The sequence below is a fragment of the Cebidichthys violaceus genome, unplaced genomic scaffold, assembly GCF_023349555.1.
Source record: "Cebidichthys violaceus isolate CVI_PGR_0920_01 unplaced genomic scaffold, fCebVio1.0.p SCAF_4, whole genome shotgun sequence".
Taxonomy (NCBI): Eukaryota; Metazoa; Chordata; class Actinopteri; order Perciformes; family Stichaeidae; genus Cebidichthys; species Cebidichthys violaceus.
Window position 1 is genome coordinate 18730576 of NW_027176594.1, and position 62855 is coordinate 18793430.

The window sequence follows — 62855 nt, forward strand, 5'->3', positions numbered from 1 at the left end:
TTAAAGTAAAACAATTCAGAATCAAATAAGAAAAGGTCTTATTTGATTCTGAATTGTTTTACTTTAAAAAAAAAATTCCCAGTCACTTGATTAGAATACTTATCTACAAATCTAATCCTGCATGCTTATTATATTTGAATCAGTTGACTGAAAACATTTTACTGTTTGCTTTCCCCCCCCCCCCGCTTCTCCTTTGATAAAAGTATCGCTTTGATATTGACATGTGACTCTTTAGTTCCTGCTCAGCTTTACAGTAGGAGAATAATTCAACGAACAGTACCGATGGAGAGCCCGGCTAATGGATGTAAATGGTCAAGAGAGATCCTCCCCACTGGTTAATTGCGCTAAAATTGGTCTAAGCTACTTTGTGAGGGCCATCAATAGCCCCGCGCCGCATGGGGTCTGTATGATTAACTTCTCCTTCCTTTCAAAGGCCTCTTGATCTCCCCTTGGAGGGCCAGCGGGCCAATCAGACCCGCATTTGCAGACGTCACGAGGCCAAAGCGACGAGCTGATTGGCGGGAGCGCGGAGGGGGGACAGCTCTTGTCCTTTTATAGACTACCCCGTGCAGCGCGTAAAGGCTACTGGGCACCGCTGACAGCGCAGAGACGCATATTGGATACTGTACACCTCGGCGACTCCATTCCTCCTAACGGGCCACACGGAGGTGCATGGCCCCATCCCCTCGTGTCACGATGAATCCTGTGCAGGGGTCGCCGTCCCAGGACGCCAAACAGCTTCATCAGAGTGAGGAGACGGATACGGAGGGCGAGGATCCGCAGCCTAAAGACATGACCACTGAGAAAGGATACAAACCCCAGCGGAGCAGCCTCGCGTTTAGCGTCGAGTCGTTGATTTCCAAGAAGACCACCTGTCGGACTTCCTATCCCCCCACAGATGTAGCCGTGGCCCTGCCGAAACCCGCGGCCGGGCAAGGCGTGCAGTTCTCTCCAAGGACTCTTTACGCGGAGAGCAAGGTTTCCGCGGAGAGCTCGCAGGGTGTTTCCAGCAGTTCCAGCGAGGACAGCCCGCAGTTCAGTGAGAAAGAGCAGAGCACTTGGTACCAGACGTCCTCCTTTTCTACTCCGCCTCGTAAGTCCGTCCTTCTGCTGTTCTCAGAGTTTTGCAAACTCAAGTATACATTTATTTATTTTTTTAAATGAGTCATCTTCTACTGTCGATAGTCAGGGCTGCAAAGTAAAAACGGTTTGGCAACAGATACAATAAATGATCATTCTCTCGTTGTGTCAGTCATATTGATGTTGCCCCTGCAGCCCTACAGACTGCATTTCCTTCTTGCATTATTCCTTTTGTTGTGTCTTACAAACTGCAGATAGATTATGGTAATGTGTCGTATGAGCGTGTGAAGCACATTCTTGGTTCTTTGTCAGATTCAGTTTTTTTCTTATATTCTTATATAATTCTTAATATATTTTATATTTACTTATGATATATATGCAAGCAAATATTAAAGGGTGATAGCGGGATTCAACTTTAAGATTAACGTTTGCACGAGTGGATGTGATCAGTTTTTGACCCATATTGATTTAGAGGCTATACATTTTTCATCAACAAATAATAGAACGTGTTTATTGATATCTTTTTACCTGCGGCATGCATTTAATATTGACGTGCTCACCTGACAATTAAGCGTCAATTTAATCTTCCCTTTGTTGCTTGTTCTCTAACAGGGAGCTCAAGTCCAAATCAGTGTACTTTAAGGAAACACAAAAACAACAGGAAACCTCGCACGCCCTTCACTACCTCCCAGCTGCTGGCGCTGGAGCGCAAGTTTCGCCAGAAGCAGTACCTCTCCATCGCCGAGAGAGCCGAGTTCTCCAACTCGCTCAACCTGACGGAGACTCAGGTCAAAATCTGGTTTCAGAACAGGAGGGCCAAAGCCAAGAGACTGCAGGAGGCCGAGCTGGAAAAGTATAAACTGGCCTCCAAGCCCATGCTGCCCGCCTTCGCGCTGCCGCTCCCCCTCGGAGCGCACATGCACTCTCCAACATGGGGCCCGTCAAACGCCTTCCCGAGGCCCAGTCTGCCGGTCCCAGGACTGTTCGGCGGACCCGTCACTTATGGGATGTACTATTTGTCTTAGTAGTGCTGCGTGTGTATGTGGATGGTTTTAAGAGAAAAAAAAGAATGTCTCCTTTCTTGGTCGCGAAACACTTATAAACGAGGATGATGCGTTTTCTTCACCCTCGGACACAGTTTTATATTCGGAGTTTAGAGAATTAATTTCGGGACACATTTTGATATGTAATTGTGTGCGTAATGGGCCTGAGCGAGTTCACCTGCTCTCCTCGTTTTAAGACTATGGGTTGTGGATCCACAGGCCTAAATTGCTGAGGCGATACTCCAAAATGTAATGTCAGGTTTTTAACCAACATGCCTTAAATATCTCACTCCAGTGCTTCCACCGTGCTCCGCAGTTTGTGAACGTGGACAATCAAAGTGTGTCCAGACATGAAGGCGATGATCTACTGTAGCGGAGGTTCGAAAGCAACAGAAAAGTACTTAAATGATGCCAGTGCCTTAAGACCGGTGTATCACTTGAAGTATTTCTCCTCATTCAGCATCGACTGTTTCTGGTAAAACTGCAGTTTGCCAGAGTTGCTGTTTGAATGTTTGTATTTCCTTTACAGCATCGCGATTTCTACATTTTTGTATGGAGCAAAAATTATATTTTAGAAAAACACGTGTATTAGATATTCTTTTTTTTTACTCTCACAGCGTGGCCTTTATGGGAGTGATGATAGATTTTCTTTGAGGAAGTTTGCTGTAAATGTAAATACAATGTGTAGTGTTCATAAAGCCCTGCAGCCTCGCTTGAAGAGCGGCAGGAAATGTGGTATTTATTGAATATCTTTGTATCTGTACTGTGTACATACATCACTCTATCCAAATGTTCAGTTACTTGTAAAAACTGATTTTAGTAAATAAACATTATACAAATCCTCAAAGTGGCTGACTCGTTGTACAACCCTTTTCACTGTTGTATTTATTTATATTATGTAATACTTATAGTAGAGTCAGATGAATTTATGGAGGAGTTTATATTCACTACTCCAAGAAATATGACTTTGTCAATAACACAGACTTAGATGAGATCATTGTTATTTATGAATGCAATTTCTAATGAAAGCAATGCAATCATGCCAAACCTCCATCACTGTTGCCAAAAAAAATAAAAAAATTGCCTTCCCACATAATTCTGAATTTTATCTAATTTGAAAATGGGCCAATAATAATATTTTTTCCCCCCCAATATCATTTAATTTGCATACATTTTATTCAAAATGGCATAATCTATTACTATTGACCATAATCTAAATTGAACATCTTGGAGAAACATTGTCAAGGAGATTTCAAAATGAGCTACAACGACATCAGTTAAACCCCTGTTCTGTCAATGTAATAAGGATGTGTAATATCTTAACACATCTTTATGTCTTCTTTGCACGTTTCAATGAAACGTTTGTAAACGAAATCACATTTCGTCATTTCATTGTCATTTCCTAAAAAAGATATTTGCATTGCGGCACATGGAAGACTAAACACATACATCGTATCCAGTAGTAAATACTTGCAATAAGACAGCTTTAAAATGGGAAAATGTGGCTGCGCACCTCAAGGGGCCGATTTTCAATATTCACCTGCGTATAAGTTATATTGTTACTATGGCCCCTAATCATTTCTGATACATTTTTAAAATTAAGCAAAAAATAAAAACAGATCATCAGCTCGATATAATTGACGGGGAAATACAAATATATTTATTTATATATTTTTTTATTTTATTTTCATATCTTTCCTGGTCTCTTTCTCTCTCTATATATAGATGCGGATGTTCAAAAGCAGTATTAGTTTTAAAGGGTGCAGCTGAAAGTTAAACGTTTTTAATTAGCCTGCTTTCTGGTTCACTTAATGTAACCAATTACACTGTCACTCTACAGCGTACCAGTGTGTTAACCGTTAGTTCTCGTGCCTTTATGAAACAATAACTCAGGTTATAAAACAAAAGTTCAACATTCATGTTGATGGTCTGTCATTCTTATCACACTTCTCCAACAAAACGATCGTGTATCCCCTTCAACGGCTAAATAAAATCACAGGAACACGACTTACAGTTCATTGCGTGGAATATTTTAATGATGTCCCCATTAAAGCACTTACGTAAAGATGTACATGTAATCATTTAGTTGGAGCTTTCGACGAACATGGCAGTATGACTCGCTGTTTGTACTCTGTCCGTCCGGCAGAGGGCGGTAGCGGGCTCGCTGCTGCTGCTGGTGCTGAAGAAGAAAATGCACTTCCGCTGCTCAACCCGTCACAGACTACACTCTGTACAGCGAGGTGAGTACATTAGCGGCTTGCTGAATGACAGAACATCGAATGAAAACCTATTTAAATAGCTATTTGTGCAGCTCATCCACGTATTGTTGTGCATGAGATTCAGCAGTACACGTAACGTTCGCGCGGTGTTTTTGTGAGAAAACCGGCGTTACTGAGAGACTTCGCTGACCTTGGCTAGCAAGCTAACGGAGCTAGCTACCGTTAGCTTGCCTCGCAGCGGTCTTGAGCTGAACAAAATGTCAAGGGCCTGGTGTCATTGATTGCCTCTTGTCCAAAATGTGTTTCCACCATCTCTTCTTTTCTGTTAGTTATTCAATATATGCATAACCATTTAGGACCAGCTGTCCTACAGTCTTTATTGGTTATGTTAGCTGCTCAGGCCTGCTTTAACCTGAAGACAATAATGTCTCAGCGCTAACGTTGACGCCACTTGTCTGCTTGTTTAACACAAACTTAAAGGTGTTTCACCCTGAAGTCAATCATTAAAAGTGAAGTTGACGCACAAATGTGTAACTGCATTACGACATGGCGTCGCAGTGCACATTAAATGTATGTTTGTCAGTTTAGACTGCAGCTAGGCTGCACTTCATTCATCAAGGTGACATTTTCCACCGAGCTGAGACTAATCTAGCAAAAATAACGTCACATTTAAACTGTTTAGCTTTTGTTGAAACTGAGTTAGAGGGGTGTTGATTCAACTTCATGCCGTATTTGTGCTTTTTTTGTAATATTGTATAGCACATTTTATAAAATAGCGAGTTTTTCCACTATCCTCATTGATTAAAAATGGGGTGAAATATTATTACAACACAATCCGATTCATTAGCAACTTGACATCTTGTCAATAATATTTTACGTAGTCTTATCTTATGCATATTCATTTTATGATCTCTGTAATATTGTAACATTTTAATAATATACTGTCATACTATTTTTAATGTCATACTATTAGTATGAGCCAGGTTTACCTCCATAACCTGGCAACTAAGTGTATATATAATCAGAAAATATTGTATGTACACACTTTTGTTTTCCAGCCACATGTAGCCTGGATTGTTGTGATGTTTTTTGTTGATTGGACTCAACAAGATTTCCGTCTCGCCTTTCAGACAAGCAGGATGGCAGGCCGCCGTGTAGCCCTGAAATCCATCGACTGGCTGGCGTTTGCTGAGCGCGTCCCACCCAACCAGAGGGGCATGTTCAACGCGCTGAAGACTCGCAGTGATGCCATCGCTGCAAAGTTAGTTTCACAACAACAGACTTTAGAAATCTGCTGAAAGTCGGCTAAAGTCAACATGGTCATATAGTGCTGAAGTTCATTCATTGTGAGAGAACACAACAAACAATTGAATATTAATAGGTGTGTTTTCTTGCAAAACATTAATCTCGGACAATTTTCAAAGGAGTCTGCTGTGGTCTGTCGTGCAATGAGAGAGGGACACATGCAGTGCTGCATATCTTAAGTGTCCACCTGGCTGAGAAGCTTTACAAAGTGCTGGAAAGACGATCACTTGTAAATACATAAAAGATAATGTTCACACTAGCACCTGTTTATTTACAGTGGGCAGGTCCTCATGTGTTGTAGTTACTTTTTGTATTTTCAGATCGGGGCTGAATCTAGTATTTGGTTCTTGGCAGTTTGAGTGAAAACTTGTTATAAATAGTTTGGTCAAACTGATCGAGTGTTTAACCCACAGAAGGCTTAAACACATAATGCTTATTGATTGGTCTCCTGGAAGAACTGTGCTCTTACTACAGTATTTGTCTCGCTCACTTTATATCGCTATTAAGTTTCTAACACATTTGCTTGTTCTTTTGACTTTTTGTACCGATTTTATTCTTTGATGTCCTTTTTTTTTTAATTATTATTATTTTTTTTTAAGTTTGCTCACTTAAGCTTCATAGTCGTCCGTTAAACTCCGTCTTCTCCGTTTTACACCAGACTGACCTCACTGCCAGAGGCTCCTGCAGCCATCGACTGGAGCCTCTACAGGAGCACAGTGGCCAAAGCCGGGATGGTTGAAGAGTTTGAGAAGAAGGTGAGCTTTACTTGACTGAGTAATGCTCGTGACCCGTTCCCGTTGAATGAACCAGTGTTCCCAGGAAAAGGTCCAATCTGTTCTGACGCCACATGGCAACTTTCACTTTAGTTGTAGTTGGTATATTTTTATGGTTGCGTCCAGCTGTGCTGAGACATTTTCCAGATAATGTCTATCAGGATCCAAATTTTATGGAGAATTCAAAGGAGCATGAATACATCGGAGTTGTATGTAGAATCTAAATCTTAGTTTATTACTACTAGCTGGTGGTGGCGCAGTTGAGTCAGAAATTCGCTACATAGTTTGTTCAGCGTTTGTTGGTTTGTGTTACAGTGGTAAATGATGAATGTTCCTTCTGCACACAGTTCAAAGCCCTGCAGATCCCCGAGCCGACTGACACACAGACGAGCGCCATCACCGCACAGGAGGCTGAATCTGTAAGTGAAGACGCATCGAACAAATCCATGTTGCCTGAGTTTCAGCTTTACTGTACCGTTGTAAAATGTCTTAGAATTAGAATATAAAACAATGCGGTTAATTTAATATGCGCAAATAGATTGGCGATAGTTCATCAATCATGAAATTCACTCAACACTAAAACAGACATTTTTAATTAAAGCAAAGAAGCCACAACTGGAATTTTTGGAGTAATAATTGTAAAATAGTAACAGAGATTTGTCATGTTGTTGTCATTTTATATTGTCAGATGTAATAGTTTCACTTTTCTCTACCAGAATAAAAGTGCATCAGCCTACATAGAAGGATCTATTGCCCGCATCGCTCAGTATGAGCAAGAGGTGAGACTAGCTGTGGTAGTAAAACACCTCACGGACGTCTTTGTGGGAAAACTGTATTTATAACCTGTTCTTTTCACGTTTTGTCTCAGCTGGATAAATTCAAGAACATGATCCCCTTCGACCAGATGACCATCGAGGATCTCAACAACACCTTCCCTGAGACCAAGCTGGACAAGGTCAAATACCCCTACTGGCCGCACAAGCCCATCGCGGAACTGTAATCCTTTTACCTGAAACTCACCTCACAATAAAGTTTATGTATTGTATAGAGAAATCTTGCGATGGTCTCATTATTTGATACACATTTTGTTTTCAGATGTTGATCTGAGACCAAAGGCAGCATGTGATATTGTAGCCCACCAGGGGGCGGTGTTGCAATAAAGCTTTACATTTTGACATTCACTCTAACGTCGTTAATCTACTCCCCATTTGATATCTGTAACCACTGTATGATACGAAGTAGCTGTGGCACCAGGGCGAATTTTCTTCTGTGGGCATTAAGCAATCTCATTGACATGTGAGACGTTTCCTGATTCAATTAGCAGCAGTGTTGAGGTGCAGTAACTAATGGAAGTGATGCTATCAGTCTATTCATTGTAGTCAATAATAAAGCTAAACTTGCATAGTAGCTTGCATTGTAATACTTATAAATGTAAGCTAATATGCTAATACTTAATTGGGTCCGTGTCGAAGTCCGGTTGAAACCCTCGAAATTGAATCTTCCGTTGTAGGTTAATGTCATGTCAATCATCCTGAAACCATCCAATCATGGATCGACTGGTTGTGTCCCTCAACAATCATTGGACGCCCACTATTTATTTACATATATGTGGGTGAGATAGAGCCCATGCATTCCAGTTCTGCATTTTGATTGGTCCATTTTTCAGCGTCTCGGCTGCTGATTGGCCAAAAATGCTGGCGTAAATTTAATAGGAGGGGCTTCGTCAGAGACGATTTCCGTTGTATGTTATTTGACAGTCAGAGACGATTGACGGGAGAACATCAGCTCAGGTGAATGCCTTCTTTAATATCTTGTCTATTATTCAATGACACGGTTTCACGTTGACAGGTTTCAGCTCACGGTTCAGTGATTTACTGAGACTTCTCATTTAGCGTTGGTCAGTAACGAGTAACGATGGAAACCCGGGCCATCCGTGCAACTGTGTCAAACACGGTGGAGCTCCGTCTGAGGTCAAAAAGGCATCAAAAATAATGCAGCAAAAATGAATTTTCGTTTCAACGTTAATGACGTCTTGGAGTTGTTTTAATTCCACGTGACCACAGTTTACTGCCATTAGTAGCATCGGATGCTAGCTAACGTTATCCAGTGACAACGTTAGCCGCAGGGATTACGTTATGGATGGATGACGTTTTCACCGAGTGGTAATCACTCATTTAGTCTCGTGTGGTCATAAACAACAAGGCCTTACTATGTCTGACGTCGGTCAGCCACAGTATCCTATAGACTTCACGTGCCTGTTAGCTAGCTCAGCTAACGGTGCAGCACTGCGTCAAAACAATCACTACTTGTGTGCATCAGCTACATCTCGTACGAGCTCGAGGTTTATTGAAAGGACAGTCCACTTTTTTTTTGGTATTCTGTGAAGCGGGGTTGCCCGCCTTCTCGACGTGTTTACCACTCGACTGAACAATCCCACCGGAGGATTTACGACAGGTCGGTAAGGCAACTCCTCCGTGGGCGCAAATTATGCAAAACTATTTTGGCCGGAGGGAAATATGAGCTGACGTCAACCTCTGAGTTCACCTTGGTCAGTACTTTGCAGCCGCTTGTGTTTGAGCTTTACGTTTGTTTACTTACAACTTCAAGACATGTCTCTATAGAGTTAACGTGTGAAGTGAAGTAATCAGTTTTGGCTTGACTTCCAGGGTCAAAGGTGATTCCAGCGTGTGTGTGTGTGTGTGTGTGTGTGTGTGTGTGTGTGTGTGTGTGTAAAGCAGTTGGAGTAAATGTGGACAGCAGCACATTCAAAGACATGGTTTTCTGAGGTTTGTCTTCTCCCACTGTGAAATCATCAGGGAAGAAGTTTTTCTTCTTCTCCACCTTGTGTCTGACATTTTCCAGCCATGCATCTTCTGAATGTGTGTTCAAACACATCCTCCTTACAGGCCAGTTATTGTGACTCTCATGGCCCAGAGAGAGGCGTATTGTGTTCGGTGAAAACAGACGAGGATGTGTTATTAGTCGGCCCAGGTCTGCCCCCTGGACAGTGGAGTCAACAGTGGCTTCATTGTTTATCGAGAACAATGGGAATAGGCCTGCATGGAGGGAGGCACTGCTCGGAGGCAAGAGGTTGGCTACTGTCTCGTCTCTAGAGGGTAGCAGGCCTGTGCTTTTTCTTACAGTTATTACCACACATGGTGGCGTGTAGAGTCAAGGAGAGAGGGGATCAGAAGCAAAGTGTGATGTGTAGCAACACGTTTTGGTAGTTGGAGCGTTTTTTAATCCGGAGTGACGAAAGTTTTGTTGAAAGAGACGAGAGTAAGACATGTTTCACAGCGCTTTAGTGACCGCAGTGACGTCCAAAAACCCCACAAGCTAAGTTGTTTTTTAACTTTTGAACCGGCAATTTTCAGAATAGAAAACGATTTGCAGAGTGTGCCTGGCTATCTGACAAAGAGCAATAAATGAAAAGTCCAACCGCAGCCAAAATCTGCTGACATTTGGCCGGTGGTGATTGTCCCGCTCTGAAAGATCGGGTCAGGTGAAGGTGTCATACACACAATTTCCATAACTTGATGAGTATTACGAGATCATTATATTTCCATTTCCATTCACTGTTTAAAATGAAAACCCTCTTACTGCATATATTAAAATATAAATATTGGAGGATTAAGTCACACAATGTCATTAGAATATGGGCGTGAGTCTGACCATTCTCATGTGAGACTTCATGGCCTTGAAACTGTGCGTTTTGTGGTTTGTTTGTGACGCACAGGGCTACTTCCTGTAACACGACACTGGCTCCTCAAAGCTTCCACTGATTGAATTTCATCCATGCAGCAGTTCAGCCACCGTGTCTCTCTCCCAGCCACTGATGTTATAGATTCAAGCAGCAAACGCATCGGATGAAAGACGCAGCTGATGTCAGTCTGCGTTGTTACTTCATGTGTAGGCTGGTTAATAGTTGGGGACATTGCTGGTATCATTGGCAGATATGTTAATAAGCACAAAACATATTGTTATTAAAAAGATTAGACCTGAAGCATTTAGTCAATTAATCGCTTACTCGATTGACAGAATTGATTAAAAGTTTCAGTCTTTTTTTTTTAAGCAAAAATAGTAAAAAAAAACACTAAACATTATCTGCTTCAAATGAGATGATTTTCTGCTTTCTTTGGGTTTTGGACTTCTGGTCAAACAAAACAAAACATAACTTTGGACTTGTTAGAAATTGTTCTGGGAATGACATTTGTATTATTTATATTAGCCTAATGTTTAAAGTATATTCAACTAAGGTTGATTATTTTTCTGTCGATCGATTAATCGATCCTTTGACTAAACATTAGCAAATAAAAAAAAAAAAAAAAAACATTTTAACTTTTGTTTTAGCAGTATTCAACTAGAGTAGAGTAAATCTGAACCAGTTGCATCACCTCATATCACAACCATTATTTTTTAATATCTTGATCGACCAATATCAACATTCAAACATCCTTTTAGATAAATACTTGGTACACAAAACAAGAGGGCTGTTTGTAGTCTATTCTGTGGATATGTTAATGTCTTTTCTCTCATAGTCTCTCACTTTTGGCCATGAGACGCTTGCTTGTTTATAGGGTTCTCCATGCTAGCGCTCGTAGCCTGCTTTGCATGCCCTCAGCAAACATGGAGTGTGGTTTTTTTTTTTTATATAGCCAGCTTGTTTTTCCCTCCAGCCTCACTTTCAGAGTACAGACATCGTTGGACCTCGGTGAGCTAAGCTAGCGTAGCTGCTTATTTGTCCACAGACGGTGAATGAAGCTTGTTGTCCCGGCTACAGCACATAGGCCCGTGTCAGCTGAATCAGTCCAGTTCTGGCAGATGTGGGCAGGGAACTGGTATGTAGCCGACCTGGATGAACTTTGGGAACCGTTGCATCAGTATTGCTTCAATTATTGCTTCAATTATTGTAGTAGCTCAGTGATCCGAGCGTTTTGTGCTTGGTTATACGACTGTAAAAAGGAGCAAGCTGGGTATAGGTCAAATGTTCCAATATGTAGAAGTTTCTGTTTCTATGTAGGGGTATTGTTTAGCTGAGTGGGTGGAGGAAACAGTGATAATTGTACGTGCAGTGTGTAAAACACAAGCAAAAAAAACTCCATTTCATTAACACAACAATAGCTTGTTTTCTTAAAGGTACAGGCATTTCAGCTTATTTCAAAAACAACATTTTCTCGCAAAGCCATTAAGCTGTATAAAGGTGAAAACCTGTCCGTCACGACTGCAATCACTCACGCATGAAAGTACACAAATTGACATGCTGAAGAAATTGTATAGAAAACTATGGCCACGAATGTTGCATTTTTTTGTTATGCTGCCTTAAATGTTGTCACTGTTGTAGACGTGGTGCCAACTAATTGGGACAGTAAGAAGATCATCCTCTGGGGAAGTGGATGGATGGATAAAAAGAGGGGAAGGGGTTACCATCTGGATACCCTGCTGTGTGTGTGTGTGTGTGTGTGTGTGTGTGTGTGTGTGTGTGTGTGTGTGTGTGTGTGTGTGTGTGTCAGAGACAAAGCCTGTCCCAGTAGGATGTAATTATTTGATCCCTCTCTGATTCTAGGACTCAGTTAAACAGATTTATTTTTTTTAGGGGAGATTAAGTTTGATAATCATTGTAAAGAATAACGGGGACTTTCAAGTCTTCTGCCCCGTAAGTCTTTGCGCCAACAGCTTCGTATTTACGTTTCCCTTTGGTTTGCCGTAGCTTGGAACAATTTGCTGTTTTGTCTGTGTCCATTGTTCCAAAAACACATTTTCTTAATAAGAGCACAAACCGTGCTGCTGAGGTCGGTGTGTAGTTTCACCGTAAACGAGAAAGGCCTTTTTTTTTAAAAAAGCCAGACGTTGGGCAGCGGCCTTAAAGAATCTCTGCTGAGTCCCGAGGAGTGAATGGATGTTTGTGGGTGTCGAGTTCGTACAAGTACGGCGGCATCTGTCCACGGATGCATCAGGAAAAAGATTTCGATTTCTCTACGCGTTTGTGCAAGTGTGAACGTTTGCGCGTTTTCCCCCTTTTTGATCCACCGTTTCGGCAGCAGACCTTCAACCATTCTCCTGTGCTTTTCCTACTGTGATGTGTCCAAATGTCCTCCATGAAACCGTCCTGTTTTAGCATGCTCGTCTGTCTTTGTTTCCAGTGGCCGTTGATGGACCATCCCTATGAAGAAACAGGGTTACAATGGGACAGAGTACCTCGGAACAAGAGGTCCAGGGAGACGTCACCAGCGAGGTCGGTTTGCTCACTGGCTTTATTTATTTTATAATGATAAACCACTTTCGACTGTAAATTTGCTCCCACGTGTTCACTTTACACACTTTTATTTCCAAACTCCAATGCGCCTACTAAGGCATATTTCTGTGTGCACATCCGGCCTATATGCACTCACCCGTCTGTCAATATCCCCAGTGTTCTGCTTAGGCCTTCTACTGCCAAATAACCATTAGCCCCTCACACACACACACACACACACACACACACACTAATCAATACCCACTGATAACAGACATGTAGGCTCATTTGCTGAAAACAGCCATGTTAAGAAAAACATGTTAGTGTTGCTCTTGCAATGCTGTATCTGATCACAAGGTAGCCAAATATATACACACACACACACACACACACACACACACACACACACACACACACACACACACACACACACACACACACACACACACACACACACACACACACAGTAAAACAAACAGGCTTATCTTGGCCACAGGATCTCCACTCCCTGCACGGACCGTCTTGTTTGGTTGTGTGAAGAAGCTCTTAGGTCGGTGTTGAACTTAATTAAAGAATAAAAGTCAGATCGAGCCAAAAGGAAAAACTACTCCGCTTTCTACGATTATTCTTCCTCTGTTTAGCCGCTTGTTTTTGATAGGCAATGCACATGATTTAGAACTAAGCCATTTTCGGCTCTCCCCTTTATCTTCTTGGCTTCTTTCATGCTTAGTTGCTTATCGTGCTCCTCGGCTTCGCCCAAAGTCCAGCTCCATCAGTTTTTCATTATCTCATGTTGTCAGCCCCATGGGCTTACATTGTCTGTAGGACCTGCGTGCTCAATGCAGTTACCGGTTTGTTTAGATACCTTCATGGGGGGGAAAAACGTCACCCACCTGGGCTGCATTTCGCCATCCAGCCTGGGTTTGTAGCCTGTGAGCCCAACAGCTTCACGTCGGGAATCCTTCCGTCAGAACGTAGGGAGCAGAGGGAGGAAGCTGCGAGTGGTTTTAACACTTGGAAAGGTACAAGCATGGAAACGGGTCAGCTGAGATGTTCATATTCTCCTCCTTTTTCGTTTCCCGGGCGCTCATAGTCAGTCAGACATTCCTGCCTCCGGGGCAAATCTCTTATTCGCACATTCCATTACACTTCAGTGGAAGTGAAACCTTCAGGCCCACTCAGTGTGTCGGGCTCAATATGCTGCAGGCGGTTAGCCGTTGGGTATGCTACTAAGCAACTAGCACTCTGCCTGTGGAAGTTTTGGTCGTTTTTTTGTTTGGATTAGTAATTTCTTCGGTTGTTTTTTTTTGTTTCTCTTACATTAGGACGGGTTTGATAACATCAAGACACTTGTGGAGGAGGAACTACAGACGAGCATGGTGAGTGAATTGTGCCAGTGCCATGCCGATCATGTTTCACCATGGAAAGAGAGAGCCGGAGAATAAAATGTAGCTCGATAGTATTTGGAGAGCATGCAAATTAAATAATGAAGTGATACTTTTTAAACACAAATAACGTACACGTAAATATAATTTTCTGCAGACTTTAAGCTCGTACACACATCAACCCTTCTCCTCTCTTTTCCTCTGGTCTCCTCAGATGGTGGGGATGGTGATTGGTGCGGGCATCGCCATAGTCCTCATTGCCATCCTCATCTTCTTCATCTTGCGGAGGATCCAGCTTCGAAGTCAGTAATTGCCTGAGAACCGTTATCTCGCCCCCCCTGCACTCGGGGCACGCGACAACAAATACAAACTTGTATGTATTTCAGTGGTAATTTGTCATTTCTTATATTTTAGACATAGAAGCTCAGGAGGCACCCAAATACCGCTTTCGCAAGAGGGACAAAGTCATGTTCTACGGGCGAAAGATCATGCGCAAAGTGAGTCTGTGGCAGAAAGTGATAACTGGCTTCAACGGCCAGCTTGTTTTCTAGTCTCCTGCTATCACAGGAACACCTTTTTTTTTAAACCCATATGTTTTTCAACAGGTCTCGCAGTCTACCTCTTCCCTGGTGGGTACGTCCTCTTCCTCCCGGCAGCGCCTGAAGAAGAAGCAGAAGATGCTTAACATTGCCAAAAAGTACATGAGAAAGCTCACTCTCACCAACAACACAGCTTCTACGACTTGTCATGGCCAGTTCTCTTGTTGTTCACACGCACTTACCCGTCTATTCCCACCGCCTCTCTGCTGTGAAGGATCCTGCGCTTTAAGAAGGAGGTGCCCATCCTGCAGGCCAAGGAGCCCCCTCCCTCAGTGCTGGAGGCTGACCTCACCGAGTTTGATGTGGCCAACTCCCACCTGCCCTCTGAGGTGCTCTACATGCTCAAAAATGTCCGGTAGGTTTGTCTTCTTTGTCACACCCGTGTTATTGGGTGACGCAGTCGTCTAATGTTGATTTGCATGAGCGACTCCCGATGAGACATGAGCCGGATGACATTGTTTGGCTCTGTTGTGCAGCGGTTGCCGAGCAAACTGTGCTCCTAACGCTCAGTTAATAGCATTCCATGCAACTTAACACGGATTTTAAATATACAAACTTTACAGATTAGTGTTCACACCTGTATACACCTGTTTGTGTTTGTGTGTGCACAAACCTCCTAACCTCTCTGTGTTGTCCTTCACTGCAGTGTGCTGGGTCACTTTGAGAAGCCCCTCTTCCTGGAGCTGTGTAAACACATGGTGTTTGTGCAGTTCCAACAAGGGGAGTACGTCTTCAGGCCGGGCCAGCCTGACAGCAGCATCTATGTGGTTCAGGATGGAAAACTTGAATTGTGCCTTACTGGAGCGGTACGCAAGTGTGTGTGTGTGTGTGTGTGTGTGTGTGTGTGTGTGTGTGTGTGTGTGTGTGTGTGTGTGTGTGTGTGTGTGTGTGTGTGTGTGTGTGTGTGTGTGTGTGTGTGTGTGTGTGTGTGTGTGTGTGTGTCATAGTTTCTGTGTTTGTGGGGGGATTAAATTTTTCTGATGTACAAAAACTTAATGCGCATGGAAGCAAATCAAGGGGCTTAACCTTTAACAGCGCACTAGCATCTATCAACATTTGACTCGGATAATCTCATCAGGGAACTAAGGGGTTATGACTGTTAGCAAACTTTGCTCTCTTAGTAACCTGGTATGTCTTCTTCCTGTTCTTCCAGGACGGCAAAGAAAGTGTGGTGAAGGAGGTTTACCCCGGAGACAGTGTCCACAGCCTCCTCAGCATCCTGGATGTCATCACAGTATGTCCCGCCTGTTCACACGCAGGCTTCTTCACAACACGCGTACACATTATTCACACATCATTCACACATTATTCACACATTCCCGAATGACCTGCAGTCCTGGCCATCAGTGTGTCGGACACCGCCCACTTCCTCCCTCCTCGCGTCATTCACGTTCACCAGCTGACTCACCCAACCTTCTCCACTGGCACACATGTGACTCAAGCATCGATCTGTAGTTGTAATTGAGTGAAAATCTTGTATTCAATTGGATGGAATCAATGGCCATCTTAAATAAAGGGTTAATATGATGACTACAAGAACCGACAAGAAGAAGCAACCTCTCACATCAGAGCTTCTTAGACTGTGAAAACATTTTTCTGAAGTGTTCTTTGGGATATTTGTGTCCAGGGCCACCAGAAGCCTTACAGAACTGTGTCGGCACGGGCTGCAGAGGTTTCCACTGTTCTCCGTTTACCTGTAGAGGCCTTCCTCGCTATATTTGAGAAGTACCCTGAGAGCCTGGTGCGGGTAGTACAGGTCAGTTGTGTTTTCTAATTGTCTTTATTCTCTCTCGTGTTTCTCTCTCTCCCTCCCTCCTTCCTCTTTCGTTTCTCTCTACTGTTGGTCAGAAATGTATGCGCTCATAAAACTGGAGCGGTTTTGGTGGTCAGTTTGAATGCGTGGGAAACGACTCACTTCCTGTCTTCTCTGTTCCAGATTATCATGGTTCGTCTCCAAAGAGTAACAGTCCTAGCCCTGCACAACTATCTGGGGCTCACCAATGAGCTCTTTAGCCATGTGAGTTTGACACACACACACACACACACGCCACACAGTACACCAGACAGCCATGCAAACATCTGTTGGTGATGCGGTTTGGCATTTATCAGGAATTCTGCATCATTAGTTCGGTACACATGCTGTTTCCATTATGAATTGAGTCTAATTGAGCTAATGTTGTGTCTCCGTTTCCATTCTCCCCCATCACACACACATCATATCATATTATTCACACTTGTCCTATAGGAAATGCAGCCCTCGCGTCTGCCACCTCCGTCTCCTCACCCAACTCGCACCAGTCCCATCCGGCATGGTAAGCGCTTTGGCAGCCTGACCGTAACCGAGGAGCAGCGGGAAGCTGCCATTAAGGGTGAAGCTGCAGGTGTGGAGAAAAAAAAACAACTATATGAATATATCTTGACTCTTGATTTTTTCCTCTGGTGTTACTTCTGTGTTTGGTTTCTTACAAAAAGCTTCTTTTGTGGTTTCCTGTATGTACAGGAGGGGAACAAGGGAAGGATGGAGCAACAGTGCCAACTCTTAGCAGGACCATCTCAATGCCTGTGGACATTGCTGGTGAGGGACTGTTCAGAGAGATGATGTTTTCATAATGTTCTTTAGTTGAACCAATGAACAGGATGTGTTTTAACTGTACCATGTGCTATTTTGAGAGAGTACTTCTGTCGAAACGTTGAAGAGACGCCAGAGGAAAGGGAACATAAGTGGAATAAGGGTTGGTTGAATTAAGACGACCACAACGCCATGAAAGGATTCAGCACAAGTGTCCTTAAATCAGCCCACTCCCTCTCTTCTGACGTCATACTTATCTACAATAAGCTATGTTTACCTTGTCTGTGGACATGTTCGAACCAGTTCTACAGCAGAAACACAGTTAAAAAGTTATCTTCAATCAAACTTTATTTGTATAGCATCTTTCATACAGGTTAGTGTTCGTAGATGACTGACAGGCTAATAATAAGACAAAAAAAGTCTGGACCTTTAAAACAACAGAAAAGACAATACAATTATAAAAATGTAATAAAAGATCATTTAAAGCTATAGTAACAGTAATAGTAGTAAAACAGGGTGAAATATTAACTAGATGAATTAAATATAGTTAAATTATACAACTTGAATACAATTTTTAAAAAAAAGTGATAAATAAAAAATAGAATATTATTTTCAAAATCAATATAATAAAATAAGTGAAAAAAATAATGTGTAAAAAAACTAAAATGAAACAGAAAGTCAAAAAAATGCCCGGCTGAATAAGTAGGTTTATCTTAACCATCTGCAGCTAGGAGCTCGTTAACACAGAGACATTTATTGCATGAAGACATGATGTTGAAACATGAGAGCCAGCAGATAAATCACACTGAGGGCAAACTGCAATCTCATCGCCCACTTTGTCTCACTAATGCCTTTATGACAATAAAGGTCGAACGGTCCACCGTGCTAAACTGGGCTAATGTTGCTAGAGATTTGATTTGTTTTGAACCTGTCAAAAATCTTTCCAAAATGTATTCAAACCGTCTGATTTTTAAAAAAAAAAAAAAGTCTGCATATCTACTTTTGTCTGTGCAGGTATGCAGAAAAGTCTGAGATCGGACTTTGACATGGCATACGAAAGGGGGCGGATATCTGTCTCTGCCGAGGATGGCAACACCCCTCCTACGTTTACTCGGGTCAGTACACGGCAGACTCCTGAGACACAAATGAGATAAGGTTGACTTAATTGATCTCCTGACATAACATTGGGTAATCGCACCAGAAGCTACGGTGGTCTTTCAGAACAAAGACTAAAAGTCCGCTACAGAGCATGAATAACAACAAAGTAGTCCAGTATAATTTTTTTAAAGTGTTTCTCTGAGGCTCCTAAAATGTTTTCTTTCTTCACGATAATTCATAGATCAGTTCAGATTGAGACTCATCAAACCTGTTCTTGTACTTGTATGATTCCAGTCTGTGTCCCAGGACCAGCGGGAGAGGAAGGTGACCGTAGATGAGGTTCCCTCAGGGATCTATCTGTACCCAGAGGAAGAGCCGGGAGTGGACAATATTTTTACACCTGTATCCAGTCGATCCAATGCTGCTTTGTTTGAGGAAGCGCAGAAAGAGATCCTTAAACTCATGAAGATTGAGGTTTGTTTCCACATCATCACATTAGCGTTTGGAGCATTTTTCAGCTGAAGCAGTCAAAGTACTGCGAGTAAAGGCGGATCTAAACATGCAGTTAGTGCAGCGCTCTCACAATCATCATATACAGTAGACTGTAGGACCACATTCTCAGGGATTAAGAAATAACACTAGGCTCATTACGCTATTCATTTTTTTTCCGCACGAGCGAGCACATTGTCTCAAATCACCCAGGAGCATCTGCTGACAGATTATGAAGTGGAAAGAGGGTCAGTCAGCGGGCCCAGTCTAGAGTGGAACTGGGCCTGGTCTATGGGTGAGTGGAGGGCGGGCTGCAGTGTGGAGCCACCGTGTGGAGACATGAGTGTTTGGTTGTATATGAGAAAAAAATCTGCACGCAAAATACGCTTAAAAAAACCCCCCCCAAAGAAACACAAATAACACGATGACAAACCAGAGTTCAGCTGAACTAGATACTGTAACTTCTCTGTGCTACATCCATGCAGACGGTATTCTAATGCAGTTTTCTGCAAGAGTTGCAAACGCACGTTTTGCGTAATATGTGGTGAACCCTCTGTGTGCCTCTTGAGTTGAAATTGCTACACCTAATATTTCAAAACGTCATGTTGGTGTAACTAGATCAAGCATTGTAACTGAACTGAATGTTGCGTAGTCGTCTGGGGCTTGATTTTCATCCACAAAGTAGAATGAAGACATTTCATCCACATCGTTCCTCCACCTTTGACTCACTCTTTCATTACTGACTGGATTTTTTTTTTTTTTTTGTCTTTCTTCTTAAATCCAGGACCCGTCCTTGTTAAATGGGAAAGTGACTCTGCACCACGCAAAAGCAGGAGCTGTCTTAGCCAGACAGGGAGACCAGGTACTTAAAACACAAGACATACTGGACAACGTTTTTAAAAAAAAAAGATCTGTTAACCCTTAGCTGCACACTGCCGTACAAAGGCAGAGTGCAGCTACTACCAAAGCAGTGAAGTTGAGGGTAAAAGGGAGTTTAAAGTTTCCAGGACGGATTGGAAACTGTGTAACAGATAGAAAGGCTGTACGGTAATTTAAGTCAAATTATTTTTACCCCCCAAAAATCATTGCCATGCTTAATACCTAAAGCATGCGTTATACCCCAAAAAATACCTAAAAAAAACTGCACTCTGCCTTTTGGATTATCCAAAAGTTAAATGTGATCTTTAAGCTCTCTTCTCCATTTCAGCCAGTTTAAGAAAATAAACTTTTATTTAATCATTTTCACTTGATGGCTCATATTGCATTAAATGTATTACTCTGTTTGATACCTGTCTGTTCATATTTTATTTCTTTATTTGCATACATTTCTTTATATACATATATTACTTTTTTGAGTCCAAAAAGTCATTTTCAAGTCTTACTTTAATTTTGCCTAAATTGCACTTTGTCTTTTGAAATGCAATATAGTAGTAGTTGCAAGTATTTTAAGTAAAATATATAAATTTAATAGTAGCAACAAAAAAAATCGATGCCAGATAATACAGCAGAGTTGTTTTCATCCTCCCCTCTTTCTGTTTTCCCTCTTTTCTGTTTTCCCTCTTTCTCGTTTCACTCTTTCAGGACGTGAGTCTGCACTTTGTCCTGTCTGGCTGTCTGCATGTCTACCAGCGGATGATTGACAAGCAGGAAGCTGTCTGCTTGTTTGTGACCCACCCGGGGGAGATGGTGGGTCAGCTCGCTGTGCTCACCGGAGAGCCCCTCATCTTCACCGTCAAGGCCATCCGCGACTGTACTTACCTCAAGATCTCCAAGTCTGATTTCTACGAGTGAGTTCATCGCCTTGAATGTGGACGAACGAGAATGAAAAAATATTATTTTCCAAAATTGCTATATATCATCTGCTTACAAACAATATACAGACTTGCTCATCCCTGTGCTGTATGCTGCCCCCTGCAGGATCATGAGGGAGCAGCCCAGTGTGGTGCTGAGTGCGGCTCACACGGTGGCCATCCGCATGTCCCCCTTCGTCAGGCAGATGGACTTCGCTATTGACTGGATGGCCGTGGAGGCTGGCAGAGCCCTCTACAGGTAAAACAAATATTTAGCTCCCTTGTGCAAACTGCACTTGGTCAATTCATTGTTTTAGCATCATATATTTGCTTATTTGTTCAGTGTATTCACGTACTGTTGATTCATCGTCCCATCCACAGGCAGGACGACCAGTCAGACTGCACATACATCGTTCTGAATGGACGTCTGCGTTCAGTCATCCGCAAGGCAAATGGAAAGAAAGAACTGGTTGGGGAATACGGCAGAGGAGACCTCATTGGAGTGGTGAGAACAAGTCTTTTCCCCTCGGCCTCTGTCTGCCTGCATGTAAAAGAAACCTCAGCTGTCAAAATGAAATATGAAGCTGAAAACAAAAACAAGCGACGGCTATTATTTTGGTGCCTTGATGAGCTGCTATTGTGAGTAGTGCAGTGTTTTTATTTTGAATTGCTTGCAATGCAGTATGAGTAGATTTCACCACATCAGGACAATTTTAATAAGATGTATTATATATACTAGATTTACTTTGAGACGGACGTGTACTGTATAATTAATACTTTCAAATATTTTCGCACCATTTTGACTGAAATGACAAACCCAATCATGTTATTTGAAATGTCGATCAATTATTTATCTTTATTGTTGTTATTTATTATTAATTTTTTTACATCCAAAAGCTTCTTTTGAAGTTTTCAAATGAAGCTCTGAATGTCTATCGTCATATTTTTTATGAAATTGTTTAAATAGTATTATAATAATAATAATATTAGTGTGAACCTGATTCTTTTTTACTACTGGGTTTAAACAGAATACAATAGACGTGGGGAAAAAAAAAAGAGCAGCATCAGAAATGTTATCTACTTACTATAATTACATGTCATGGTGGACTTGCCTCGTCCTTTAGGTGGAGGCCTTGACCAGACAGCCAAGAGCCACCACCGTCCACGCTGTGAGGGACACAGAGCTGGTCAAACTGCCCGAGGGAACGCTCAACAACATCAAAAGACGATATCCCCAGGTCAGGTGTCTTCCTCTTGATCCGGTTGCGGTCGTGTGTGTGTGTGTGTGTGTGTGTGTGTGTGCGTGTGCGTGCGTGCGTGTGTGTATGCGTGTGCGTGCGTGTGCGTGCGTGTGCGTGCGTGCGGCTGAAACGGTACTGATGCTCGATGTCTGTTTAGGTGGTGACGAGGTTGATCCACCTGTTGGGCCAGAAGATTCTGGGGAACCTGCAGCAGGGTCGAGGGCCCTTCTCAGGTAAGGTGACGATAAGGAGAATTTTATCTTCTCAAAGACACGCTCCCTCCCTCCCTCCCTCTTTTTTTTTGAGTCCAACCTGATCCATTCGACGTACAGTACACTACCATTTAAACACTGTGGTCCTGTCGTCCAGCTTCAGCCCTGGGTCTGCCCAGTATGACAACCAGCGCTGATGTCACCAACCCTGCCAGCAACCTCTCCACTGTGGCGGTCCTGCCTGTGTGCGATGAGGTGCCGATCAACGCATTCAACCTGGAGCTCAGCCATGCCCTCAGTGCCATTGGTAGGCCCGCGGAGTTTGTCCACAACAGCCCTTTTTCTTTTTGCTAGATTTCTGTTCAGTTCCTTGTGATACTAGAAGCATACAGTGCTTACTAGTACAGATTGGAATACACATGGAAGTTTTTACATTCTCCACAGGTTTATGCATTCATACATTTGAATGATACATGTCATACAGCGATGCCTCAGTTGTCTGCCTGTCTCTGTAACTTGCAGGCCCCACTCTGCTATTGACCAGCGAAATCATCAGAGAGCGACTGGGCGCCTCTGCTTTGGACAAGTAAGTCGAACTCAGTTCTAAGTCTCATTAGGCGTTGTCACGAAAGCTTTCCAGCTGTTCTTCATTCTTTCTCACATTCTTTTTTTTCTCCATTTTAAGTTTCTGTGTATTAATCGCTATAATTTCCACTCAATATATCTTCCATAGTCTCTTTTCTGCTACATATTTTTGCGTTCCGTTCCTCTCAGTCACTGTTGGTATCCGTTTTTTTTTTTTTTTTTTTGGTGAATTAAAACCCTGTTCCATAACCTCGTCCCTGCGTTTCTCCTGTTATCCGTCAGTGTCCACGAGTACCGTCTCTCCGGCTGGCTGGCCCAGCAGGAGGACATCAATCGGATTGTCCTGTACCAGACTGACAACAGCATGACCCCGTGGACTCAGCGCTGCATCCGCCAGGCTGACTGCATCCTCATCGTCGGCCTTGGCGACCAGGAACCGGCCCTGGGAGAGGTATGCGTGTGTCCAAGAAAGTGCCAAACAAACTTTTCAAAGTACACGTATTCCCTCCGTCTCTTTTCCAACTCTTGCTACCATCTTCTTCTCTTCTCCTCCAGGTGGAGCAGATGCTGGAGAACACAGCAGTTCGGGCGCTGAAGCAGCTGGTCCTTCTGCACAAAGAGGACGGGCCGGGCCCCTCCAGGACCGTTGAGTGGCTCAACATGCGTAGCTGGTGCTCCGGTCATCTGCACCTCAAGTGTCCCCGCAGGGTCTTCTCCAGACGCAGCCCTAGTAAACTAGTACGAAGCATACTTCACTGTGATTTCTAGCCGTTTTTCATGAAATTGTACTACTTATATTCCGGATAGTGGTACGCTACGCTATCTGGAAGGAATGGCGCCGTCTTTTCATCCGTATTGTCTTTGTTTGTGCAGAGGGACGTATATGAGAAGGTGTTTGAGAAAACGGCAGACAGGCACAGTGATTTCTCTCGGCTGGCCCGAGTCCTGACGGGAAACAGCATCGCCGTGGTGCTGGGAGGAGGAGGAGCCAGGTGAGCAGGGCTGAGCCACAGCTATCTGTACAGACATGTGGAGAGCAGTTTGAGTCTCACAAGTATTGGTCTTAACAACGCTCTCTACCCACTTGACATTAATATTATGTAATATTGTCTTATCAAACTAAATTCAGATGGTGAAAATGTACTCTTTTATACCAAAGGGACATCTTGGTACAATGTGCAGTTTAGATCATATGAAGTCATTTAGTGCACCTGACTTTTGTTTTCTGTCGTGCAGAGGCTGCTCTCATGTAGGTGTGATTAAAGCTATGGAGGAAGCAGGGATTCCTATTGACATAGTAGGTGGGACCTCAATCGGCTCATTCATTGGAGCGCTGTACGCTGAGGAGAGGAGTGCCGTCAGAACCAAACAGAGAGCCAGAGAGTGGTCCAAGGTACAGCACACATCTATATGCATTATTGACATTTTATCTCTTCAAAGCAGTTCAATTACACTTCAATTCAATGTCTTTCCATCGTTTTAAAGGGGAGTAACTGACGAGAAGCGAAAACCTTTTGGTTTCAAACAAGAGCAGGTGATTAATAATAGACTTTTGTCTGATTTCTCTGTATTTCGTTGTGGAACAGGCAATGAACTCTGTGTTCAAAACAGTCCTGGACCTGACGTATCCCATCACCTCCATGTTCTCTGGTTCTGCCTTCAACACCAGCATCTATAAAGTGTTCCAGGACAAGCAAGCCGAGGTGAGGATTCCTGTACCTCTGCCAGAACATGACAGGGTCTTGTTTTTGAAGTCACTGGGGGAGTAGTAATACGCTTTATGATGCTCTATGATACTAACAGGACCTGTGGCTGCCGTACTTCAACGTCACCACTGACATCACGGCCTCAGCCATGCGTGTTCACCAGGATGGTAAGTGGCAGCTGAGCCGACTGCATGGGCCGCCACCCCTCTTTATCAAATCACTACTGTGATTGGCTCAGTGTTTGTTTGTTTGCTTTTTTGAAAGCTTTAGATAAGCTCCAGGCGGGACTAGCTTTAGACGAGCTCACGTAAATGCAAACACAGATAAAAAAAAAAAAGACGTATAGAATGAAGAGCATGCGTAAATGCTTAAGTCAACATTTAACACAGCTGAATCAATACTACTACTCTGAGAACTGTGTGGAATTGGCATTGTCATCATTTCATGTTTCAACAGGGATTAATGGCACAGTTAATACATCTATTACCTAAGTGAATATATTGGAAGTGACTTTAGGTTCTGTAGCATTTTGTAAAATCTTTTATACAACTATAAGTATTGTATTAGTAGACACAACTTAGGGAAATGCACAATGTAACTGACCTATGCATCACCTCTAGAGTGACAGACCCGCATGCTCTTAGATGTAGGGTTGACGGTGGCTATACTCCAAACTAAATTAAAGATGGTGTGTTCTCTGCTGTTGAATGTGGAACTTTCAGCAAAGCCAGTTACTATGACACTATTACTTACTGTTTTGAGTAATAGTGTCCACACCTGCTGGAGGACCTCGAAGGTCTCACTGGAAGTAGACAGATTTAAGTTCCTCACGACAAAAACGTGTTAAAACAACAGAATGTAATGACTTTAATCCCTAAAACACAATACTCTGAGAACATTTTTGAAAATGCCTTCAGCCATTTACATCATGTTATGGAAGAAATGCAACCAAGAGTATGTTTGGGGGTTGGTGAAATAACCCAAATAACTTCGAGTGGCCAGCCTCCATAAATTGCAGCCACCAAAGCCAAATGCATTGCTTCATTTTAGTGGAAAATCCACTATTTTGCCTCCTTAAACATGCCAGTTACAAACTGGTTTGGAGTATGCCACGGCCAAGGACAGGGATTTGACTAGATATGTCCATAAGAAGACATTGTGTAGATGTTTCTATGCTTGTGTCTGTATTTACTGAAATAATGAAGCACGTGTTCTGTTTGACTTGCGTAAGAAATGCACCATCACTACTAAAGTAGATCTATTCTGACCAACCCTGCAAATCCAGTGTGCCATTTTGAATGCCATGCAGCGTAATCAAATGCAAAAACAAAATCATAGCATTGTGCACCAAATAAAGCCGCCGCTAGTTCCATTGTGAAGGCAGTGTTTTTGAATTGTTATGATTCAGGCTGATCACTGGATTTGAGGGGTTTGCATATGTATGAATTAACTGCTGGAGCAAAGCCTCTTTCCTCCCTCTGTCTCATCGTTAATGGCATCTGCCTCTTACACTTTTACTGCTCTAGTTTCTTCCCTTTTCATTTCTTTATTTCCTTCCTTTTAGTTTCTTTCGTTTTTTTCTAATCTTTTACCATCTTTCTGACAGTTTTTATATCTTGATTTTATCCCTTTGTTTCTATTAAACGTCCCTTCTTAACGTCTTCCTTTTCATACACTAAATTGATAAAGCTGTAGACTTTTTTTTTTTTTTTTTTGTCACATTTGTGTCTAAATCTCTCAGATTATGCCCCATGTGTGTACACCACCTCCGTCAGGTCTTTCTGCACATAGAGAGACGCCATAGACAGAATAACTTGTGCAGCCGCTGACTTCCCGTCCCATGTCCGTGTCAACATGTAGGATCCAGAACACTCCGCCCTGCTTTCCCCTCATTGCTCCTTTAATGACATCTCCCACGTTGCTTCTCTCACTCATCACCATTCTGTGCTTTCTGTAGTTTGTCTGGTGTGCTTTCGTCAAACAACGCTAGCGTGGTGCTATTCAAAATACGCCGCGTTGGCTCCAGTCGTTTTGATGGGTGTAAGGAAACACAGTGTCATGAGTTTGTGTTACTTCCTTTAGTTTTATCCAATGAGAAAAAAAACAGCAAAACTGAGATCTTTCCTCTAAAACATTGTCCACTTTCGCTTGTAGCTTTCTCTTCAGCCTACATTCACGAGAATTTAGTTAAACGCCAAAAAAGCACTTCTTGAAATGGACTCTCTCTCTCTCTCTCTCTCTCTCTCTCTCTCTCTCTCTCTCTCTCTCTCTCTCTCTCTCTCTCTCTCTCTCTCTCTCTCTCTCTCTCTCTCTCTCCGTCCGTTTGCCTCTCTAGTGGTCTTTTTCTATCTCCCCCTCTCTCTCTCTCTCTCTCTCTCTCTCTCTCTCTCTCTCTCTCTCTCTCTCTCTCTCTCCGTTTTTCTCCTTCTCCGTCCGTCTGCCTCTCTAGTGGTCTTTTTCTATCTCCCCCTCTCTCTCTCTCTGCCTGCCTTCCTCCCACCTTGCTTGTCCGACCAGTCATCTAACAATGCTAACACTACTATATTTAATACGATTAATGAACACATCAAACAAACCTTGCATCACCGTTTTTTCAGTTCATTTCCATTCATCTGGTGTCATTCATCCAACATATTTGTTGTCATTTATCATCACAGATTCATTATACTTAGCCTACATTGTGCTGTTTGTAGTAAATGTTGTGTTGATATTTTGGTATCTTGTCGTCATTCTGAGCAAAGTCTATCGTACCTCCTTAATCAGCCTTTGAATAGTTTTATTTAATTGGCCGTGGAGTATGCTTTTATTTTAAATTGGCTACAATTTACTGCATTCGGTTAGAAACCGTAGGCATGAGTGAATAATTTTGTTGACATTGTATTCCCCTTCCTCTCTGTCTTGCTCCTGGCAGCCTCTTGCACTCCTCTCCTCTATGTTGCGGGCAGTTCTTTCTCTCCATTACTTCCTCTCTCCCTCCTTCTTCCTCTCTCTCTCTCTCTCTCTCTCTCTCTCTCTCTCTCTCTCTCTCTCTCTCTCTCTCTCTTTCTCTCTCTCTCTCTACTCTGTGTCTTCCTCGCTCTCTTTTTCCATCCGTGACGTTGAGTCCGGCCCATATTTGATGTGTTCCTCCTTCTCCATCTCCATTTCCCGACAGGTTGCGTCTGGCGATATGTTAGAGCCAGCGCCTCCTACACCCCCTATTTACCTCCCCTGTGCGACCCCAAGGATGGCCACTTGCTTGTGGATGGTTGCTATGTTAACAATGTCCCAGGTCAGATTTGAAACACCCGCTCACCAAAACCCCCCCCCCCCCCCCCCCCCCCTCCATCCCTGAGTCGACAATCAACCACTCGGCTACCCTCCTCCTCTTTCTCGTCCTCTCCCTCCCAAGTTCTCTCTCGTAACTAACCCCGCCCTGACCAGGTGGACATTGGGAGCCCATGGTTTGGAAGGAAAGACTAAATCCACTATTTCCACTACTGCCCAGTGCCTCATCCTTCACTGGTACAGATCATAAATTCAAATTGGCTTTTTGATTTTTTTTCACACACAGCAGACTTTTCTGAAGTTAGCTTGGCGCCACCTGTGAATATAACCGCTCACTTTTACTTTCTCAGTAGATGTGAGGTTTTTTCCATGCATGTCTTGACATCTATGGGTCATGGAGAGATGCATGACAGACTGGCTTCTTCTGGTCCACTATGTTTTATTTGGTAAACTTTTACCTTCTCTTTTTTGAACTATAAAGTTCTGGATGTGGCTTGTAAGAACCACTGTACTTGCTTATTTTGATGTATTTCTTCTTTTTACAAAAAAATACAGTTGCTAGCTTGCAGGTAGCTCATCTTGGCCAATGTAAATCAAACGTAAGTGATTTGGATGCAGCTGGATTCTCGGTGTGGGATCGGGTACGGAGAGCATACGGTAGTGCTTGTTGTGATGAAAGGAAAGCTCGTCGTGTTTAAGTTGACACTTACTGGAGAGACGGTGAATGGCTGCACCAACATCAACATCGCATCTGTCTGTGGTTGTGGATCATTGTGTGTTTCCGGTGGGCCTACGCGTGTCTGTCCTTCTGGACTGGACTTCAGCTTGCTCCCCATGAGGAGGTCCTTGTCAAATTGCTACCGTTTCATTTCAATCACCTCTACCTACAGGAACATGTTCAGTCTCTCCTACACCTGTCCTCTGCCCTGGCTTTGCTTGCTTCTGTGTGCATGCCAGTGCAAAACACTGTAAGGCAATCAATATATTTCTCATGAATATATATATATATATATATATTATATATATATAATATTTATTTATGGCATGTATTACTTTTTTAGTTCTTCTATATTTTTGTTATGATACGGGAATATGTGTTCTGGATCCTGCTTTTGCGCATCGTAGCTCCTGTACGACTGGAATACAGGCCTCAACTTACAATAAATCTAGAGCAAACAAATGAAAAGCTGTAGGTGATAATATGTTCCCAAAACTCCTATTTCAATAAAAATGATTTTTCCCCAGCATTCACACATTCTCCATGCACAGATGTTGTCTCCCCCCCCTCCCCCCTCGCTTTTCTCTGTGGTGCTCCTTATCCTTCCAACCCATGCAGCACCCGGTCCTGCTCCTGCCCCCTGCTGGCACTGGGCTGGACTGCAGGACTGGGCAGGCTGGGTGCTTCCCTGCCATGTTCACGGTGAGGGATCTCCGAACACTGTCACAACATCTGCCGCTACTCTCCTCGGGTTATCGGGATTGGTTTCAACTTAAAATATACAGGATCAGTGGATTTGTTGCTTCGGAAATGAGCCGTTACTGAGAAACGCTGTTGCTGTGACACTGTTTGGAGATCCAAACGGCCTTGGTGCTCTGTGATTGGTTGCCATTTACTTTTTTACCTTACGCACAAGTCACACAGGGTCTCTGTGCAAGGTAACGAGGTTTGCAGTGGTGTACAGCAGACTCTAAAGGTGGGCAGAACCACAGTCCTAGCCTTTGCAGGGATCGGCTACCTTTTTTGTCCGACCTCCCTCTGATGTTGGGATTGCGTTCTGTGTCCGAACTAACCTGAAATGTATAGCAAACATTATTGAGATGTTATCCCCCTCCCCCCCCCTTCCTCCTCCCTCCTTCCCTCCCTGGTGTGTCAGGCTCTCTGTGGCGCTATGTACGGGCGAGCATGACCCTCTCTGGGTACCTGCCGCCTCTCTGCGACCCCAAAGATGGAAACTTGCTAATGGACGGTGGCTACATCAACAACCTGCCAGGCAAGTAGAGGTGGTACCCCCCCCCCCCCCCACCCCCACCCCCATCCTCCACCCCCCCCCCCCCCCCCACCCCAACACACAGTCCTCAAGGTCCACCAAACTCCTGTCCCCCAGAGGAGGGTTTGGTGGAGTGAGGGACGGGGATGATTATTATGAGGGGTTATAATCAAGTTGTTAATCGGCCGGGTAAGTATATATAGACATGGGCTTGTCCTGATGCTGATTGAGGGAAGTCCAGTGGTACTTTAGGAGTGTGCTGAGTTTTCCCTGTCTGAATATTGAGCCTGTTCCAACCATCAATTAAGAAAAAAATCAATCAATCAATCAATCAATCAATCAGAATCAACCACATTTTTTAAATATAACAATAAAAACTGAGTGAGCATTATCAGTATTACTAGATGGGGAAAACGTAAACATTTAGAGTTATATTGAAAGATGATTCAAATGTATTGAATGATAAATGAATACCTCATTGAAAAGGGGAATGTGGTATTTGTCTGTCAAACAGCCTGGTGTCAGAAAATTGTGGGATTCAAAATGGGAAGCGGGACTACCGCTTGTATCAAATTTGGACATTAAAACTATAAAGTGATTTTTGCTATTTTTTTATGGCACAAGACACCAGTCTGCTTTGAGGTGAAAGTCTGGTTCCCTTCATGTCGAAATGAGCTCTTTTCTGTAGAGCTGGGCAATAATTCAATATTATCGTTTATTGACTTTCAGCAGAATCATACGGTGGTGATGTGATGATATCATCTTATCATTCTGTTGTCCAAAATAATGACTCCAATCAGATTGTAGTTTAAAACAAAGACAATTTTAGTTTTACACGCCTCATGTAAACATACCAGTTCTGCTTTGAACTTCAGTTTGATTGTTCTCTAAATGAATATACATACATTTGATACATATTGTGTCACATGTATGCATACATTTGTCATATTGTAAAATTATTGATATGGGAAAATATTCCTTTTTTTTAATATGATGATTTTCAACATTTCGCCCAGCTCTACATTAATTATACTGAAGCTTAATTTTAGAATTTTTCAGTATTTGCTGAGGAAAAATGAGTGCAGTCTGTTTAGAAAAAAAAAGGGGGGGGGGCGCAGCTGTTTTTTGTCTGCGGATCATTAAATACATCCTCATTACGTGAAGGCATTGTAACAATGCATCAGACCAAGTGTACACTCTCCTGTGATGTTAACAGAAGTGAGACTTAAGTGAGGCTCGTAGCTTTTCAATATGGTGCGCAGATGAAAACTCCCCCGAGTCCGTCTGTGTGTGGTCGTGATAAAGAATGTACTCCGTACTCACGAAACACAGCCATTCGTCACAAAGCTCCGGACTGAGCCATTGTATTTCCTCTACTCGGTATGAGAATAATGTCTCATTATGTCTCGAGCGATACTCGATCTTGAGGTTTGTGATGTATGGTGCTTTCTGGGGCCCAACGATTGATCCGACTAAAGGGTGCCTTGTGAAATCAACCAGCTTCTTTTCTCACTGATTGTTTCTCTGCCTTCTTTCTTGGCTCTCTGGATCAGTGTGTTGGGCTTGTGAGACGTTTTCTGCTTTTCTGTCTTTTTAAAAAAAAAAGAAAAAAAAAAGGCTCAACACCACAAACATGCTCACTGCCCTGATGCTTTTTTTTTTTTTTTTTTTTTGACACTAGCAGGTCAATGAGATATGTTCTGGCCCTGTGCTCGTTGGTCAGTAAAGTTTAGTAAAGTAGTTTTTCTGTCACTAATTGGCCATAAATCCTGTAACGGTGTGTCTGACAACTTTAAAAGAAACTGTCATTTTTGTGGTGTTAGTCTGTTTTGAACATTGTGGCTCCTAAAAATGAAGGTTTAAAGCTGCAGCTTAATAACACAGAGTCCACTGTCTCACCATCTCTGCTGCTGGATTGTGTGTGTGTGTGTGTGTGTGTGTGTGTGTGTGTGTGTGTGTGTGTGTGTGTGTGTGTGTGTGTGTGTGTGTGTGTGTGTGTGTGTGTGTGTGTGTGTGTGTGTGTGTGTGTGTGTGTGTGTATTGGTGGCGTGCGTGCGTGCGCGCTACACGTCAAACAGCGGACATTGCGAGGAACATGGGGGCCAGAACGGTCATCGCCATCGACGTGGGCAGCCAAGACGAGACCGACCTCTGTAACTATGGCGACAGCCTGTCGGGCTGGTGGTTGCTGTGGAAACGGATCAATCCCTGGGCAGAGAAAGTGAAGGTACAGTACGGGGGGGGGGGGGGGGGTGTGTACTGGTGGCCGTGGCTGACTCAGCAGCTTAAATACAAAGCAGTACGTTTGAGTTTTTAATCAATACGTAGGGGGGTGTGTGTGTGTGTGTGTGTGTGTGTGTGTGTGTGTGTGTGTGTGTGTGTGTGTGTGTGTGTGTGTGTGTGTGTGTGTGTGTGTGTGTGTGTGTGTGTGTGTGTGTGTGTGTGTGTGTGTGTGTGTGTGTGTGTGTGGTGCCGCTGAGTCTGCAGATTAATAAGTGTTTCTGTTGGTGTTTGTGGTGAATTCTGGTCCTTCCACCATATCCTCTGCTACAGGTGCCGGACATGGCAGAGATCCAGTCCCGGTTGGCCTACGTGTCTTGTGTGCGGCAGTTGGAGGTGGTGAAGAAGAGCGCCTACTGCGAGTACATCAGACCGCCCATCGACCGTTTCAAGACCATGGACTTCGGCAAGTTTGACGAGATCTACGTGAGTATACTTCATACATATTTTGTATTTATTTGGGGATAACCTGCATTGGCAAACATGACATGTTTATTGTGATGCCCTGATTTAATCACAGCAAACAGATGAGGGCACAGCTGCATTGATGGTGATTAGTGTGAACCTGATTGCTTCATTTCGCAAAGAGAATGTTGCTACTTTGGTATAAATCCATGTGCATTTGTTTTGAAGACTACGGCCGTGTTCCGACAGATAATGTTAACGTCACAATCACAGACGGATGATTAGATGATGATGGATAAAACCGTCGTAAAATGTCCCCGAGTGGTTCAAACCTGCCTCGTGTATCATTATAACCAAACTGCTCAGTTTTGTGGTGTCTGATGAGCCTTCAAAACTCATGGATCCGATCACTGAAACCTGGATCTTATAGTATCGTCTCACCAGTGTCTGAAACAAAGAGGCCCTGTTCTAGTGTGTGAATGCCTGGTTAAAAAGAACAGCAAGAGCCGCTAGCAGGGAAGATGCATTCCACCTCCACCTCCACCCCCTCTCTGTTCTCTTGAAGTAGAGATGATTCCTACTGTAAATGTTAAAATGCCAGGCGATGCACATTTTAACAAAATCAACAAAATAAATCCTCATCTGTTCAGAGTTCCTTGGAAAAAAAAACCCAAAGTGTCCCTGCTTTATTAAAAGTACCTTGTGTTTCGGTTTAAACTACTTCAGGACGTGGGCTACCAGCACGGCAAGCTGCTGTTTACCGGCTGGGCCCGAGGCGACATCATCGAGAACATGCTGAAGGACCACCGCTCGGCCGACTACAACGACAGCAAGAGAACTGACGTAAGAACACACACGATATGTAATATGATTGATGTATAACTAAATTCATGTTCACCATCAACATTTTATGTGTGTGTGTGTGTGTGTGTATATGTGTGTGTGTGTGTGTGTGTGTGTGTGTGTGTGTGTGTATATATATATATATATATATATATATATATATATATATATATATATATATATATATATATATATATATATATATATATATATATATAAATAAATAAATAAAATGATTTCTGGTCTCGTAGTCCTGCACGTGTCCAGGAGCGGACTTCACTGACCTTGCAGAGATTGTATCCAGGATAGAGCCGGTCCAAAGCTACGGAGCTGCAGAAGGTAAACGATCACTTGTCACTTCATTATTGTCATCTAGAAATAATTCCTTTTATAGCGGCTGAAGTATATTAAAAGTCCTTGTAAGATCAGTCTCCTCCTACAGATGCACAGGGATCATGTCTGATTTAACGAGTGTAGTAAATAATAGCTTTCACCCGCTCCTGTTTTTAATGAAATACAGTGGGAGATGTCCCTGATACTTTATGGGTGCTATCTAAACCAGGTGGCTCAGTCACACAATAAATTCTCTCCGTAATATGTCCTCTAAATCTTTCCGTTCAGCGGAGGAGTCGGACTGTCTGACAGAGTATGAGGAAGACGGGATGGACACGGTGAGAGAGGAGGAGGGGGAGGAAGAAGAGGAAGAGGACCTTGAGGACCACTCGCCTGGAGAGTGGGGCCAGAATGGAGTCTTTCAGACTGTGAGCACACACGACAACATGACGTGACCGATCCATATTAAGTCGAATTTCTTCTTCAATGCCATTGTAACATTTTAGGGATGCACCGATACAGATGTTTAAAATAAGAATTTGTCCAATATAGCTAATGCCCATGTTTCTTTGTTGTTGTTGTTGTTGTTTAAATTTAGTTATCCCCCTTTTGTGCCAGAGGAAAAAAAATATCTTTACTATAAAAAAGAGAAACTGAACTGTCAGCATTTCGTGACACTTAGAATGCACGCAGATCCAATCATACAAATTTATGAAACAACCTTTGACGTAACTTTTATTCCCGGGTGGCTGTGGCTCAGGAGATAGAGTTGTCCTTTTTAATCACAAGGTTAGCAGTTCAATCACAACGAGATAAGAATCTCTGCCTTGTTGCAGCCTATTTTTCTTCTCATTCAAGATGTGAGACGCAAAGCTGAACAAACCCGTTCGCTGAAAACACGGAACCCACCGCCCTCTTATGTCTTATGCCGGCGCCTTGACTTCTTCTCCGAATCGGCCGCTAGGAATGCCGGCTACTGACCTCAAAGGGCCGACACAACATTTAGCCTGTTTTGCGACACAATAGATGAATATCGGCAACTGCCGTTAGCGAATGGCTTTGTATTTGCCAAGACAAATGTCGGCCATTCATTCAGTCACGGCTGGCTAAGCGATCGTTATTATTGCCACAGTCATTTTTGGCAGCACTGGTATCGGGTCTGTCTGACGTTGGTATTGGCATATATCCTGAGTTGAAGTATCAGAATTGGAAGATAAGAAGTCCGATTGGTGTGTAGCCCAACTTTCCCAAAATTCATGCAACACTGGTATCTCCTCCACAATTCTTCTTTCATTCTACATGGACTCCTCATTTGTTGTCGAAACATGATCATGTCCATGTAGAATAAAAGAGGAATCGAAAAGGAGAGAAATGTGCAGGTTGTTTTGACCAGTAGCATCTAAAACTGGTCCCAATGGTTGTACTAGAGGGAAAGCGGCCACGATAATCAAAAGGTTTTATCTATAAATTATATCCGTTCAATATGTTGTGTGCAGAGATGACATTTTTGGCACTAGAGGGCGACACAGGAGGAACTTTCAGATTTCCGCCACGCTGACCAGGTCAAAAACAACCCTCCTCTCTCTGCAGGATGAGGAGAAATCAGTGAGACAACGCAGGAAACTCGCCAGTGACTCCAACACCTCCGAAGTGTCTGACTGCTGACAGAGGGCCACGGAGGACTAGAGGGAGTCGAAAAACAAGACCGAGGGACAAATCACGGGTCCCTAAACCCCCAACGCTAGAGACTTGGACGCCGCGCTCAGCTCCTGCGACTTCTGAAACTCTTGAGATTACCGCTTTAGATTTTCTGCAGGAAATCGCTCGCGCTCTAACTTATTGAACCTTCGTTACATCGAGCGGCTTCCTCCTTGCTTTCGCTCTGGCCTCGTCTGTTCACGTTCTGACCCCGCCATCAACAATGAAGATGTACGGCCTTGGAAAAAGAACAGTCTTCCCCACCCGGTGGTTTCTCTTTTATCGCTTTCACACCAAATCCCATAACCAGAATCCCTGCCTGCCAACTCCCAAACCTGCCAAAACCAGGGACTCGCACAGTAACCGACACAACAAAACAGGGACATTTAAAACTTCCAATCCAATCCCGTTTCCCTTGTTTCTCAGTTTTAAATGCCCCCCCCCCCCCGTCTGTGTCTCCGAGTCTTTACGTGCGTCTCCAATGTCGGTACGTCTTCATTGCACTCCATTTTTCATTTCTTCTGTGCGCTTGTTCAGATGAGTTTGTGTATTTTTGCTGTGCGTTAGGATGACTATTTGCTGTGATTTGTTGAAGTAACACGAGAACACCGAAACAGAAAAGTAAGCTACACGTACAATAGAGCTGTAGTTAGAAAGAGTTCTGTACGTTTAGCGTTGACATCAAAGTAGACTTCATGTGGAACGAACAGAGCAGAACGAGGATCGATGCAAATTGGGAGATGTTGAAGGAATAATAGAGTAAGGACATAAAAGTGTGTGTGTGTGTGTGTGTGTGTGTGTGTGTGTGTGTGTGTGTGTGTGTGTGTGTGTGTGTGTGTGTGTGTGGACACGGATGAAAAGAGATATGGACCAGCGAGTTACGTTTTATTTAATTTATTTAAAATTCACACAGAATAGAGTACAGGGAGCTTAATGCACTGTAGACTAAACTGAACAGAGGATGGGGAACATGATGAGATGATCTGTTTGAGTGGATGTGTTTTAGCGTTCATGTTTTGAGGCGATGCCGGGTAAAGACGATGCCTTTTTCAATCAGTGTTTTGATCCTCTCGCAGTATTCAGTACCTGTGGAGAAGAGAGCCCTCATTTGACTGACACTACGGTGCTCGAGGCTCCCGCGTATAGTGGACAGCGAGGTGTGTATGACGGTGTATCTGAGACTGAACAGTGATTAATAAAACCTACGTGTCGTCATCAAATGATTGTTTGATAATAGGCAGAAACCCGGAGTACTCCTCAACTTCAAATGGGCAGAAATTCACCTCCTGTAACTATTGACACTCGATTAACATGGACCTCGCGTAGATTGTAACAGGAGTATATGATCATATACACAATGTTGATATTCATATATGTATATGAGGTGGACATTTGTAAGGTGATGTTTTGCTGCAAAACAAGGGAACCTAAACAAAGAACGGGTTTCTTCTCCTAAAATCCATTCAGTTGTATTTATGTGCTAACTACTGGCTTTTTAAGAATGATTTTCTTATTTTTTAATTTTGGGGTGGGGGGGGTGTTTTATTTTAATTAACTTGGCTTTAGCTGTTTTGCACTGAAATATTTGAAGTATTCCTTGCTCAGACAACCTCAAGATGTCAAGGAAATTCCAAGAATAAAAACGGATGATAATTTAATAGGCATATTGAGAAATAAACAGAATATGCAGTAAGTCTTGTGGCGTTTCTTTTTTTTTTCTTCTCCTTTTGCCGACATTTTTTTTTAATGTCGTGCCAACCTGGTTACCAGGTAAGGCCTGCACCGCTAATTGTGTTGACAAGCAAAGCATTAAGCGTCTGTCCATCCAAAAACGAGTTATTTCAGTAGTACCTGTGCCGAGACACCGATTTAACCGTGTTTGTTTGGCAGCGTTTGCTGATTGGCACTAAACACAAAGTACGGCTGAGGCGGCGGCCATTATGTTTGGCTTGTATTTGGTCATTCACCAACCAAACCATGAAATATTGGACAAACAAAATGTCAAGACGGGGGATCCTCGGTAATTAAAATGATATCTGTAGGGAAAATGTCTGCACCCAAATTTCATGGCGAACCACCTCAAATAATACACTGCCTGGCCAAAAAAAAAGTCGCCACCAAAAAAAAAAAAGTTCACACACTAATATTTCGTTGGACCGCCTTTAGCTTTGATTACGGCGCGCATTCGCTGTGGCATTGTTTCGATAAGCTTCTGCAATGTCACAAGATTTCTTTCCATCCAGTGTTGCATTAATTTCTCACCAAGATCTTGTATTGATGATGGTAGAGTCAAAGCCTTCTCCAGCACATCCCAAAGACTCTCAGTGGGGTGAAGGTCTGGACTCTGTGGTTGGCCAATCCATGTGTGAACATGATGTCTCATGCTCCCTGAACCACTCTTTCACAATTTGTAGCCCGATGAATCCTGGCATTGTCATCTTGGAATATGCCCGTGCCATCAGGGAAGAAAGAATCCATTGATGGAATAACCTGGTCATTCTGTATATTCAGGTAGTCAGCTGACCTCATTCTTTGAGCACATACTGTTGCTGAACCTAGACCTGACCAACTGCAGCAACCCCAGATCATAGCACTGCCCCCACAGGCTTGTACAGTAGGCACTTTTTTTTTGGCCAGGCAGTGTATTTGCTGATTACATTTAACGGAAACTTCAAATGTTAACCTCACGGGGGCGCTAGGGTGAATGTTAGTGGGTGCACCAAAGTCGGGTCAGATTCATCCTTTGACCACCATGAAGGTCTGTACAGAAGTTCATGGCAAACCGTCCGATGGTTGTTGAGACATTTCAGTCTCGAACAAAGTAGTGGACCAACACACAACCATAGAGCCGCTCCACTAATAATAAAAACAAAGTTTCCTTCACCGGATCAATAAAGTAATCAAATGAAACCTGTTCAGTGCCTCTAATGTGAGACCTATGGATTAAAATATGCACATGTGTTGTTGATAACCTGTTGTTAGTCGTCAGATAAAGACAAAGCACCTGACTGAGCACACAGATTTTATGATCATTATCTGCGTTTACTGGCAGTTATTTCCATTAGAAAAGACCTCTGAACATCCATGTGATGCAGGTCCATCCGTCTCACATATCCTTTTCCTTTCACCCGGTATGAAGTTTTAACTGTGCTCTGACGCAAATCTCTCCATCATTACTGGAAATCAAAATCAGTGCCAAAAAAAAAAATCTTTTTACAGGCAGCAGCACACAGTGGAGATCTTTTTTTTTTTTTTTTTCTTTTAAAGATTCATTTTCATACAAAGCACAAATGAAAATCACCTGAAGACCAGACATGCAACAATAACATGGTGAGACAAAAGCACATCTGCAGAAAATTTAAAAAAATAAGTAATTTAAACTTTACAATTCACATTTAAAATGATTCAAATGTGATATGTCATCTGTCGTATGTGACAGGAAATATCACTCTATTTTCCATGCGCATTTATCTGGAAAAACTGCATTCTACAATCACCAGACATCAACTACAACTAGATCATTTCATTTAGTCTATATTTAAGTTAAAGTGAACATGACAGAATCTGGATTCTGAGAAATTCTGTAAATCTTAATAAAGATTCATATGAATGCATTGTTTGTAGACCCATTGTTATATTCAATATAATTTCCATTATCACTTATCAATAATTCTTAACTGAGGTGGAGGTTAGTTGTATCTGAGTGACTTTCTGAACCTCTAGATAAGGCTGGTGCACCTGACTATGACTCAATTTTTATTTTACTACATCTTAACAACTTTCACATGATCAGGGCTAATCTGCAGACATATTTCAATCTGTGGACAGAGGCTCTGGATCGGAAGAAATACTTTAATGTAACACATACTTTAGGTCTGTATCTCTTTATGAATACTGTTCAACGATCCGCTCTTAACCAACGGGATGCTTTATTAGTTCTACGATTGAAGATATTTTGCAGTTAGCTATACAAAGACACGATACAAGACTCGCTAACAAATAAGACGAGACAAAAAGGTATATTTATCAATCAGATGATGCAACATAAAAGTGAGGAGGCATGCTTTGTAGCAATCGCTGGTATTTTAAGGTAAATGTAGCTTTGAGGTCTGGGGAAAAATAGCAGGTGGATTTAGTAAATCATGGGATTATTTACACCTGTTATTTACACCGTTATCTGGACGATTTGAACTGCAGCTAAATGTGCTAACATGGCACTGAATTTCCCAGCGTGGATAACACAGACCTTGAAGAAGTGAAATAAATAAATCAAAGTTTAGGGATTAATTTTGTGCATACATGTATACAGTCAAACTCATTTAGTGTATATATGTGAACAGTCAGTATTGCCTTTATTGTACTGTATTTTTGTAAAAACAATGTATTATATGGAATATGATATAGCTTTTGACCAAAAGTAATAATGGCAATGTCAAATTTAGAGTCATAATTACAAGGCACAACATCTAACAAGGCCCTCGGATATAATATCTCCATAATATCTGATGAGCTTGGTGCTTGAACATAAAAAAAACAAGCATGTGATGCATTGGCTAATCTTATCAATGGTAAATGTGTCACGCCAAGAGCTGTTTATAGTTGATCATATTTTCCCTCGTGGGGGTTTTAGGGTCAGAAAAAAACCAATGCAGAGGGGGTTGAACCACACGGCGTGAGAATGACCAACTGTGAGCAGGTACAGTATATATATGGAGGTGTGTGTGTGTCGTCCCTTAAGACCATAGCGCTCGCAGGTTCATCCCGTCTGGATCCGAAAGCTTCTCAACATGAACTTCATCAGTGTGCTGTCCTGCCTCAGCCTGGCGCTGACTGCTGCTGTCGCCCAGGCACCAAAACCCTGTGGTGAGTATGGACACCCCTGTCGGTGTCCTTTTGCACATGATAGAAAGAAAAAAAAATCCAAGTGTCTGTAAGAGCATCAAAGAAAAAGATGGCATGAAAAATTCATACGTGGATAGGTGTCATGGTATTTGCCTCTCTTTAACAATACTGAAAAACATGATCAACAGCTAGAGATTCACTGTGAATGTTCTTATTGTAATTCTTTTAAATTTGTGAATGACTTCATTTGATTTCTTTGCAGTTGAATTGGAAAAATGAACATCTATATTACACATGATTTCTTTCATTTATATCAGTTTATTTAGTTTGACAAGACATTAAAATGCATTATGACTGTGTTGATGGAACTACTTTTTATGTGTCTGAAACTGGAATTTTGGGTAACCTAAAATTATTTTTGTTTTGTGTTTTACCAGCATTTCACATTAAATGACAGAGACAAGGCAGGTTGTTAAAGTATTTGCTCTGCCAACACAGAGCTTATTTACTCAGCATGCTTTGAATGATCTCAGATCATTAAGAGAACTGACTTCTTTAACACTTTGATTTCTTCTTCCACAGGTGCTCCAGAGCTGATGAGTGGAGGCTTCAGTCTGGTCAGTCTGCTCATACACGCTGCAGACATTTACCGTTGCTCACATGTAATCTCCCGGATTAACCCACGTCACTTTCTGCTCCTGTTTCTTTTTCAGATGGATGCCAACGGAGTCTATATGTCCACAGGAACAGTAAGCTACGATGCTATTGGTCAGAGGATGCGGGTTAGAAACTACCAGCTTGTCGGCAATCAGACCTCTTCAATGGACAATCTGATGGTTTTCAATCAGGTATGTAACCCTGGGTGAATTGTCTCTACCACTACTTTTCGGGATTTGTTTTAATCTACATACAGTGCATACTGAGTGGGCTTTCCACCTTCGCTGTGAGACTCTCATGCAAATGACAGATTATCCGTTACCATGACCTAATTGGTACTGTAGCAGATGAATTGGTGAACCAAGAATGTCTCTATACTATGTCCTTATATTCCCTTTTCCTGCAGCATCAGCATAACTAATCACTCCATTTGCAATACTGTCAATGCCCCGTGACTGTAAATAATGGCTCTACAAAGCTATGTTCAGAATTTATGAAGTGAAGTCCATAATAACTGATGATGGACATCTCAAAGGGCATTACCCTTTACTAATCAATGCGTCTTCTAAATATTTGCCAAGTACAAGAAGTCAAGGCTACTTATTTAAATTGCTTGTTCTGAGTTTGTCGATTTGAGTTCTGTCGCCATCTTGGATTACGGCCGTTGCCATCTTGGATTACGGCCGTCGCCATGTTGTTTTTTAAACCAATGAACGGAAGTAACCATATTAGGATTGTGGAATCATACCCTGCTTTATGGTTTATTTTACTCTAAATGGGACCATACTTTACTAAATGAACATCATGTATTGAAGAAGACTTGAAACTAGCTATTGAGATAAACTCATGTTTACAATATTTACTGAGGTAATAAATCAAGAGAGAAGTAGGGTCGTTTTCTTGTAGACTTCCATACAAACGGACTTCTTTTTGCAACCAGAAGAGTCGCCCCCTGCAGGTCATTAAAGACACTTAAAAATCAGCCCTTTTAAAATGGACAATAAATAATAACAAACTAGTACTGTCCACAAATAAGTATTTTCAGAGTCGGCTCAGACAGCATTCATAGTCTTTTTGTTCTTTCAGAAAGTCTACTATGAGATTGACTGGAGCAAATTATCGTGCAAGAAGAAAGCACTGGATACCACCTTCCATCCCATGCGCGTTCCCTCTGACGCCAAACTGATGGGTCAGGTTTTCATGGGCTCCTCTTCCTTCTGGGGAATGGGTGCTCTGGTCAACACCTGGTATGGAGAACTGCCACAGAACGGTAAGAGGCAACATTGTATTTTAAACAAAGAAATCTGGTTTTATTTTGACACGGTCTGAATGGACGATAGCTCTTGCTACAGTGCACCATGTAAGTGATCGACCGGATTCTGGTGCTATGATGAAAGGCTGTGACTGTGGCCGACAACTTGATTCCGACAGAATGTAGAAGAACAAATAATATTTCCCGCCAAGCTCTGGTATTTACACTCACTCAATCTGGCCTGAATGTTGATTCATTAAAAGTACTTTTTTTATAGTTTAATTTGACATGAAATTGGAGCATATACATTTTCCCTGTGTTCAGTTGAGAGACTTGTGTTACACAGCACTCTGTAGTCTTAAATTAGCCTTTCCCCCCTTATCTTAACCTGAACCAGCGTCACATGCCTTCTGAACACATCGCAGGTGATTCCTGGCGGCTGGCTAACCAGATAAGAAGACACAACATAAATAAGACAACTTTTGCGATACAGTTAGGACTGGCGTTGAGATGATGTGTGTGGTCACAGGGACAGCTGCCCATTAAACTACAATTTTATTCTTTTTTTTCCCAACATGTGTTAAAATGAGATGTGGTTGCAGTGGCTGCGGACATGTTGAAAGATACTTTTGAAGGTGCTGGGCTGAGATATGGAACATAATGAAAGTAATAAATACTGTGACAAACTACCTCTACCTTTGAATACATAGTACATACACATCTAAGAAAACCAATGAAAATACAACCAAAACTATTTCCATGGCAAAATACCAACCAAGTAAAATGTTTTTTTGTAATATCTGTAACCCAATGGTTGAAATGCTGCGATGGGATGTTTTCTTTGTGTCAAGCATGTTGTGCAACTAAGGAAGACGGTATTCCTAAAAATGGTGACTGCTTTGTGCTGTTTATTGTTAGACCCTCACATGTGACTTATGCTTCATGTCATCAGGCTACTATTCTTCTGTCTTCACTGAGATTGGCTGCATCCCTCTGACCTTGACTTCCTACACTCCAGCATCTGGATGGGTCACAGTCAGGTGAGAACCTGAGTTGACAAAACCACAGGAGCACAGAAACAGCCAAATAACCAACACCACCATTCAAACAATGCTACTGTTCATATGTATCTGTCAACACTCAGTTAACCCTTAACTCGTCTTCTTTAGTAGCTTTAAGTGTGGAGAAATCATATTATTTCAAACTATCAGTATCATGTACACTGTCTTATTATTGTAGTACAATATGAAATACAAGTTATAAGAATATTGACAAAAGTGCTTTACAGAGAGATAACACTCTAAAAAGAAAACAGACATATAGGTCAGAGAACTAATAAATACGACAATCATGTCTTCATGACGATTATCAAAAAGCTAAATAAAATGGGTTTGAAGATAAGATGGGGGAGCTAATAGTCAAATTAAAAATGGTTATTATTTAGAATCTGTATTCTGTATAAGCATTTCCCAGCTCTTCACTAAAGGTATATGATGTTTTCACTGGGTGAAATATTCTTTTAAATATTCTAACAAAAAGGTTTTACCCTTAGCCAAACTGTACAACAAAGAAAAAAACCCAAATGATTTTCATCAACCAATTCTCAAATGTCAACAAATGTTTAATCTAGGAGAATTCAGTCTCGGCATGATTTATTTCTGGCCCTGAACCACAGTCAGTAAAGATTCTCAAAAAGTAAACTTTTGTTTACATTTCAGCACCTTCAACTGGGTCTTGGGCAACACAAACCCCATGGACTACAACCCTCCTTTCTTCTGTGCCAAGTCTAAACTGGAGGAGACTGAGACAACAGAGACCTTCTTCGCTGTCTTGCAGTCTCTGGCCAAGAAGACCAAGGAAGAGGAGTAAACATCTGGAGCATCTCACTATGATAATCATGACCGAAGCAAAGCTAAATTTGACTGAAATGATTAAAAAATGATCGTAGTATCTAACGCTATTTAGATTAACATGACAACTGCTAAGCCAAACGGACGACACAGCGAGTCACAGGGATGTACAGTATGTGAACATCATTTAATACACTCTTGACACGTCACTCCACCCTGTTTGTCTTAATGGGGTAAACCTCACACACCTCATTCCTTGGTATTGCAGGTTGAAGGAAATAATAAGGTAGTTTAATGGTAGGAGCAAATCCCGACTAAGGGAGTGAAAACTATAGAGATACACAGTGAGAACTGAGTAAAGGAGACCTTTCAATACAGTATGTAGCTGCATTTCTGCTATGTTTTCTATCTCTGTCACCCTCTTCAATAAAATATATTAAAAGTATTAAATAATGCTGCACTTATTTAGAGTTGGGTGCTTGAATGGATGAGTGAATAAGACAGCAGAAATAACAGGAGAAAAGTGTTTAATCCATACCAGACATGTTCTTTATACTGAGACTTGATGCATGCATGTGACACATTAATCAGTGATGTTTATCACTCACAATTACACCACAGTGGACACCAAGTTCAGCCCAGGTAGATGTCTTCAAAGAGTGAATAACCTATTTTGAAATCAAAGTGTTCATTGGAGTTGCTTTTGTGGCATTTTTTTTGCTGTCTCCAAAAGGAAATTTCTGTTAATTGGAGTCAAAAACACCTTGCATCTAAAACAAAGATGGGAAAAGTAACAAATGATCACTCTCAATGTCAGAGGATGCAGACAAACACTCTGGGACATATAAGTTGTAGAACAAGTGATGCTTTTCAAAGAGGTAACAAACCTTGTGGGTCAGATTTGTTTATGAAAAAGATTCATTAAAATTTTCCCACATATTGCAGCTGCCAGATGAGGATAAAACGGAGACTGTCGTCAGTAATTTGTTAATTAGAGTCAGCAATGGTTCTCAAAAACATATAAACTGTAACTTCTGTTGATCATTTTAGTTCATTTTTTTGGCCATATTTAAAAAAAAAATAAGACAAAAATGATGTCCAAGGTTATTTTAACCTTCCACAGGCTTCAGGCAATAAGAGGATTGTCTGTCCCGTGAATGACTTCCTATTTGCGTTGTCCTAATTATTTTATTATTATTCAGATCCCCACTTTGTATTCCATCTCTGTGACTTGAACATGAAATCATACTAGCACTCTGCGTACCAATGCCTGAGTACACATTGTCTCACAGCGTCCCACAGATGCTTTTAAAGACTGGACATCTTATTTTGTCATGTTCTTGCTCCTGTTAAAATGAAATACTATTAGACTGTCTGTTTAAATTCACCTGTAGAAAACTGCACTACTTACTGTCCTACAGCAGATGGAGACAGTATTGCTCTTATCTCAGCTGTCCCTGCTTTGGTGCGTTTGCCTAATTTGTTACTTCATTTCTATGTTTACTGTAGTTAACCCATTAAGAAGGCTACAAACAAAGAATTATTGCAACGCTTAATGTCACACTATAATGTAGTTGTAAACTGAGGCGAGCTCATTTTGTAGTTTATTAATTTTACTGTCAACAAGTACAACCCCTCCCACCAGGCAGGATGCTTCACAAGTTACATTTTATTAATGTATTAAACAAATACACTAAACAATTGTCTTTATGTCTGTTTACAGCGACATTACAGCTAGTCATTAACAATTTAGTAAATATAATTAAATTGGGGCGGTTGAAGTGAAGTGTTACCCAGAAGGCAACATGAGACTTGTACTCACGGTAAAGTGATTCAACTTTTGCCTACAGTTAAGAGTTATCTGCTACCACTAAACGAAAATAGACATCCATTTAAAAGTTATCCTTTTTTGTTCCACCTTTTGAATCTGTTTGAAAACGTCTTAAGTGGCTGAATCCCTCCGCTGTGTCCTTTCAGTGGCCTGACTAACCCACTGAGCATCACTAATAAGAGCATCAGTTTTCACCATTCGAAATTCTTCACACTTTCCATTTTAGGCATTTGTGAGTCATCTTCTAATAATGAACGTCAAGGTGTTTGGAGGTAACCCAACTGTCAAAAATGACTCATTACTCCTGTGTGATTTAAGAGATGTGAGACGGCTCTGGAACCATTAGCAGCAATAATAGCCTCGCTAGTCTGTTCAATTATCGGTCTAATAATTATCTAAGCCTGCTGGGACTTTGTCATATAGGCACAAGCACAAGAAGACCGGACTGAATGTTAAGTCCCTGTTAAGGAATGCATAAGGAAATTCTATTGTTAAAGTCAGTTCTACCAGATTTAACTGAGCCTAAATGCTAAAGTGGGAGACGCTGAATGCAGATTTGTTAATGTTATGCCTGACTGCCAGTCAATGACAAAGTCAGTGGAAAATCGAGGCAATTTCAACACCTTGTTGCCTCAAAAGTGTCACATGAACAGGCTTAAAACAAAGCTCATTCAACAAGTGAAACTGCAAAGAGCTTATTAACGAAGGTAACACGGCATGTTGAACATATGTTTATTGTACAGAAGTGAATCCGTACTAAGCTTTCTTTTGCATGGAGGAGTTGACAACCACAGATGTTAACCCCCCCTATAAAACCTGATCCAACAATTTCCCTAATAAGCTTAATTCTTCTCTTGTACAAAAAATAACTGTGTTCCTGTACATATACTATTTAGTATACCAGAAAAATATTTAGTATGTTCCAATACATATGTCAAGTATGCCAAAAATACCAGAATGTCCTACTGGACAGGTCACAGTTTGCAGTATGCATGCCAGTATACTTTTCATTTTGACCTACAATCCTTATAAATATATGAGCAAGAGGGTCAAAGTTCAATGTGCAATGTTATGATAACATATTATGTCCCTATCAAATGCATACCACATTCAACAGTACATCATATTTAAGGGCAGCTGCAGTATGTACTAAAAGTAAAACTATGGCCTAGCCTTAAACCTACAACATGTTTAGCCCCACTGGTAAGGCTCTATAAAGAGTACGTTCCTCATTCTGTCAAATTATATTGTTCTGTGTCTCTTTTCTAAACCTTGTTGTGGCCTTGTAATTCCGACACAGTTATAGATTATCTCTCATCTCATCTCATCTTCAACCGCTTGTCCGGGATCGAGGGCAACAGCTCCAGCAGGTGGACCCCAAACTTCCCTTTCCCGGTGCCACATCAGCTCAGCTCTGACTGGGGGATCCCGAGGCGCTCCCAGGACCAGTTTGGAGATATAGTCCCTCCACCTGGTCCTGGGCCTCCCTCGGGGTCTCCTCCCAGCTGGTCGTGCCTGGAACACCTCCCTAGGGAGGCGCCGAGGTGGCATCCTCACCAGATGTCCGAACCACCTCAACTGGCTCCTTTCCACGCAAAGGAGCAGCGGCTCTACTCCGAGTCCCTCACGGACGACCGAACTTCTCACCCTATCTCTAAGGGAGATACCAGCTCTCTTTTCGTCACAATCGCTGCTCCGATTCTCCGGCCAAAGTCTGGAGAACAATCCAGAGGGAACAATGGAACGTGAGTTATAGATTCCTGTGCGTCCAGGTAGGATTTTAATTGAGTTATTTTCGTTTTACTGGTCTGAGGACTAGCATGTGTCAAAGTCGGTTTTGTTTTTTTGTTTGCACGTGAACAAGACTAAGAGTCTACAGCCATGCTAGCAGCTCTGTGAAGCTGCACTTTGGCACAGTGTTGCTTTAAGCTAAATGCTAATGCCAGCATGCTAATAATGCTCAAAATGACAATGCTAAAGTCTAACATGTAGTGTTTTCTTTTGCTACTATCTTAGCTTACCGTGCTAGCATGCTAGCTAATCAAAAAAATATAGCTGAGGGATGATTTTTGCAAATATTTGGTAATATCAGGACAATGCCAAATTTGCCATGCTGTTAGCTTGATAAACACGTTATAAAATAACATACCTATGCAAAACATGGAATTCACTGTCATATGAGCTCTCTGTAGTATTTATTTTGTATACAGTATATGATGCCCATTAGGAACTGTTGACGCTAGTGCAAGAGTAAAAGAGTGTTGAAATTCAGTAGGTATCAGATGTAGCATATTGTTTTGCTTTAAATCTTAGAGAACTAATGATTTGACTTCCACTGCACTTGCTACAGTGTGATTGTAAATCCAAGCAGTTTCAGCGATTTACTGGATTTCTCATCCACAACTGATGCTTCATCAGATCTGCCCAAATGCAAATTAGTGCATGCTGTCATCTGGAGGATTTTTTTGTGCAGCAAGTACTTTTCTTCCATTAGAGTCGGGCCACACTGTGAGGAGTCAGCCGAGGTGGTTAAGTTTAGGTTTGGGTTTATGCGAGCGGAATAATAGTTGTAGCACAAGTTTTTCCATCTGACTAATGCCCGTGACGCAAACCTGTCATCGTTTGGCTGCTTTGCGTGATGGAGGATTGTGGAACATTGGTGCAACATGGTTGGTGTACAGTGAACTTCTTGCTGTTTGATGCCAACACCCAAAGTGTACATACGACAAAAACCCCTGATGTAATACCATGTCCTTATTTGACCAGTTATGCAAATAGAAAGACACAGAAACACAAGTTGGATTGCGATGACTGTTTTCAGTTGTCTTTTCAGAACTTAAATGTATCTCATGTCAAATTTTTGCTGATTGCGGCACTACATATTCCATCCAAACACACAGTATTCGTTGGGCGCGGTGTGAGATTTGCACGTGTTTGGGTAATTCCTTGATATTATTAAACCCTGCCACCAGTCACTGTTTATTAACATCGAGGAACTCTATATTTTCCTTGTTCTGACCGGTTAACTTTCTGATCTGAGGAGCATGTATTAGGAAAATAAAAACATCAGTAAAAGCATGCATGGACCCACTCATTCACTCATCACACACACACACACACACACACACACACACACACACACACACACACACACACACACACAAAACAAACGGCCTCAAACACCACTTTTATCCCTACCCGGTGTACTTATTGAGTGCTCATCCAGCCTGATCAAAGAGCCCTAATTACACACATTAGTGAGTGACGACTCCACTGAGTGGGTACCACTCATACAAATAAGACTCGGCATGCAAGGTTACAGGTTTTAATGTGTGTGTGTGTATGAGAATGTGTGTGTGTGTGTGTGGGTGTGTGTTTGGAGTGTCACGGGCAGAGTACGTTGAAGCTTGAATGTGCACGTGATGCTCTGGAACAGTGTTAGTTACACCCCGCTATTCAGTAGAGGATGATGGACGTCGGAGGGTCAGCCACCAATTATCCTCTTTACTGTGACGGGGAGAGGCGGGCCCTCCTCTCGATCTCCTCCCCTCTTGCTTTCTCTCCCTTTATCGTTCACGTTCTCTCCGTCTCTCACAGTATGTTTCTCTGTTTGGAAGAAAAGAAGCGTAATAAACGGTTGCTATTTGTGACGCGTTAACAGTTAATGGACCAACATGAATCTATTCGGGATACATTATTAGCAGTTTTAACTTGACTGAAGTGTGTTCACGGTCACACGTGGTCATTTATTGAAAACACGTCTGATATTATTTCTAATTATGTAATAGTCACGCTGTGTTGCGAAAGCCTATCAGCACTCAGATCCTCCTGTTGTCGCTGACGCCCTGACATAGTTGAATCAGAAATGGAGGAAAAAAATATGTTAACTGCACCGTGAGCTCAATACTACCTCATATTTGTGTGAAGACTGGACGAAAACTGTGTGTGTGTATGAATGTATGTGTGTAAAATCATAGACTGTCTACAGTACAAACATTAACGCTGCTGCCGTATTCATGCATATATGACGTTATTTTGAGTGTTGATGGGGCAGCTACAATATTAGCATAGCCTAGCACCGATTGCAATTGAATCACAGCAAAATTGTTTGATTATTTGCAATATTGTGAGAGAAGCAGGATGGAGGGATGAGGAGGGAAGGCCACCTTTCTGTGAATGACGTTTTTAAAAAAATCTATTACAGTACTGAGAGAAACTGCTCCCATAGATGTTGTACGTTGTTATTCAAGCTGAGACAAGAAGCAGAAGTTAATGGGCAATAACACACTTTATGACTTCACTGAGTGGCTTGTTCAGTGATACACGATTGTTTAAACATAGCATATGGCCATGCATATTTGTATGTACATACATATGTAGAATCCCAGGCCCAAACACAAACATGACAGACGCAGTCGTTGCAATCTGTAAAAAAAAAAAAACTAAAGGTAAAAAAAAAAAAAGAAGGACGTTATTCAATTTGCGTCAGAAGAACACTTACATAAGGAGCCGGTGCAGCGGGAACATGATGTATTGCTTATATACGGCTACGGTGACTGGATGTGGAAATGAGGTGTGAAAGCCATAGGTGAAGATTGGAGGGCAGAAATAGAGGAAACCATGCCATTAAGTCTTTTTTCATATCTGTCATAATTAATTAACGTTAGTGGCTGACAGGGTACAACGTGTCCAGACAGTCCCCTAGAGAAAACATATTGGTCCCTTTTCCACATTTATCCAAGAAAATCTCGTCACATGGGAACCCCATCTGAGCCCGTTACCTTTTCACAGAGGGTGACTTTTAGCGAAAAGTTCAACAGGATTAAAAACAGCTTTTCACAAATCATAAGATTAAGTTTAGCTATAGGCAAAACATGTTAACAGGGGGGGTTTTACACTAATTCCATGCTGTTTTGAGGTCTGTCACCCAGCGTGAACTAGTAAGCTGAGAGTTGAAATCTCCTCTCAGGAAACTATGCCAGGTCTACAAACATATATATATATATATATATATATATATTTAGCAATACAGATGAAGTCACTGCAGCAGCACAATATTTATTTCTAAAGTACTGCTTCCTTTGAGTTGCGTCCTAAATTGAATGTTTGATAAGTTTTGATTTAGTTTTGTTTTTACACTGACTGGTTGTTATGTGTAAATGGAATACCAGGAAAGCTCAAATCTCGCCCATATGTCAATGTCACTGATAATTATTGGCAATAATCTGGCAATTTGATACGTATCATGTCGATACAGGGGTTACGATTCAATATATTGTGATATTTTTGCTATACTGTTAGCAAGGCTACATATTGTAATATTTTAAAATCAAATTTGAGGAAAACTGTCATAGTCAAGAAGACACCAACAGATCCATACATTCTGAGTAGAAATATCTTTCTTTATGAAATCAGAACAGTGGGATCAGTAGGTGCATATATGACAGTCTGTAGCATTATTATAAAGCACTATTCTTTGTTCCGCAGAAATGGAAAAACCCACTACACTGCTGACAATAATACGTAGCCCCACGTGCAATATAATGCTCCAGAGCCTTTCATCTCAGACGACCTAAACATTCGGACATTTTAAAACTCCACACCGGTATTTAAAGTGTCAAGCGCTTTTTGCAGAGTCCGTTTGTTTTTTTTTTTCTTCTCGTTTCCATTTTTAAAGGTCGCTCACCTGCAAAAATCCACCCAAAGTCATATGAACTAAACCCACTCTTGATTGGCCATTAGAAAGGTCAACAGCAACATTTTAGGCAGGTTGAGCCATCAGGGAAGCAGGTATTAATGTTTCCAATGGTAATGAGGACTGCAATTTGTAAGGTTACTTGAGGAGAAAATAGAGGATTAAAAAAAAACCCACATTATCCACTTCTCTTGAATCGTTCCTCCTGTTTCAGTCACTAAAGATTCTCTGCACACAATAACAAAGACCCTCGGTGTTTTAATGTGGCACTCACTGTCGACTGTCCTGTTAAACAAATGCACACACTGTGCAGACGTTGTTGTCCCAGACGCTTTGCTCTCTAGCTCACCATTAACCTGTGTGGTCGCCGGTTCACACGCTGCAGAGTTTCTGTTGATTTATGCTCCTTTTACTCAGCGGACAGCGGTATCGTATCGCACAGTGGCGAGAGGTCCGGCTCGACATCCGTCATCCAGGGCCCATCGCTCACGATGTCAACGCTGCATAGCAGATTACAACCTTCAGTAGGACTCCTGTTTGCATTGGTGTGCCTGCTGCACTAAGTTTCTGTTTATATTTGCACTATAGGAGAGAGTTTATTGAAGCATGATTGTTCTCGTGTGTTCATGTGGGGTAAAATTCGGTTTTAATACCACAAAGGATTAGAAAAATACTCATAAAAGCGGCGTCCAGGAGTACCACTCAGGATTTTTTTTTCTCCCTGAGAATTTAATTTAATACAAATAATGTGAGATTACTACTACTGGGCTATTTTTGGGGTAATGCATATAGCCCATATAAAATGATGCATTCAAATACTGATTTGGATGTCAATAAACATTGTCAACGGTTGAAGATTTGAAGCATTCAGGTCAGCTTTAGAAATATCCTATTAATTCAATCTTTTGACATTTTAATAATGTAAAATTGTCACTGCAGTTGTTCTGACTGGGACTGGGAAGGATGTTGAAATGTCATGAGAAATGTAAGCGTCAGGTCTGTGAATCCAAGTGAAGTGAAGCGAGCGAGAGAGCAGCAATCTGCAACGTTTTTATATACGTAAATATCTATTCTGACTGACAGAGTCTACAGCAGAAGATATAAATATTTATGCTGGCTGTCTCGATGCCTATGGAAGGCAAGAATCATAGACTTATGCAATCACTGTAAGGAGAAAATGTTTGGCATATAGCGCCTATTTATTCAAAAATCATAAATATTTACAGTTTCCACCAACCATGCTCCATAGCTGTAGTTTAGTTTAGTTTGGTTTTCTTTACTGTGTGTGATAAAAAAAAGAAGGAAAAGCACACTTCGGTCTAATAAACATATCAAATGATAAATGTTAATTTACACTTTTGTCCTTTTAATCTAAAGCTTGACATTATCAATTATTATTATAAAGGCCCTGATAATGTATGTCTTCAATCCATAGGAGTGATGTGGTCCTACGTGAAGATATTTTCTGCTACAGTTTAAAAAAACAATTGTGTTTCTATCACATTAGAGATTTCTGGATTATGTTTTCCTCTGTGCTCCAATCAGGATTTGAGGATTTGCTGCTTTTCCTTGTCACATACGATGATAAATGAAACATTTTCAGCTTTTGAACTGTTGGCCAGACAAAACAAACAACGGCACCAAAAATTGATAATGTAAAAAAAGTGTAGAAATTGATGATAAATCATGTTCACTGTGATTTACTCTCACACGTTTGTAATTGCTACACCTTCATTCACATACACACAGAAATAAGTGGGGAAAAAAACTAACACCGTGACATCTTCTTTAATATGATACTAGTACTGTAATGTGAAATATCTGTCATTATGGGCTAAAACATGACCCATAATGCAGGATGACCACAGCTCCACCCGGCTAAATCCTAACCAAGGTGCTGGAAGTATCAAAAAAATACAAGCTATTACAGTGAGATGGTCGAGATAGACGCAACAGAAATTCTGTACATAAGAATGCGAGATGATAAACAAAGCGAGGTTTCATCTCAGCTGGTCAGACTGTACCTTGACCCACAGTAAAGGTCCAAAATAAAAAAAAAAACACCCGCCATTATCCGAGACAGTTATACAAACACCCAACATCAGATGATGGAAGAAATAATGGACCCAGCCCATCAGCAGCCAGCCATTATCCACTCGTTAGTCCTCACATATCCGCTTTAAGTTCTGTTTTCATGCGGATACGTGTTTGTGCCCGTACATGCAGCCGCTGAAAAAGCCCGCTGAGTGGATGTGTAATGGGGAGCCAAGGTTAAGAATGGGTGGCCTCCATTACCTGCTGTGCTTCTGCTCTCAATCGGCATTGCTCAGATGTTCTCCACCGACGTGACGTATTTTTTTTTTTTATATATATGGCCATTATGCGCATTTGTAGAAGGAGGTAAGGGTTGATCCAGAGCCTCAGCTGGTTTGCTGATGACCTGTGTTTACTGGCTTCCTCCACCTTCTTCTAATAATGGTCCTATGGTCTACTCATGTCTTGTTTAAGGGTTTTACCGGATCCACGATGAGCTTGTTCATTTAATATGTGCATTAGTTTGCATGATTCATGCGTGATTCATCGCTGTAATCTCCCGGTGAGCTCCTGCAAAGCTATCGAGTTAATTACAAGGTTCATGTCATCCATATGAATTTGAGCTGTTATCTGGACAAAAAGTGCAGATGGTGGGACGGAAAGAGACAGACTGACTCAGTGATCAGTGTTTCTACAGTACAACCTAACGTCATAAAAAATGCAATACATTTAGAAACACACAATAATAGCATGGTAGGGGTGGAAATAACACTCAGATCTTTTTCTTAAGTAAAAGTAGCAATACAGCCAAGTCTTGCATTAAAAAACAGGATTCTCAAGAAAATGTATTTGAAGTCAACATGCAGAATGGGCCCTCTTGTTTATATTCAGTATCAGTAATATTATAGGTGATCCAGGTAGAGCTAATTAAAAAGCCATGTCCAGCTAATGACAACCTTGTCTACCAAATAGAATGTCTAAGGGGCTGTTAACTACACAATCCATAAAGCAATCAGACTCCGAATTCAACGCTAACGCTGGCGGTCGTGGCTAGTTACTGCGTATCGGCTTCATTGCCATATTCATGGTATGATGAAGCCGCTTGGCTGCTTAGCGACCCTCAAGCCTTTTGTTGTCCTTCATCGGGTTGCTGAAGTAACCGTCGCTGTGTTTGTTGCACATTATTGGGTGTTGAGGAAACAAATTGATAAGACGTTCGCCCATTGTTACCTGGAATTATACTATACCTGGAGGTACGACATCCCTTGGAATAAGTAGTTTCTGTTTTTTAAAAAAAAAAAAAAAAAAAAATCAACTTGCAGTGTGCAGCTGGGTGATTTATGCTGACAGACAAAGCCTGTGTTGGCGATCCAATATGGGAAATATGTATTCAGCCTTGCGACTGTATTTTTGTAGAAAGCGCTCGGCTGACTTTAGATATTGTAACCGGTAGGAGCCGTGAAAGTCGTGAGCTGTATCTCGCGTCTGGTTCCTGCGGCACGTTCTCCTCCTCAGGGAGCCGCTGTGACCAGAGAAAATCCCTGCCACCGCTCTGTCGCACTTAGCGTCTCCTCTCCCCATCCCTCTGTGTGTAAAATCACGTTGGAGGGTCCTCTCCCCCTAAACTGTAGCGTTTTGAGGCTGATGTGTCTGCGCATTACACACCCTTCTCTTGGCGGTGCCTGGCTGCAAGCCTATGCGTAATCTGACCTCAATGTGGACACTGGGGACGCATTGATACCAGTAGTTAAATTATTCAGGTTAAATCATATATCTGGATAAGAGACGCATTTCAATGCAAGATGTAAAGGGGGTCAGAGTGGCTGCCTGTGACGACGGTGTGCGTGCGTGTGTGTGTGTGTGTGTGTGTGTGTGTGTGTGTGTGTGTGTGGCGCAGCCGACAGCAGAGCTGCAGTGGTGAACTCTGTGTATGGCAGAAGCGAGTACGGATATTGACACATTTTAATCGTGTGATACTCGTGCTCGTTAAAAGTACATTATCCATGGCGGATACTTCATCTGAGTATCCAGCTCAACCTTAGTAGTTTTGGTGCTAATTCGATATCCAGAGCATTAAAATAGCATCAAACAACTGTTTATAAAAGATTTATTGGAGTAATATCTACTTGAGCACACTCTGTGTGTGTTGTTATTTGTCGACATGTCGTGAGCCGTATAGAGAGACAATAGAAATGCTCCCAAGGCTGCATTTTGCATATTTAATATAGAAAGAAAATCATATCATATACAATCATTTGCAAAGTGTAGCAAAACATGCAATACCTCTGTCTAACATCTAATAAGCTAAAACAACCTCAACGTTGTTCTGTAATACTCAGAATTACTTAAAAAGAAGAATAAAATGTTAAAGCAACCTGAAAGTTTATTCACAGAATATTTGGAAGCAGATCCTCTCATTTATAGTAAGTATATAAATGCCATAATACACACGTCCATAGGGAATTCAACCACCATCCTTCAGCCAATGCAAATCCTAACTCCACCACTAATAATCACATTGACAGTCTCATCACTGCACACACACACACACACACACACACACACACACACACACACACACACACACAGACGGAAAGTCGACGCTCAGCAGATGGTGTCCAGTCTCGCAGCGGAGTAGCATACATATGCAGGTTAAAACTCAGCCAAATCCTCTACACTGAGACCTGGCAGTGCGCTAAAGGTCTGCAGCCAACTGACTAGCATTTACAGGGAAATCACCCACCTGCACTCACAATCCAGCAGCAGATGGTGCAGAGTTCCTTCTCCGGGAAATCAGAAAGGATGTGACCACCGATTCTGCGATCAGCGGCGTGTTTGTTTACACACATGAGGAAGAAACGGACGGTCAGAGTTTGGAGTCTTTTCCTCTCAGGGCCGTCGAGGTCTTATGCATTGTTAGCTGTCAAGGTGATTCATGTGGTATGATGGTGAAAGAGTGGCCTTGCGTTGGGAGATCACATAAGGAAGAGACATCTCAATTTCAGCGAGCCTCCTAACGTATACACTTGGCACATCGTGGCCACTGTGCCCTGATTGCTTCTTTTTGTCAGTATATCGTTCATCTGCTGTGTGCTGGCTGTCACCCTCAAATGTAGAGAGAAGTGGCTGAGGGGGAAAGAGTGTCAAGAAAGATGTAAATGGCTGATATATAAGCAGATACAAGAAGGTGTTTTTGCAGCTATGCTCTAAACACAGATGGCATTCACTGCGAGCTGCATAAGCTGAATTCCTCAAGTGAAAACTCGAAAGAATAACTGCTGCCTCGATACTCATTTTCATGGCATCTTTTTTCACCGATCGGACACAGTAATGGATACTGACATTCATCTGAACATTTTATCTCATCACTGACGAAAAGGTATGCAGGTAGAAAAAACAATACCTGACAGACTGTTTGCCTGCCAAGGTTATTAGTGTAACTGATAGACTCCCAGCCACAATGTGCAAGGACCTGGTCTGTGCATCAACACACAGGATCACAGATGGCACATCCTAATTCATGTTTTGCTTTTTTTTTCTTCTTTTTTTTCTTTTTTTTTACGTGTTTTGTCTTAGCCACTTCAGAGAGATACGAAGAACTTTTAAAATGCGACTGTGTAGCTGTTCATCATGATGGAGGAACGTGTCAGCCAGTGCAACAGTGTTTTTAATAGTTCATGAACAACAATGGAGCTCTATGGCTCAGAGGAATGAGATATTTCAGCTTTTAATACAGAGACAATACTCACTACATTGTTGGTTGTTGTTTTTACCAGAAAAAAAAACATCACCAGCCTTATCCTTTAGTGCCTTTAAAGCCCTTAATAAGCCAGCCTATGACAAATCTAATTTGATTATCAGTAGAAAAGACTATAAGAGAAAAAAAGATCCAGAGCTTTCACATCCAGAGCTTTCTCAAGGCAAGTTTATTTGTGTAGCTCATAAAACCATTAAAAGCATCAAAACATAAGGCAAAGGAAAAGGAGATTTAAAAACAATTAAGAACATTCATTGAAACATTAAAAACAGGAACAGTCATTAAAACACTAAAAAGCAGTGTAAGCAAATAATATACAGTAGTAAAAATGTATTAATATCCTTGAATCTGGTTCAATTGAAGGCAGCAGCAAACAGAAAAGTCTTCCGTCCTGATTTGAAGGAGCTGAGGGTCTCAGCAGACCTGCAGCTTTCTGGGACTTTGTTCCAGATATTTTTTCATTACAGTCATTTAGCAGACGCTTTTATCCAAAGCGACTTACAATAAGTGCATTCAACAATGGTAATCAAAAGAACTACTAGTCACCAGAAGTCATAAGTACATTTGCTTTTCCAAACAAGCATCTAGGAGCATGAAGCAGAGCATAACTCAGAGCCGAAGTACAGTGCAGAAACAAGAAAAACAGTTGTTGCTATAAGTAATACGAATACAATAAGTGCAACAAGCTAGTATGAATACAATAAGCGCTAAGTGGAAGGCTCAGGGTAGCACTTCCTGAAGAGGTGGGTTTTCAGCCTGTGCCGAAAGATGGGCAGCGACTCCGCTGTCCTGACGTCAGTGGGAAGTTCATTCCACCATTGTGGGGCCAGGACAGAAAACAGCCGTGACCGGGTCGATCGGCCGCCGGGACCTCTGAGCGACGGGGCGACCGATCGCCCCGAGGCAGCAGAGCGAAGTGGTCGGGCGGGTGTGTAAGGCTTGACCGTGGCCTGGAGATATGAAGGAGCTGTTCCTTTCACTGCCCTGTAGGCTAGCACCAGAGTCTTAAACTGGATGCGAGCTCTTACAGGGAGCCAGTGTAGAGAACGGAGAAAGGAAGTTGTGTGGGAGAACTTGGGGCGATTGAACACCAGGCGAGCTGCGGCTTTCTGGACAAGCTCCAGAAGTCTGATGGCCGACGCCGGGGAGATATGTGGAGCAGGAAGAACTGAATGCTGCTTCTCCATGTTTAGTTCTGACTCTGGGAACAGGAAGTAGACCGGTCCCAGACGACCTAAGGGGTCGAGATGGTTCATAAGGTAGCAGCAGATCAGAGATGTATTTTGGCCCTAAACCATTCAGTGCTTTATAAACCAACAGCAGGATTTTAAAGTCAATTCTTTGTTGGACAGCAAAGCCAGTGCAAAGACCTCAGAACTGGAGTGATGTGATCCACTTTCTTGGTCTTAGTGAGGACTCGAGCTGCAGCGTTCTGAATCAGCTGCAGCTTTCTGATTGACTTTTTACAGAGACCTGTGAACACACCGTTACAGTAGTCCAGTCTACTGAAGATAAATGCATGGATAAGTTTTTCCAAAATCCTGTTGAGACATAAATCCTCTAATCCTTGAGATATTCTTCAGATGATAGTAGGCTGGTTTTGTGATTGTCTTGATATGGCGGTTCAGGTTGAGGTCTGAATCCATAACCACACCTTGGTTTCTGGCTTGGTTTGTGGTTTTTAACGTCAGCGATTGAAGCTGAGCGCTGACTTTCAATCGTTCGTCCTTGGTACCAAAAACAATTACTTCTGTTTTATCTTTGTTTAATTGTAGGCAGATAGAACCACAGATCATGGCAATAACTATTCACCAATCACTCACAGTGACAAGCTCAGCAGTGAATTATACTTCCTCACTGCCAAAGAAGTTTCAAAGTGGATTTGTTTACCATAGGTTGGCCACCTGCCACAGAAGTAAACACAGTCAAAGTGACAGACTTCCAAACTGCTTTTTTTGCAGCATTTTATCAGTGTAATGGATGATGAGGATGTCCCTTAGTTAAACACAAGGACACACTGAAGTAAAAAAAACCCAACCAAATCAGTGTTGCAAATGATTATTATTTGGCAACTCAACTGCAGTACTGTGTTTTTTAGCTGTCTACAAGTCATGTGTCAGCTGAGGTTGAACCTCGATTTTCTTCCTTTTCAACCGTTGTGACCGAGAGTGACCTACAACTTAGATTAAATGAATAAAGGACAATGTTAAATTTGGTTTCTGGGTATGCCACAAAAGATTTCATACAATGCCTAATTGATCTGTGTCACTGACTGGTAATAATGGATGATTGTGGCTTGCAATGAGGCACAGATTTCCTATTCATTTCCACAACGAAAATGAAATGCATTTATTCAAGTGGGGCAGAAAGTAAATTGCTAAATTCTCAAATGTAACATCTGTTTGCTTGTTTTTTTCTCTCAGATGATTCTGCTTCCAGAAGTGCTGCGAAAGATCAGTTCAGCAAAAGTGATGTTGCTGTTGATGATGGCGACGACAACAACAACAACAACTCTTTCCTTCAAGGTTGGTCATGGGGAAAAGTGGAAAACTCTTGAAAGTGAGATATTATTTTATCATGTTGCGAAAACAAGACAGAAGCACAGAAACAGCACCTTTTTTAACAAACATTTAAATGGTGTAACTTTACACTGGCCTCACGATTTGATTCAATTATGATTCACCTTTCATCAATTCTCAAGATATGGCATCTTCAATTTTCTATACTACTGCACATGGCTACTTTTTCATCAAGCAGTCGGATTAATCTGAACTCCCTTTTTTATTTTGAAAGTGCTTTGAAAAAAATCTGACATCTACTGTCTTAAATATAAAAAGCTGCATATTTTCAATAATTTTACGTGCATTCTTTTTGGAAACTGTCAATAAGGACATAAATTAATTACTAATACTACTACTCTTGTTTTTTTTGTTATAAAAAAAATTATCAGAACAATACGAACATTCAGGCTCCCCATGTGGCTCAAAGGTGTACAGCAGATATACATTTCAACTAAAAGAGTATGGAACAAACTATGTTAATATATTTAAATAAAATCTCATATGACCCTACTGTGGGTCCCGACTCAGTCTTTTGAAATGACTTGGTTAAAAACCTGAATATCTAATAAACAGTGCTGCATGATAATCGTGGCTGCACCAGTTATTTCATGCAATATAGTTACATGATAGAATATAATTCCAAAACACTGAAGTAATATTTTTGCTATGTTGTTTTTTATTTTATTGAGTATTAAGTATGAGTATTTGTTGTTTATTTAACCAGTATATGAGCTTATGTAGAGTAGTAAATTTAGCTCAGCTGCATGTTTTTGAAGTGTGGGATGAAACCAGAGCACCTGGAGGAAACCCACACACACACACAGGTAGCACATGCAAACTGTACACAGGAAAGGGAACTCAGCACTTGTTTCTCGTGAGGCTGCAGCATTCACTGTATCCCGCAAGCCACATGTCGGCTGGGTGGGGGGACGTTAGTAATAGGAATAGTGAGGTGATGGATGCTCCGGTACGGCATGACTTGGGCCAGCAACCTCGTTATCCTCCACCTCTGTCTTCCTTTTCTTCTTCTTCTTCTTCCTCTTCCTCTTCCCCGACCTCTCCTGCTCCTCTTCTTTTTCCGAGGGAAGTTCATGTGCGGGTCGAGAGTCAAGACATGTCCACTCGTCTTCCGGGGAGTCGGCTTCTTGTATCCTCTTGCTCTGCTTCTCAGCGCTCTCGTCTTCCAGAGATTTCTTCTCCCACTCTTCCCCGGTCTTGTGTCTTCGTTTCAGCCTGTCCATAATCTGTTGGTTCTGCCGTGTCAATTTGGTGATCTGTCTGTCCTTTTGCATCACATCCTCCAGTTCTTTTATCTCCTCCTGGTAGTCCTCTTCAATCTCGGACCTCTTGGCCTCTTTCATGGCAAGTCCCTGTCTCACACAGATTGCTTGTCAGGCAGCTAAAGTTCAGATACTGCTCAACACTTCCAGCTTCACAGTGTTGTCTTCCTCCCATCCAATTACCACTGAGGGTGCTGAGGGACTTTATTTCTTCCACCTTCTGATTAAGCCGATGTCTCGGGTTGATAACTTTGTTGACTTTTCCTTGTCTCTCCTTCGTTAGCACCTGCTCACTTGAGAGGGAAAACACTCCTTCATCCCGGTACGGGGTGATATCTTTGTTTGAATCTTCTGCCTCTTCTGCCCATGCTGAATGCTCACAGATATTTCAGGAGAAGATCGGTAGTTGTGGTGAAGCATTAACTGTCGCTGGGATGAACAAAGTCAGCGAGCGTCTCTTTTTTTGGCTGCACACCAGTGCTCCCAAAACGTAACCTCCAAGACGCCGACATCACGTCACCTTTAACCCCCAAATGACACTGCGTTACCATGGTTACACTACTTCCCTTAAAGGGAACATGTCACACTTACCGCGAGCAGCATCAGAGTAATATCCCCGTGAGTCCCATAACCAAACAGCCTGTGGCCTGCATGTCTTCATCTAACCGCTCACTGTGGTCGCTTGCTGATCAGAACTGATTTGCGGACCAATGAGGTGTGATGGTGTGAACACAAATAAGGATTTCACATAGCAGCTTTGAGACAGGGCACTGAATGCCTCTGACATTTTACACTGCATGAATTAGCCTAGAGGCTAGCAGCTAGCGAATTCCTTGCTCACACTACTTCTACTGTTTAGCTTGCGACCGTCGAGGCGAAGAATAACATGATTTAGTCGTCAAATATTTCCTCTTCTGAAGAGATTTTGCGTCCAACAAGCCGTCAAACTAATGCATCTCACAACTCACCACTCATCAATCATACCTCAATGAGAATTTCCATGCTTCAACCTCTGCATGTTATCCAAACTATGAGGTATACCGGATGGAGATCCAGCAGACATTGCTGTTCTCTTCTGTGCTTGCTAGTTTGTTGTGGTTGTGTAGTTGTGGGTGTTATTGAACTGTGCCTGCAGTTATCCAGAAAAACCAATGTCTGCGGTTCTTGTGAGAAATGTAAATATCACTGAATGGTTAAATGATGGCCTTCACTAGGAGTTCTCTGAGCCTTCAGGCTGCCACATGAACCTGAATGAATCTATTTGAACCTCTCTCGCCTGGTTGAAACTTCGCTTGGGTGTGTTTCATTTTTCGAAAGAGCGCAAAATCTGTCATCGATGTGTGTGTGTGTGTGTGTGTGTGTGTGTGTGTGTGTGTGTGTGTGTGTGTGTGTGTGTGTGTGTGTGTGTGTGTGTGTGTGTGTGTGTGTGTGTGTGTGTTGCTCTCAGCTATTCCTTCCTGGAAATTGGAGCGGTGTTTTTCAAACGCACACCAATCAGCCAGATAAATACCAAAGAGGTTATTTGTTGGGAATAAAAAAAAAAAAAAAAAAAAAAAAAAAAAAATAAAAAAAAAATTGCAGTCTAAGCGTGGCTGTCATTATCTAAAGCACTGAACTCGGCACTGGAACAGACAAACCCCCAGAGGATCAAACATCTCTCTCCTGTCCTTCCACAACCTCTGATTTCAAATGACAGTAACTAAGCAACCAACGCCAACTTGATTATCATTCATGTGGTAAACCGCTTACTTTTACAGAAAAACTATTTTCCTCGCCCTGCTCAATTCCCAAACATAAATGCTGAGGTCGAACAACGGAGGCCATCAGTGTTGTGGGAGAATAACAGTAAATACAATTTCTGCCTCTGATACTCATAGATTTTTTTTTTTTTAATATCAAACTGGGAGATGGATCTGATCCTCACAGTGAACAGCTAAATGAAACATCTACACTATA

At 42.0% G+C, this 62855-nt stretch overlaps 4 protein-coding genes across 7 annotated transcripts; all 4 read left to right on the top strand.

Annotated features, from left to right (window-relative positions):
• Positions 1-606: 606 nt before the first annotated feature.
• LOC137885048 (homeobox protein MSH-C-like) lies at positions 607-2920 on the top strand. The gene is made up of 2 exons (XM_068727181.1): positions 607-1093; positions 1693-2920. The coding sequence occupies exons 1-2, from the start codon at positions 673-675 to the stop codon at positions 2103-2105; spliced, it is 834 nt and encodes a 277-aa protein (XP_068583282.1). The 5' UTR covers positions 607-672; the 3' UTR covers positions 2106-2920.
• A 1387-nt stretch (positions 2921-4307) lies between these two features.
• Positions 4308-7473, top strand: atp5pd (ATP synthase peripheral stalk subunit d). Its single transcript, XM_068727678.1, has 6 exons — positions 4308-4363; positions 5473-5603; positions 6306-6402; positions 6768-6839; positions 7137-7199; positions 7289-7473. The coding sequence occupies exons 2-6, from the start codon at positions 5482-5484 to the stop codon at positions 7418-7420; spliced, it is 486 nt and encodes a 161-aa protein (XP_068583779.1). The 5' UTR covers positions 4308-4363; positions 5473-5481; the 3' UTR covers positions 7421-7473.
• Positions 7474-8158: 685 nt separating this feature from the next.
• On the top strand, positions 8159-36833 carry pnpla6 (patatin-like phospholipase domain containing 6). Of its 4 annotated transcripts, none has more exons than XM_068726579.1 (36): positions 8159-8210; positions 12561-12652; positions 13978-14031; positions 14252-14339; positions 14452-14534; positions 14643-14734; positions 14851-14991; positions 15283-15442; positions 15790-15870; positions 16264-16392; positions 16573-16653; positions 16882-17017; positions 17137-17211; positions 18220-18320; positions 18598-18777; positions 19577-19654; positions 20374-20579; positions 20710-20841; positions 20964-21087; positions 21707-21820; positions 21981-22056; positions 22193-22342; positions 22558-22621; positions 22903-23071; positions 23176-23358; positions 23494-23612; positions 23857-24013; positions 24207-24323; positions 24424-24493; positions 27481-27597; positions 31660-31808; positions 32135-32287; positions 32993-33109; positions 33361-33448; positions 33731-33870; positions 35033-36833. In XM_068726579.1, exons 2-36 carry the CDS (start codon positions 12602-12604, stop codon positions 35105-35107), a joined length of 4050 nt encoding a protein of 1349 aa, XP_068582680.1. In that variant the 5' UTR covers positions 8159-8210; positions 12561-12601; the 3' UTR covers positions 35108-36833. The 4 variants fall into 4 exon arrangements, with proteins under 4 accessions (XP_068582680.1, XP_068582677.1, XP_068582678.1 ...); XM_068726576.1 differs by lacking the exon at positions 27481-27597 and adding an exon at positions 29468-29584; XM_068726577.1 differs by lacking the exons at positions 8159-8210; positions 27481-27597 and adding exons at positions 8843-8874; positions 29468-29584.
• Positions 36834-39868: 3035 nt separating this feature from the next.
• Positions 39869-44205, top strand: LOC137884913 (ependymin-like). The gene is made up of 6 exons (XM_068727006.1): positions 39869-40003; positions 40565-40599; positions 40696-40830; positions 41726-41909; positions 42844-42931; positions 43610-44205. The coding sequence occupies exons 1-6, from the start codon at positions 39928-39930 to the stop codon at positions 43758-43760; spliced, it is 669 nt and encodes a 222-aa protein (XP_068583107.1). The 5' UTR covers positions 39869-39927; the 3' UTR covers positions 43761-44205.
• Positions 44206-62855: the final 18650 nt, after the last annotated feature.

Coding starts and splice junctions, on each gene's coding strand:
- atp5pd (XM_068727678.1), top strand. CDS start 5,482: ATGGCAGGCCGCCGTGTAGCCCTGAAATCCATCGACTGGCTGGCGTTT. Junction 6,840..7,136: donor CCGCACAGGAGGCTGAATCT/GTAAGTGAAGAC, acceptor TTTCTCTACCAG/AATAAAAGTGCATCAGCCTA. Junction 7,200..7,288: donor TCGCTCAGTATGAGCAAGAG/GTGAGACTAGCT, acceptor GTTTTGTCTCAG/CTGGATAAATTCAAGAACAT.
- LOC137884913 (XM_068727006.1), top strand. CDS start 39,928: ATGAACTTCATCAGTGTGCTGTCCTGCCTCAGCCTGGCGCTGACTGCT. Junction 40,004..40,564: donor CCAGGCACCAAAACCCTGTG/GTGAGTATGGAC, acceptor CTTCTTCCACAG/GTGCTCCAGAGCTGATGAGT. Junction 40,600..40,695: donor TGAGTGGAGGCTTCAGTCTG/GTCAGTCTGCTC, acceptor TTTCTTTTTCAG/ATGGATGCCAACGGAGTCTA.
- LOC137885048 (XM_068727181.1), top strand. CDS start 673: ATGGCCCCATCCCCTCGTGTCACGATGAATCCTGTGCAGGGGTCGCCG. Junction 1,094..1,692: donor CTCCTTTTCTACTCCGCCTC/GTAAGTCCGTCC, acceptor GTTCTCTAACAG/GGAGCTCAAGTCCAAATCAG.
- pnpla6 (XM_068726579.1), top strand. CDS start 12,602: ATGGGACAGAGTACCTCGGAACAAGAGGTCCAGGGAGACGTCACCAGC. Junction 18,778..19,576: donor TTAAACTCATGAAGATTGAG/GTTTGTTTCCAC, acceptor TCTTAAATCCAG/GACCCGTCCTTGTTAAATGG. Junction 23,359..23,493: donor GACGCAGCCCTAGTAAACTA/GTACGAAGCATA, acceptor TTGTTTGTGCAG/AGGGACGTATATGAGAAGGT.